The 72,089-nt window shown below is 45.6% G+C and overlaps 1 pseudogene; it reads left to right on the top strand.

Annotated features, from left to right (window-relative positions):
- Positions 1–14,567: 14,567 nt before the first annotated feature.
- LOC124510480 (60S ribosomal protein L10a-like) lies at positions 14,568–44,164 on the top strand (annotated as a pseudogene).
- Positions 44,165–72,089: the final 27,925 nt, after the last annotated feature.

Below are 72,089 nucleotides of genomic sequence, written 5' to 3' on the forward strand. Positions count from 1 at the left end.
CTAAGTGCTTTCTGCTCTGAGCACAATTATGTACTTTGAATAACACTTTTGAATGTGAAAATGGGTTAGATCAAAACGTCAGAGTGTACCTGCGTCCCCGATGATCCTTTTTAACGTATCTGTGGTTTCTGACATTAAGGGGAAATGTGAATTTTGCTGCGTGCTTTTCTGTTTCTAGTCCGCAGCTTGCTTCTTCAGGCTGTAGATACGCATCAACAGGGAAGCAACAGAAGAGCATCAAATATTAATTCTGAGTCTGTATTAAAGTATAATAAGCAGCAGTAAGCATGTGTTAAGCTGTCAGGAGGCATGCTGGATTGAACAGCCTAAGCTGGGGCTGGATTCTTCATTATCCCGTGGACCAGGAGCCTCGCTAAGGATGTAATGTATTCTCTTCGAGGCCTTTGCTTTGGCGTCAAGATGTTTTCCTCAGGCTTTCCCGTGTGAATGATTTCCTCTTCTGGTTCTTCTCGATAAAATATCTTTATTGCTGTTGTTTTTCGTTATGAAAAGTCCGTGTGTTTATCTTTAAGGATTTAAGTGATACAGAAACGAGTTGTAGGCGCAGCACTAAAACTGGAACGATACAGGGTGGATGAGCATGGCCTCGACACAAAGACGATGCACCAACTCGTGACGCCTTCCATATTTGAAAAGAAAAAAAAAAAGAAATGAATAATAACAAATAGAAATTTCCAGAGGTTTGCTTCTTGTTTGTAATTTAACAGTAATCTGTCCAGATATCTTTATGTATATAGTATACACACTATTTTTATACATGTATATACTATTTGTTATTGACTTTAATTTTAATTGTATCATACTGAGGATATTATAGCTCTGTCTTTTTTTACTTAATAGTACGTATTTAACAACTTTCTGTGAATGTATATTACTTTTTATAGAAAAATATTATTATAAAAGATTAGCTAAAAATACGTTGTGATATTTCTTGGGAAACCATTAAAATGTGAATTGTCCCACATAGACCAATGGAATAGAATAGAGAACCCAGAATTGGACCCACAAATGTACGGCCAACTAACCTTTGACAAAGCAGGAAAGAGGATCCAATGGAAAAGACAGTCTCTTCAGCAAGTGGTGCTGGGAGAGCTGGACAGCGACATGCAGAAGAATGAAACTAGACCACTTTCTCACACCAGTCACAAAAATAAACTCAAAATGGATAAAAGACCTAAATGTGAGACAGGAAACCATCAAAACCCTAGAGGAGAAGACAGGCAACAACCTGTTTGACCTCAGCCGCAGCAATTTCTTGCTCCACATGTCTCCGAAGGCAAAGGAAATAAAGGCAAAAATTAACTATTGGGACCCCATCAAGATGAAAAAGCTTTTGTACAGCAAAGGAAACAATCAATATAAAAGGCCACCGACAGAATGGGAGAAGATATTTGCAAATGACATATTGGATAAAGGGTTAGTATCTGAAATCTATAAAGAACTTAACAGACTCAACACCCGAAAAACAAATAATCCAGTGAAAGAATGAGCAGAAGACATGAATAGACACTTTTCCAAAGAAGACATCCAGATGGCCACGTGAAAAGATGCTCAACGTCACTCATCTTCAGGGAGATGAGAATCAAAACAATGAGATATCACCTCATGCCGTGAGAATGACTAAAATCAACAGAAGAACCACCAAGTATGAGAATGTGGAGAAAAAGGAACCCTCCTGCTCTGTTGGTGGGAATGCAAACTGGTGCAGCTACTCTGGAAAACAGTATGGAGGTTCCTCGAAAAATTAAAAATAGAATTAGCGTATGATCAAGTCATTTCACTGGTGGGTATTTACCCAAAGAACATGAAAATAGTAATTTGAAAAGATACATGCACCCCTATGTTTATTGCAGCATTATTTACAATACTCAAATTATGGAAGCAGTTCATGTGTCCATCAATAAATGGATAAAGAAGATATATTACACACACACACGCAATGGCATATTACTTAGACATAAAAAAAGCATGATTTTTTGGCATTTGCAACAACATGGTTGGATGGAGCTAGAGGGTATTATGCTACATGAAATAAGTCAGTCGGAGAAAGACATATACCGTATGATTTCACTCAAATGTGGAATTTAGGAAGCAAAACAGATGAACAAAGGAAAAAAAGAAATAAGAAACCAGAATGTTCACTGTAGAGAACACACTGATGGTTACCAGAGGGGATGTAGGTGGGGCATGGATGAAACAGGTGATGGGGATTAAGAGCACACTTACCTTAGTGAACACTGGGTAACGTATAGAATTATTGGATCACTATGTTGTACACCTGAAACTGATATAACACTGTATGTTAACTATGATGGAATTAAAAATTTTAATCCTGAATTGGCAAGATTATATGATGACATGGAGATACAATTGTCAATAAATGAAACACGAATACAATTATTCACAAACCAAATATCCAAACAAAATACGTTCCTCGTCTTGTTTAAGATGGATTTGTCTTGAAATTGCTTTGCTGGGAAAGATTCCCTTGGCTGTCTTCACAATGGGCTATCCATGTGGATTTTATTACTTACAACGACCCGGATGTGATTTTTAAAGGCAGTCCCTTCCCCACCTTGATCTCATCAGGCTCGCTCCCTGGAAATGTCACCCAGCTGAATGACAGTGTGATGGGCAGTGGGTTTCCTCCTTTTGTGACCCTGTTTCTATCTTTCATCTCGTTAGAACCTCTTGGGGGAAACTAGATTTAACTTGAAATGCACTTTCTTTTTGGAAAGAAGTCAAATAAACAGTTCCGGGGAATAAAATGTTTGACAGTGAACAGATCGCATATAAAGGGATCTAGAAATTTATTTGGGATGTTAAATTCCAAACGGAAACAATGTGATCCTCCTACAGATGCAAGGAGTGTGTCTTCCTTAAAATAGCTGGTATTCCTGTTTGTTAAATGTGTCCTAAAATGAAATCTCAATCCCACCTTCTATCCCACTTGTCAACCCCCAAATTGGTAAACAGAACCACTATGTACACCGTGGGTTAAGCCAAAGATCTAGGTGATAGTCTCGTAGAGGGTGGCTTCTGTCATAGTAACAAATAACCTTGGAATCTCTGTAGCTCACAGTGATAAACATTTACTCCTCACTCATGGGTCTGTTGGTGTTAGATGGCCTCAACTGGGCCTAGGTGGGGTCTACAGGTCCCAGGCTGGCAGAGCAGTTACTCCCTGGGATGTGCCTGGTTTACAGTGTAGAGGACAAACTCAGGAAGGACGGCAGAAATAAGTGGTGCCTTCTACACTCTCTGTTATATCTGATACACTGGCTCTCCCGTGTAGATCTTATTGGCCAAAGGAAGTCATGTAGCCAAGTCCAAAATAAATGAGGAGAGACTTGTACTCTGCCCACAGGGCCGCCATGCTCTGCGGGGATAGATTCCCTATAGACAAATGGTTCACTTGACCACAGCCATGGTTCGGTTCAAGTCCTGTTACCTGTCTGTCCAGAGCATAGCCCCCACCTCTCTCTTGTCTCCCCTTCCACCACCACCCTCCAGAGAAGCTACCATACTGTCTCTCTCTCTCTCTCTCTCTGCTTCCACTGTTCACCGGACCTCCCACAGTCCATTCTGCATACGGCAGCTGGAGTGATCTAAAAACAACCCAACAAAATGCAAAACAGGCTATGATACTCCCTTGCTCAATGCCACCCTTGGCTTCTCACAAAAATTCCTGCTCCTTGACCATAAAGCTCGATGAGATCTGGTTCTGCCCCTCTCCTGACATCGTCTTGGGCGGCTCTCCTCTCTTACGCTCCCCAGTAAGCATACTCAGTCTTGCCTTAGGGGCCTCACACCAGCTGTTTCCTCTGCCAGGAGCATATTCCTGTTGGTCTCACCTGTATAGAGAAGGTTTTATTGGACATTGGTCTAGGGCATTCTCTGGGTGGCGCTCACCCACAGCTTGATAGCCCCTCTTTTTCCCTTCTTGGTTGCTCATTGTCTATTTCCTGTGCTCTCCACTCTTTGCCGGGGAATGGAGAACGCCGAGCCTTTGGCACCCCAGGTTCCCAAAAGAGTTCCCGCAAACTACCAGGACTTGGTGAATATTCTCAATGAATTTTAAAGTTTCCTAATGGGATCCATGACACAATATTTTCTCTAACCGTTAATGTACTTTTTTTTTTTTTTTTTTTTAAAGTGTGCTGTTGTAGGTGAATGTGGGAGTGGGGAGTTTGCCACACTGTGAAATCAAAAGCCAGGTCCAATGGTAGGATGAGGAATAAACTCACAGTGAGGAAAGACCTAGCACCTTCCATAAGGAGGGGCCATGCAATGTGGTAGGGCCAACAAAGTGCATGGGGTGACAACCAGGGAGAGTGGGGGTGACTCCAGTCCTATTTCTTCCCAGATGTGTGTCCCTGGCTACGTTATTCTATTTAGCTTAATCCTTGATACCCTTCAGAAGTAGGTGTTTTATATATGTGTATATATTTACAATGATATAATTATATATTGTATTAATAACAATATAATTAATACAATATGCAATTAATATATAATATGTAGTATATTTATATAATTTTATATTTGTACAATTATTAATATAAGGTTCTATAAAGTTATATATACGTAACTATACATATAGATAAATAAGCTTTATATATAAATATATACATCTATTAATGTATATATACAAATATTTCATAAGGGAAGGAGTTGAGTGTGAGGGATTATACGGAACTGGTGTGGTGTTTAGCCCAACAGAGATGTTCAGTAAATGCTGGCTCCCTACGTAAACAATTCCGGGTTCTGCTGTGTGGTGCCTGTATAAACATGTGATGCATTACAATTCTAAGACGCGACTATGGTAAGTGAAAGCCAGGTGATTTCTGGAATTATAAAAATGCTTCTCCATAGAGGAATTCACCCCCGGGAATCTAACGGGAACACCACCTCTCCCATTATAATGTGACCCCAATGGCAGAAAGCTCGAAAGCAGCTTTCAGTTGCCGCGTGGCCGGTGAGTGCAGAGCATATGTTTCCCACCCTGTCGCTTACCGGGTGGCCCTGTGCTCCGTGTGAGCCGGGCTGGTGGGGCAGTTCCTGTCCTGTGATCTGTGTTCCAGTCCTGGAGCACGGATGAGTCGGGGTCCTGACTTGGTGCTGCCCCACGCTGGGATTCTTCCTGGCTTGCAGAAGTCCTTCGCAAGAGGGCTCATTATATTGATTTAAAGCCATATACGTGATTATTGAAAAGCAAAGTAAATGTTTACAGATATTCAAGCAATTTCTGTGGGCAACAATTAGCGACTTCTGTCTCGGGTTCAAAAAAATCTTAATTCCCCGCCCGCCTCGGGCCCCTGGCAAATCGATGAAAGCACCCCTACTTTTCTTGTTGACAGTTAATTAGCCTGACTTCTGGCAGCACTAACAGCAATCCTGGAGGCCTCATCGCACATTTTAGAAATGGGAAGCCAGACCCAGAGAGGTTGACATGGCTGCTCAGGGGACACAGCTTCCAAGGGGCTGTAAGTGCAGGTCTCCGGACCTCAGACTGCAGTGTGTCTGACCCCCACGATGACGTGCCAGCCGCCTGTTCGTGTCCTGTGGCCGCTCTCACCAACTGCCACAGTTCGATTATCTCACCGCCCTCGAGGCCAGCAGGGCCATACCCTTCTGCAGGCTCCAGGGCAGAATCGGTCTCTTGCCTTTTCCCCGTCTGCAGTCTGTCTAGAGCTCCTGGGTTCTTCCTCCGGCTTCGCTGCCAGCTCCGTGGTCCGCTGAGCCTTTTTCCACGGTCACTCCCCTGGCCTCCGGCTCCGCTTCTGCCTGCCACACCTTGGGGGACCCTGGTGTTACACTGAGGCCTCCCAGGTGGTCCAAGGTGTCCTCGCTAACTCAAGGCCAGCTTATCAGCAGCATTAATTCCATCCGTGACCTCAGTTCTCCTTTGCTGGACAGCCCGCCATACTCACAGCCCCCAGGGATTAGGACGCGAGTCAGCACTTGGGGGGTACCTTCTGCCCACCGCTCTGGCGCATTGTTGGTGGGTGCTGAGTCGGAGAGGCGGGACGAGGACGCCTGGGTTGCCCAACAGCGCTCACCCACCAGCGCGGGAAGGCTGTTTCCAGGGCGCTAGAGGAGGAGCAGAGGGGCACCTGGAGTCCAGGGGCCAGCTGGCTGGGCCGCCCATCCTGGGGCCACTTCTCCTGAGCTCTGTGCGTGTGCGCGTGAGGGGCCCTCTCTGGGCCTCCCTCCCCGGTCTGTGAAATGGGGTCAGCAGTCCTGCCTTCTTGCCTCAGTGAGGCTGCTGTGTCCGTGAGGACCTGGGCAGGGGTGGGGGTCGGTATGGAATTGCCACATACACCTGGCTGTCCCCTCCTTCTGGTATCAGGGTCCTGGACCCTTTGTCCTTTGCTGGGGCCACAGGATTTATTCTAGAAGGTGACACCTCAGGGCAGAACGTTAATTGCTTTCCCCTGCTTGAGCCCTGCTCTACAGATAGGGGCATCTCCCAAGGATGTGCAGATGGCTCCATCAGACACGACTTCATGCCCGGCGTCTTTCCTGGCCTAGATGCATAAGGCTCTACTTAGGGGCGGAGGAAGGAGAAGGCTTGGCTGGCAGAGGTGGGGGCTGGGAAGGTGGTAAGGGGCTGGGTGAGGGGTGGGCTTCCCCACTGGGAACGACATGTGTCTTTTCTCCTCTCTGTCTCCACTCCTAGCACCCCCTCTCCTGAGGTGGTTCCCTGCCCCCCTGGGCTTTGTTCTAAACCTTCACAGGACTTCTGACACAGGCAGGGTCACCGCTGAACTTGGGTTCGCACACAGCCCCATGCGGAGGCCCAGAGCGCCAGCTAACACAGCAGATTTGGTCCTTGTCCGCTTACTTGATGTTTCTGTGAACATGGGAAGTCCTCAACAACCCAGTGCAAAACACCACGCACGCGGGCCTGAGCCTTCACATATCGCTGTTGAGAAACAGAGACCCAGAGTGCTTACGCTGTGTAGCCAGAATTCTAGAGCTGATGGCTAGCCCAGCCATGATTTGAACTCGGGATTTTTGCCTCCACGTGGAAGGTGTGTGCATTCATCAGGATCTTGGTATAAAGAAGAGAACGTTTCTTCCTGACTAGTTTTAGCCAGAATGGGTCTTCGGTCATTAGCAGAATCCACGAACGGGGTTGCAGGGCCCCAAACAGGAGCATTGTCCCCTGGCCTTCTGCAGAAGTGGTCTGAGGGACCAGCCGAAGCCGGGTCCCAGTCCCTGACACCCCCAGCTCCTGGGCCCCTGGGAACTGAGCGTGGGGGCACCACCACGCTGGCTGGATTGCCTCCTGCCAAGCCTGCTTCCCAGTGACAGACACAAGGTTTCAACGCAGAGCCCAACATGACCCTGCCTCCTGTTGGGGCCGGAGCCTGGGATCTGGCTTCTCACGAGGGGCTGAGTCTGTTTCCATTCTAACTCCTGAAATGGGGGTGCTCAAGGTTGCCAGCACCCCCCCCCCCATCCAACCCCACCCCACGAAACAGGAGCTCACCTGGTGCATTTAGTCCTGGCCTATCCGGGCTGAATCCCAGGCAGGGTGCCTCCTGACGGACTCCTGGTCTCCCCTCCTACCTCTGCGAACAAAAGGTTTGAAGCAAACTTCCATTTGCTGCGCGTGGGGGACAAGCACTCAGTGCCTGTCGCTCACATCGTATTTGAATTTCACAAAAACAGGGAAAGTACATGTGTGAGACATTTTCTATTCAGTTTCCAAGTACTTTCTTAAGAGTGACTTCTGACAACTGTCATTAAAAGGAAATAGACACAGTATGAAAAAACCCCTGAAATCTCATAATATAAAAATTACTCGATATCCTCTGCTTTGCAGCTGGTTTAGAAGGAAAAAAAAAAACACACACAAGCTCTTTTTCCTATTTCCAGGTAGTGTGGTCCTTGAATTCATATTACTTAGGTTGCGGGTGGTTTTAATGCTCAGTATGTCTAAGTGCCTAATGGAGACAATGATGAAAGCAAAGAAAAAAACCTCCAGAGTCCACAGATTTCATTTGAAAACATTGTCGCTGCAGTAGGAACAATTATTTACCAGCTGTAATTAAGGGCAGCTATTTCTTGTGCTGTGTCCATGAGAACAGTTCCCTCTCTCTTTCTCTCTCCCCCTCTCTCTCCATGTGCACCCAAGCTCTGCAAACCATAAATCATGATTCAGATCTTTCTGTATGAACAGCAGCCGCAGCCTCTCAGGAATCCCTGGTGAGCGTGCCTTTTGTTTCAGACTCCCTTGTCCTACATTTTCTCCCTCCCCCGTGGCACCCCCTCTGCATCCCACCACCTCGAGGGTGCTTCCCACAGTGGGGGGCAGGGGAAGAGGTATGGGGGGGATAGGCTCCAGGGCAGAGCCCGTGGACGCACAGTGCTGGGGTGAGGCTCCCCTGCTCAAGTGCACGCAGCTATCTGATTTTCAGTATCACTGGGTCCTTTGTAATCTGAGTGTTTTGTTTTATGCCTTTTAGAACAACGTTCTGCACAGGGTTAATAGCTTCACCAGGCTGCTGGAGGGAGCACTGTTGGACAGAAGGGCAGGAAGCCTTGGTGGAGAGGAGGCAGGGCTGCCCTCTGCCCATGCCAGGACTCTGCGGTGGCAGCACTGGGGCTCAGCGGGCAGCTGGGCTTGCCCTCTTCTCTGGTCCAAGCGCTCCTTACCCTTCCCAGTTCGGTAGATTTTGAGCACATCCCTACTGCAGTGCTTTCTGCTGGGGGCCCTGAGAGAGAGAGCCAAGCTGGAAAATGCACTGTGGCTTCTCCCCAGGGACCGGACGCTATGGAGGGCAGCTGCACAGAGAGCAGGAGAGAGAGAGAGCGAGAGAGCGAGAGAGCACGCACAACTTCTGTGCAGAAGGCAGAGATGAACATCACAGTAGCGATCCAAATTGTTCTGTAAAAGGGGACCTAGGAGTAAGAGAGGAGGAAGGGTTGCATCCCAATGTGGGAGGAGGCCGTCCCGAGGGAGGTGGGGGTCTCGCCTTTGTGGAGGTTGATCTGTTTCATGGTAGGAGGGGAGGGCATTTCATATACAGAGGGATATGTAGGTTTAAAGGAGGAGCTGGTGTGTGCATGCACGTGTGTGTGTGTGGCAAAAAAGCCAATTGGTGGGAGATAAAGTGTGAAGACAGGGTAAGGGAAAGGCTGGGAGGGCAGGTTTCTGCTGCAGGAGGGGAAGACTGGAAGGTTGGAGGGCGGGGGCGCTCTAGGACGCGGATGGGGCTGACAAAAGAGGGGGCTGCCTGCCGTGCGGAGCTGAGCTAACATGTCAAGTGCCCCCGGAGACGAGGGCTGAGACAGAGGAGGGTCTGAATGGCGCGGCCCTGTCCCTGGAGATGGCACAGTGGCTGCCCGTTTTTTCACTCCGCGAACACCGGTCAAGTCCCTGCTAGGTGTCCGAAGTGCTCAGCGTGGGAGGTACTGAACCCCTTGCGGCCGTGGTGCCCAGATGCCGTGGCATGAGGCATCCAAAAAGCTTTAAGATCAGCCCCCTCCAGAGACACTCATGAGCACGTGCACGTGAACGCGGTGCCAAACTGTGCTCACAGGCTGTGCTGCGCATGTGCGGCCAAGCAGAAAGGCCTGGTGTCAGGAGGCATTAAGGAGGGAGTTTCCAGATGCCTCCTTAGCTTCTCAGCTCTGTCCTCTTGAGTTGTCCCTACAGCTCCCAGACTCCCTGCATTTCGCAGAGTCCCAACCTGACAAGAGGGTATGGACAGGGGCACCCGTGGCCCCCAGTTGCTGTGTCCCCAGGCGATGGGACCCTAGTGCGCGTGGGCACACACGTGCACAGACTCCTCCATGACGGGGCTGCAGCAGCACTGGAACACTTGAGGCTCAGACTGGGAGACCGTGAAGAACTCCCTTGGGGCGGGGGTGGGGGAAGCGCTATGGAAAATGCTCAGGACTGACTCCAAGGTTCAGCCTAGAGGGTTCCCTGGGCTCCCTCTAGCCCACATGTGCATAATTACCCTGTGTTCCTGTGATAATCACACCTGCTTGTTTGTAAATGTTATCGTTGTAAAGTGACAGCTGGATGGAAAGGCCTATAATTCTCAACAGTAGTATTGAATGTTTGCCCATTCAGGGCAGTTAGCCTTTTGAGTGGATGGGTGTGGGAGGGGGGTTCTACGGCCCCTCTCAGGGGGTGCCTGCTCTTCCCGCAGTTCACAGAATTCCAGCTCACTTAGTGTGTGTTAATAGATACCTATTTTAAGAAGAGGTAGAAAGGCCAAGCTGGTGTCAGAGTACCAAGGAAACGGGGAAGGACTGTTAATGAAACATCAGATGGGAGGTTGAGTACACTGGGAGGCTGAAACTCCCCTGAGCCTGAAGAGGATAGAGAAAGCGGAGAAAACAGCACAGAGAGTGATGAAATGGAGGTTCGGGCTGCAACCTATCAGGTGAGCAGAAACGAGGAGGAACCTGTTATGAGGAATGTGTCTCAGCTGTGAGCTCCACCACCACCACCACTGACACGGACACCACACAGGGCACTCTCTCCTCAGTTTTCAGAAAAAGAAGCTACTTTCTCCAGCTGTGGTCTCCTCTTTGTCACCACCACCAAGCCACGGGGACAGGCTTTTGGGAGGATTTGCATCTGTCTCCCGATACAAACCCGGGGCTGCTCTGGTTAACATTTAAGCATGGTCTAATGAAATGGGGTACCTGAGCTGAATGACAGTTTTAATTATGTTCAAAGTAGCTTTTAAAGAATAAATAAATGAACGCATAAATGATACAACAAATAAACAATTGTGGAGGCTTGGAAACATGTTTCCAAAATTCCTTGACACGCTTTCAACAGAGGGATGGAGTTGCTGTCCCCGCCTCTTGAATCTGGGTCTGTTCTGCTTGGCCAAGCAGTGGGGATGATGGCTGTCTCATTTCTCAGGCTTCAAGAAACTGGTAACTTCTGCTTTCCACCTCTTGGGACACAGAGTGTGGGACCCCAGCTGCCTTTCTGTGAGGCAGCTCAAGCCACCTTGTGGAGACGCCCACCGGGAGAGGGTCCAGCAGCCAGCCCCGACTTGCCAGTTCTGTGATGCACCACCTTAGAAGCAGGTACAGATGAATTGTTCCAACTGATGCCATGTGGAGCACAGCCAAGCTTCCCGGCTGAGCCCCTGCTCAGCAAAAGAGTGAACAAAAGAAATAGGTGTTGTTTTAAGACACTAGGCCTCGGCGTAATTCGTTCTGCATCAAGAAATCACTAAATCTGATTTATGAATAGATTTTATGCTATGGAATGGACTGTATGTAATAGTCTAGAACTGTGGCTTGACTGTTTATTCACAGACACTATTCCTGAAGCACTGGCTGCATGGCCTTGGTGGTCAGATGCAATCAGAGCTTAGAACGTCAGGCTCCTTACCTGTAGAGAGAACAGGTTCCATCTGGTGCTTATATCGGGAGCATGGGTTTCCATATGCAGAGTGGCAGTGCCCTTGACAGAGAGCACTCCTCGACAAAGGGTGGCTCCTTGTTTTCCTCCAACCCCATTCCCCACCCCTAGGGGATCGGTGGTTAATTTTTTGGCTTGTTTTCAGAACTGACCTAGACAGGTAACTTGGTGAGAGTCATTGTCTCAGAGAGGAAGGGAGTGCTCAGATTCAGGGGTGGCAGAGAACTACAGTCTTTTGTAGTTTGGACTTTTTTCTTTAAACAATTTGCACAAACCACCTTTCAACAAGAAGATACAGGAATAAAAATATTTTTGGAGAAGTGGTCCAAAGGTCAAATAAAAAACCCATTTTCCGAAGCTAAGTGAATTTCCAAGAAGGGCAGGTCACATGGCCAAACGTAGGTCTCAGGTTGTTTGTTTTTCCACATTTGCTTGTTGAAGGGAGGGGCTTCATAAACAGGAACACTGGCTCTGAGGTGGGAAATGCGCAGTGTTCCCCCCCTCCCCCCACCTCCCAGGGCCTCTGTGGAGCTCATTCCGTGCCTGGCTGTGCATGGTCTGAACTGGGAGCATGCTTGTCCCTGTCAGCCTGTGGCCCAAACCTCACCTGTGGTGGGTGGGGCAGACACACCCGGAGTCAGACGCCCGTGGAAGCTTCTTGGAGCCAGCCTCCTGACCGGAGGGGCCACTTAGCTCCTTCTTCTGCAGAAAGCAGATAAAGACCTTAGTGACCATCCACTCTCAGCTCGCTCTCTCCTTCTGTGTCAGTCAGTGCCAAGGTGAACACTGGGTCAGTGTTTTAGAACAGGATGGGGTCCTAGGTGGCAGGAGTAGCTTTCTGCCATTATCGTAGCTTGGACGGTTAATATTTCCTAAACCTTCTGGTTCACCGGCTTCTATTAGAACAGGATGGGGTCCTAGGTGGCAGGAGTAGCTTTCTGCCATTATCGTAGCTTGGACGGTTAATATTTCCTAAACCTTCTGGTTCACCGGCTTCTAGAGAGGACATTTTGAGCACCAAGTGCATTGCAGTCCTTTCTTCTGTGGGAGGGACTCATCAGTGTGCATCAGTGCTGGCTTCTAACTCTCCCCCATCCCACTGATGGGCATCTGCTGGTCCATGAATGGCTTTGTGGTGTGAACACTGGGGGTCATACAAGGTGTGGAGGGAGTTGTCTGATCTGTAAAGGTTGGAGCTGGGCTGGAATACATCGTTCCCCAAAGGATAATCTCAGGAATACCAGTGCCAGAGTATAGACAGAAGTTCTCAGGTGGACAGGCCCTGTCCTTTTGCTGCGGGACTTTTTAGAGCCTTTAAAATACGGTGGCCTGTGATGTTCATGTTGTCCCAGACATCCATGATGTATGTCTGAGTCTGATGTGAAAGACTGGGGGCCTCATGGGTATCAGTTGGGAAGCCCTAATCTCCAGGGTCGGAGGATGTTATTAAATTAAAAAAATTACAGAGAAGGACAGGTTTATATTTATCTTCTTTGTCCCTCTTCGTGGCTCTCCTATAAATGGTCTCTGGGGGTTCCTGCTCCTCACTTTCCATGCTACCCAGGCCTGGACTCTGCTTCCTACTGGCTTAGGGTTTCTTCTCTGCTAGAAGGACCCTGATCCTACTGACCTGTCCCTCCACCAGCCTCTTCATCGAACATTTTCCCCTAGTGTCTCATTGTCTCAGAGCCTGGCTCTGCCTGCCGATTTCTCCCTAAGACTTCAAAGATGTCCGTCACCATTGTGCTGGGGGGACTTTGATGTCTCTGTGCCTGCTCTGGTGTTCGTGGGGCCTACCCACGTGGACCCACTGAAGATCTGCAACCAGAGGCTTCAGCTTTTCTCTCCTTGGACCCAAGCACTTGGGAATTTAGGAGTCTTCTTCTGTAAAGGGCCAGATAGTCAATATTTTCAGCTTTGCTGGCCATCTGGTTTCTGTTGTAACTAGTCAGCTGCTACCACAGTGTGGAGTGACAACAGGCAGGCAGTAGGGAAATGAGAGGGTGTGGCCACATGTGGCCTGAGTGCCATAGTTTGCCAATCCTTGCTCTAGAATATATCATGGGTGCCCTTGGAGCACTCCACTGTTCACCAAATTATTATCTTTCCTCTCAGCCACAGCCTGGATAACAAGCTATAGAACTTGATTTCCATTTTATTTCACCCAAGGATTGGAGCCTGTGCCCGAACTCGAACCCCAAGGCATAGGGCCTTGATTCCTGGCTGGCTGTTGAGGGCCCGTGAGTGGAATTAGACAGGGAGGAGATTTGAGTGCAGTATTCTGACTAACCCTTAGGACTGTCCGTCAGTGGAAGCTCATTTGAGAGACCGTGAGTTGAGGGGTCAGTACCCTGACATGGAGGGTGGGAACACCCAGCAATGCTTTCACGTTACTTTGTTCTGGAAATCAGAGGTGGGTTTTGATGGCCTCGAAGGCAATTCCAGCACCTGACCTTCCGATGCGGATTCAAAGCCTGGCTTCTCTCCTCCCCACCCCTACGTCCTCCTGAGTGGACCCCTCCCTAGGCTGCAGCTGGGTGTGTGGCCACTGTGGCTTCCCTTGCCCAGTGCTAACTTGCCTTACTTAATTCCCTCTGCCCAGATCAAATAGAAACAGATGCCTGTTAGAAAAATGAATTGAAGCTGGGGATATAATGTTGAGTTATTGAGTTATTTTGATGGACGCCAAAGCCTGATGCAGTCACACCTGGCAGCCACAGCCTCCGCTCTGTCTGGCTGCTGATTAGCTTTGGAGCGAGCTATGACAGAATCCCTTCTTGCTCCAGGGACTGCCTCTTGGCTCTGAGAGCCTGTCACCCTCTGCATCCCTAGCAAATGTTACATGTGAAGCGGGGTGGAGGCATACTGGGCACAAAGCTCTTTTGTTGCCCCTGCTGACACTTCATGGACCTTGTTTGTTCTGAAGTTGCTCTTCTAGCACACCTAAGCATCCCCGCTGGTGGACATCAACAGATTGGATCTGAAGCACAACGTTGTCCCCGGAAGGGTGTCCGGACTGTGAAGGGTCTGAGTTTTTAATCCTGCTGGCAAGAGCACAAGTTAGCCTGGCACAGTTTCCTGGAGGCTGGAATAAGATGCAACACTCCTGGCCTAGAGACAAAGGAGTTTATTAAACATGGCGGAGAAGTTCCCCTTGACTGCAAGTGCCATGGGCACGAGGCAAGTAAGTCTGGATGGGTGATGGATGCCTGTTCACACAGTAGGTGTTTTATACCCGAAGAACTTGAGCTTAGGGGACCAGAATCTTTTAGTAGTGGCAGTAAGCATGCCTGCTCTTTGGTATGGAGGGAGAGACTACTTCCATAGAGAGTTTCTCAACCTAGGCTTCATGAACATTGTGGGCTGGACAATTCTCTGTTGGTGAGGACTTCCTTGTGCACTAGAAGATGTTTGCTTGGCAGCATTTCTGGCATCTACATGCCAGATGCCATTAGCATCCTTATCCCAGTTGTGACAAGCAAACATACCTCCAGACATTGCCAAGTGTCCGCCGAGGGGCAACGTTGCCCCTGATTGGGAATCGCTGCTCTGTAGCATGTAAAACATGTTCTCACTATTTAAATATCCTTGAGAAGAATGGGCATTCTTAGAAAAAAGGGAAGTCGGTGTCTCTGATCACAAAGCAAGTAGGAACCTGAGAGACCTATAAAGAACTGTCTCTCAACGACAGGCAGGTGAATGTCACGTTACCTGGATGGGACTGGATGGCAGTGATCGTCAGCATCTGGTCTGTGGCCCAGGGGTGGACTGTAAGACACAGTTATGAGCTGTATACCCATCCTGAATGCAAGACATTTCTTTGCTCTTACGGATGAACGGAAAGGAATTCGGTAGACTTCTATTTTTACGTGTGATTAAGGCCTACTTATTAGTACCCTACTAAGTTATTAAGGGCCAATAAAATCTGGTGTTTCAATCAGAGAGGCATTGAATGACAACACGCCAAGTGTTGAAACTCGACCATCTGCTGAGTATTACCATCACAGAGTAAATGTCTAGGATATAAGAATAAGTCTGAATTTTGTTCAAAATACGATCATTGTTATTTTTTGGTGGTCAGGTTTTAAGCTTGATAGATTGCTTTTGTGGTCATCCTGCTGTGTACATTTGTAATGTGAAGTGTTCAATTGCTTTCTGCTGACAATGGTATAGTGCAAGTGTGACCAGTGTGAGGTGTTGCTGACCATAGCCACTGCCATGAAGGTGGTTTGGTGGCCCTGGTGCTGAGGGTGGTGCCGCCTGAACTGTGTTTTATGATTCGAAATATAAATTTACACTTCAACTGAGTGACAGACTTTTAACAATGAGGAAACCATTGGGGGATTTTAACTCCCAGCTTTATCTGTTATACTTGATTTTGAAAGTTGATCTTCGGATACTGACCATACATAATGTGATTTGTCAACATTGCTGGCATTTTTGTGCTGACTGGATGTGATGGTAACCTGTGACTCATGTGACTGTCAAGCTGTCACGAGTGTAGGGATGTAACAATGATACTGTAATAGGCATTTGGCTAATTTCCTTGTAGAGGCCAAACATGAGCTAAATAGTAGATTCTGGCCAAATGCTGAGGCTTCTACCTAGTCTACTGAGGACTAAGATAGCTTCTCCTGAGAAACCTGGCTGGTCCACCAACTGGGCACCATGACCAATCTCCCTCTGCAGGTGAGGTGGTCAAGACGGATGGTGCGTTGAGTTGCTTGATGTCTCTTGAGTTGCTTGATGTCTCTCGAGTTGCTTGATGTTTTTACTGGCTGCTCTTCTTGACTTTGATGATAAAATACTATTTATTCAGATTTGTCTTTATTAATATAGGTTTTATTCCATACCTTTTTTTTTTGTTAACCTGTCAGCATGTGGTGTTGCCATTTAATTTAGTTATATATTTTCTTTTCTTAAAACCCAATATGGAAACTTAAGGACACACACACTACAGTTTAAATAATATTCCCTACTCTTCCCTTGATCATGGGGTGCCAAGACATTTGGTCAGACATTTTTCTGAATATGCCTGTGAGGGTGTTTTTGGATACGATGAACATTTGAATAGGTAGACTAAGTAAAACAGGTTGCCATCTCTAATGTGGGTGGCCCTTATCCAATCAACTGAGGGTCTGAATGGCACAAAACGACTGCATAAGAAGGAATTTCTTTCACCTTTCTGACTGAGCTGGACATTGGTTTTCTCCTGCTCGGGTATTGAAATTTACACCATTGGCTCTCCTTGTTCTCAGGCCTTCACACTTGAACTAGAACTACAACACTGGGTCTCCTGTGGCTCCAGCTCGTTGACTACAGATGATGGGACTTCTCAGCTTCCATAATTGTATGAGCCATTTCTTTATCATAAATCAGTCTCTTTCTCTCTCTTGCTCATTTCCTCTATCTCTGTCTCATATTACTCTATTACGAGCAAATATCTGTATCAATATCATCTATGTCTATATCTCCTTTTGTTGGCTCAGTTCCTCTGGAGAACCCTGACTAATAAGAGGGACCATCTAGGGAAATAGAAATGAGAGAGTAAGAATGTACTTCAGGGAAAGGAGAAACATCAACAAAGGTTTTCTTACTGTATGGATTACCACTGAGAAAGGCTGAATGTCAACCCACTGGAGGCTTGAGGAACCATGATTCACATTTCTTTCAGTGGAGGACAAGTGGCATGAGGACATTTTCCCATGGATTTGCATCTCCCAAGGATTGCCCTGGGACACGGATTTTCCCACTTCCAAACTATGTCCGTCTGCAGGTAACTTACCCAGCACCTCTTGCAGCTTTGGGATGCAGAGAAACCAGATGCTGAGATACTAGTGCTCTTAGCCTGGGAGCACTAGTAAGGAGATGTAGAGCTGTCCAGAACCGTGGTGCTGAAGTTTCCTGGGCCAGAGAATCAATACCACACAGGTATAATAAAACTACCTGGTTACTTTTAAGATTATAGGGCATAGTTTTATAATATAATGGAAAGCTCCGTGAGGACATAGGGTTTTAAAAAAAGTTTTGTTTATATATGTATCTCCTGTGCCTGATACATAAAGAAAACAATACATTTTTATTGAATGAATAAACATAAAATCAGATGTGTGAGCTCACATTATCCTCTTATAAAGCAAATAATAAGGCTTTTCTGTGTGTTGCCAAGAAGAAGTCTACTTCAGCAGTTTGTTTGTCTCTAGTTCTTTGTCACTTGATTTTTTTTCTTCCTGAAGAGGAAAAGGGGTGGGAAAGATGGGCCACAGGTTCTTGTGCTCACCCAGAGCAACTACTCTAAATCATTCCTACCAGCAGGACTACTGCTGAACTCCAACCAGACAGTCTTCGCCTGTAGGTGGTGAGCTTGGAACCGGAGGCAATGAGATACAAGGACACAGGGGGGGGGGGTCATTGGAAAGTCCTAACCAAGGGCAATGGGGAACCACTTTATATATTAGGGTGACAAATGTTCGGATGCTCACCTTGCTATTTAATTTTTACAACCCAAATTTGTGATAATCAGCATCTGTAAGGTTTAATCAGAATATGAATTGGAGTGGCTTTGCCTTGTTTTCTATCTTCATTACTCTTTCTCCCTTGGGTCATCGATGGAAATCTTTCAGTGCACAGGCCAGTGGGATATGAATGCATCCTTTCCCAAGAAACGACTCTGTGTAAGCTTAAAAGAGCTTATTAAATTAGTATGTGGGATATGATTTCATCCACATAATAAAAGCTGCAGCTGCTTTTAAAGAAATGAAATTGTATTGCACATGGCGTTCAATCTTCAGCCCTACCCACACAGGTGCTCTGTTGGAGAGATGCATGGCTCCCAGAGGGCCTTCTTCGGGGAGGGACATCAGCAAGGAGACAAATGAGCCTTCCTGCTTTTCATACTATACATGTTTGCTCTTCATTCGTGGAGGTTGGAAGTCATGGATTTCATTACTGCAGTGCATTGAGGGCCAGGGAAAAAAAAATCCAATTTGCTACTGCCTCAATGACTTTGTGTTTTAATCAAATGGATAAGAAAGAGTCATTAACTGATGCTCAGACTGATTAAAATTCCAGTGAGAAGGAAAAGAAATGAGATTGTGACACAGCCTTAGAAGGTCACTTGCTCCCTGGTAGTTCTGCGCCTATAAAGTCTCCCTTGTTCGTTGTTACCATTACTGAGCACACTTAGCAGCTGTGGACAGTCGGGGTGGCATCCTGACCTTCGTCCCTTGGACAGTGGGGGTGGCAGTCCTGACCTCTGTCCCTGTGTCCAGGGTCTCTGGCTGTGAAGGAAGGTGCCTATCCTTTCTGGGATGATCCAGTGAGTGGACTATATAAATCCCCTTCAATATGGTGATAAAAAAAGTTTCCTTTTCCCTGCACTCATGAATCTTGATTTTAAATCACAGGAACTTTTAAAGATGTGGCCACGGTACTGATTACCTGTATCCTGCAGGGTCAGTGGAGGTGCGGAAGGCAGCAGCAAATGCATCTGAAAGCACTCTGAAAGCTCTCAAGTGCTACTCAAATTTAGATGCCTGTGATTATTGTTATTATTATTATTTTTATCTCTCTCATTACTATTGTTACTGCCACTGCTACTATGAAGTTTAAGATTGCACAAATTTTCCACATGGCTTGTTTGCTTGACAGGCAGAGATCAGAGGGGCAGTTGGTGAACGGGAAGCTTTCCTATGGCAGAATTTCTCGCAGCTGTCTCTGGGTGTAGCCTCGGGGCCCAGGAGAATTCATCCATAGAAGGGAATGGATTCCTGAGCAATTTCACTGATGCCTCCATGAGGAGGTGAAACAGACACTTGTGCCTCAGAGCAAGCTGGTAGCCTGCTTTCTTTGTTCATTCCCTCATGCCCTCCTTCCTTATCCCATTAATAGTGAGTGGCTCCTATGTGTCAGGCACTGTTCTTCCTGAGAGTCACATTTCTCATGATCCAAGAGGGGACAAGGAGGAACACTCATTTCTCAGTGTGTAGTTAGAGCCTCCAAGGGCTGGTAAGATTGGCCACACTCACAGGGCAGTGCACTGAGGCACCTGAGCAGGCTGGGAAGTGGGCCAGACCCGTGGAGACGTGGAGGGTGGGGGGGGGGCAGACAATCTTTAGGGAGTAAGCAGGAAATGCATGACTAGAATCAATATCAGAAACAGTTTGCAGAGAGCATGGACAGATTTTAAAAAGTAAAATAGAAACAGAGGTTATATATAATGGTCAAGCAAAATGCACATTAGACTCAGTGGCCACGGTCAGTGGGAAAACCAAAATAGAGACCTATAGGGTGTAGTGTCCACAGACTTGCTGCCACTGAACAGTGAGCTGGGCTTAACTATGGAGAGCCCTCAAAAAACGAAAAATAGAAATACTAAGGGACCCAGCAATCCCACTTTTGGAACTACATTCAAAGGAAACAAGACCATTATCTCGAAGAGGTCTCTGCACCGCCGTAGCAGCATTATTCACAATAACTAAGACATGGAAACAGCCTAAGTGCCCACCGATGGTTGAATCGATAAAGGAAATGTGCCATGCGCGTGCTCACACACACACACAATGGAATACTATTCAGCCATTAAAAAAATTGAGATCCAGAGCACCTGGGTGGCTCAGTCGGTTAAGCGTCTGACTTCGGCTCAGGCCATGATCTCACAATTCGTGAGTTTGAACCCCATGTCGGGCTCTGTGCTGACAGCTCAGAGCCTGGAGCCTGCTTCAGATTCTGTGTCTCCCTTTCTCTCTGCCCCTCCCCCACTCATGCTCTGTCTCTCAAAAATGAATAAACATTAAACAACAAAAAAAAATAAAAAAAAAATCAAGATCCTGCCATTTGTGACAACGTGGATGGACCTTGAGGGTATTATGCTAAGTGAGATAAGTCAGACAGGGAAAGACAAATACTGTATGATCTCACTTATAGGTGGATTTAAAAAAAAAAAAAAAGCGAAGTTCACAGCAAAAGAGATGAGTTTCGTGGTTACCAAAGGCGAGAGATGGGGAGGATTGGAGGCAGATGGCCAAAAGTGGTACCTTCCAGTTACAAGATAAGTAAGTTCTGGGGAGGCAGTGTACGTCTTGATGACACATAGAGCTAACACTGCCGGATGGTGTATTTGAAAGCTGCTACAAGAGGAGATGGTGAGTTCTCAAGGGAAAAAAAAAACACGTTTTTCCATTTTCTTTAACTTTTTTTTTTTGTATCTATGTGAGATAATGGGTGTTAGCTAAACACTGTGGTGATCATTTCATAATATATGCAACTCACTATACTATCCATCTTAAACTTATACAGCACTGTATGTTGATTATATCTTAATAAAACTAAAAAAAAAAAAAAAAAAAAGCCCTGGGCTCAGAGCTCTGCAGGGGCCAGTGTGGAAAGGGACGAGCAGGTGGATATCTGGTCTCCACTTCCCGGGTCAGAGAAACAGCCTGTCCAACTCAGTAGTGTGGTTTAGACAAAAGCAACAGGGGCTTGTTCCCTTACCCGTTCGGATACCATCTTGGAAGTCTGTGAAATGACACTTCCACCGTCCCTCCTGCTTCTGAGTCTGGAATCGTTCTTGGCTTGCAGTCTTCAGCTGAAACCCAAGTCAGGTGTTGTAATGTCCTGCAGCAGGTAGAGGAACACTTCCTTTTGGAGGCTCCGAATCGCTTGTCTTCCTCAGGGAGGTTCTCATATTTCAGGATTTGATTTAAATAACCAAGGCTCATATTGTAACTTTGCTAATTAAAGCAAAATCGATCCCTAACTAGAATCTTATTTTTACTTAATTTTTAAATGTTTATCTTTTTGAGAGAGAGGGAGAGACAGCACGTGAGCAGGGGAGGGGCAGAGAGAGAGGGAGACACAGAATCTGAAGCGGGCCCCAGGCTCCGAGCTGTCAGCACAGAACCCGACGCGGGGCTCGAACTCACAAACCACAAGATCATGACCTGAACCGAAGTCAGATGCTTAACCGACTGAGCCACTCAGGCTAGAATTTTATTTTTATTTTTATTTTTATTATTTATTTATTTATTTATTTATTTATTTATTTATTTATTTATTTATTTATTTATTGAGACAGGGAGAGACAGAACATGAACAGGGGAGGGTCAGAGAGAGGGAGACACAGAATCCGAAACAGGCTCCAGGCTCCGAGCTGTCAGCACAGAGCCCGACGCGGGGCTCGAACTCACGGACCGCGAGATCATGACCTGAGCCGAAGTCGGCCGCCCAACCGACTGAGCCACCCAGGCGCCCCTAGAATCTTATTTTTAAAAAACAACATAAGAACACTAAAACGTTGTGATGGTAACAACCGTCAGGTGGGGAATGGGGCAGGGCCAGAATTCACTGAGCATGCTGAGTTAGCCCTTCCTGCCTCTGTCTCCTGTCTACCAGCCGCCTGCCAGGGGTGCCCTGGGACCAGTCCTTCTGGACCCAAAGTGGGGAGTTCGATTCTCATGAGGAGGAGGCAAAGAGCACATGGGAGAGAGAGTGCTGTTCCAGCCAGAGGGGTGTTCTGCTGTATTCTTGTCCCAGTGACAGAGTATCTGTGGCCACCATGTTGCACAGGTGTTGTGTGGAGGGGAACAGCAGCTTCAGGCAGAGACACACTGTGTCCGAAGGGTGCCAAACCTCGGGACTGAGGGGCCCCCAGCTGGCTCAGTCCATTGAGCCTCTGGCTCTTGATTTCGGCCCAGGTTGTGATCTCGTGGTTCATGAGTTCGAGTCCCACATCAGCCTTTGTACTGACGGCATGGAGCCTGCTTGGGATGCTCTCTCCCTCTCTCTGTGTGCCCTTCCCCCACCACTTGTGCTTGCTCTCTCTCTCAAAATAAATAAATAAACATTTAAAAGATGTGGTTGTTCTTCTGTTAATTTGTTCTAACAGTAATAATGGAACATAGCAAGCTCTCACCTCATACCTACTCTGCTAGGCGTTGTTTTATATCCTCATGTGATCGTTGATACAGCTTGCAAAACACTGAGACTGCCACCTGTTTGCTTAATTCTCCATTCTCTGGGTGACGCATGGTGTGTTTCATTAAATGAAAATATTGTAGCTTTATTTTTATCCACTTTTCTCACGATTCAGGCTTCCATACCAACCTTAACACTAAAGCATCTAATTCACCCAGGTAGAGAAAATTCGGGGCCCGTAGCTTCTGAGGAACCAATGACCCATATGTGTGATCCTTTCAGATCTGTCTCTTCTCTGGTTACCTGCAAGGCTGTGGATTTGGCCGTGAAGTAGAAGCCCGTTCCTGCAAGGATGAGTTGGAGTTTTGTTCTGTCTTTGAGACACCTCCAGTTTCTTTGAAAACTCCTCCAGAGCATCTTCAGAGCCTTGGGTTTTCTAGTGAAGTTATGGTGGGGGACATCTCAGGGGGTGGGTCAGATGGAGCTGAGTAGGGAGAAGTGTCCTCGGCCTATTCACCATCTGGAGGATGGCGGGCCCGTTCATTATGTACCTTCTCTTCTTCTGAAGTCTGAGATCAGAACTGTGGTAGCCATGTCAAGAGGAAACCACCCTGCTCTTGTCCCTGCAGCCACGTGGGGATGTAGCTGACTGTTCTCCCTCCTGGTCTGTCATGGTACGCAGTGTTCCAAGGAACCTTCTAGGATCTCGCAGGTGGCTTTGGTCAGCCGTGCAGAGAGTGGCTCCGTCTTTCAGGGGTAGACTCACAGGAGCCAAGCTAGCAAGACTGATGCGTAGAACTGGCAGCCTGATTTGTTTAATTGACAGTGAAAATTCTGGCACAGCAGGTGCACAGCGTGGGTGGTTTGAAGTGGATGTTTGCACACTGTATATCCACAGGCGGTGGAATCCAAAGCTGGTTGGCTGAGTGGTTCAAAGGTGCCAGGCTTAGCATCCATTTTACAGTGGGTACCCTCTCACCACTGGGAGGGAGGCCAAACAACCTTCTAGTGGCCAGCTTCTCTCTGGGTCTCTTCCCTACCTGCCTTCTGGTTGGCGTCCCGTGTTTCTTCTCACATCTGCTCCCTTCTGCTGAGTTGGCTCCAGGAGGCCCGTGGCCCGAGAGCTTCTGCTCTTCAAGGTGATTCCCATCTCTCTGCTCTATTCGTTGCAGACGTTACAGACTTCAGGGTAAGACCTCATGGGCCTTCCAGTATCTCAGTTATTGGGGGGACGTGTGAACCAGTCCCGGGGGTGAGGAGGTAAGGAAATGTGAACAGCAAAATGGTCGCTCCTTTGGAATGCCATGGTGCGTATGTTGGTTCTTCACTGACAAATTTCCTTTCCGTGGTGATTTCCAGGCCTCCCTTGTGGTGCTATCTGAAAATAATCATGCTCATCGCCAGCACACATGGATGCCCTCATGTGTCAGAGGGCTGGAGGGCACAGGGGCTGCTGAGGAAAAGAACGCCAGTGTTCACAGTGAAGAGGTCGAGGCCTCGCAGGAGGCAGCTCCAGGTTCTTGTCCCCGCCCCGTCCTGGCTGAGGCTGGTGATGAATGAGGGAGGGTCCCGGGGGTGGCAAGCAGGCGAACCAGTGTGACAGGATTAGCCTGGAGAAAGCTGACTATGTGTTGGAACTTCTCAGATGTGCTCAGGTGTTTGCTTGCCGTGATTAAAAACCCATTTTAATTGTTTTCTTTGATATGCTGCCATTCAGTCGCTGAGGTCATCTGACTTTAAGGGGATATATTTCTACCCTCATTGGATGCCTTCATAGAACTCATTTCATTTTCAGTTTAAAAGAGTGGTTCACACATGTTTTTCCCCCCTTCTGAATTGTCTGTTGTGCAAAGGAAATTGGTTTACCCTGCTGTAAGGGAGGTGTGACTTTCAGTACTACCAGGGATATTTCTAGAGGGTGGCCCCAACTGACACCCTTGGCCCTCATTACTGTTAATTACAACATATCTGATAGGTTGTTTCACATCTGTAGCACCTGTCATCCATAGCAGAGGTGATACGGTGTGTGTTTCACTTCTCCAGGGATGTGGGCACCTCTGTGCTGCTTTTTATTTCTTTTTATTATTTTTTTAAGTTTATTTTTTTTATTTTGAGAGAGAGAAAGAGGTCACAAGCTGGGGAGGGTTAGATAGAAGGAGAGACAGAATCCCAAGCCATATATCCATATCTGTATCTACTTGTCTATTTATCTATCTTATTTATGTACCTGTCTATCTACCTATCTATTGTATGTATGTAGTATAGTATATGAATAGAGTAAATTCTCAGTTTTTGAGCTCAAATCTTTGGACGTTACTTTACCTAGAGTGGTTATATGCTATGGGCTGAATTGTGTCCTCCCCAAATTCATATGTTGGAACATCAACCACCATTGTCACTGTATTTGGAGATAGAGCTTTTAGGAGGTAATTAAGTTTCAATAGGTCATCAAGGTGGGTGTCCTAATCCAATAAAATTGATGGCCTTATAAGAAGAGGAGGAGAAAGAGATCTCTTTTTCTCTCCCCACGCCCATGCTCCAAGGAAGGACCATGGGAGGACACACGAGGAGGTGGCCATCTATGAGCCAAGAAGAGAGCCCTGGTCACACCAGCAAGCTGATGTCAGACTCCCCACCTTCAGAACTGTGAGCAGTAAATTCTGTTGTTGCAGTCTGTGGTGTTTGTTACGGCTGCCTGAGCTGACTGATACACCACGGCTGGTAAATCATTCAACGTTCATTCAACAAGTGAGGACGCCATGCATGTGGGTGGAGGCCATTTATTCCCACCATTAGATTTTGGGAGTAACACTAGTGTTGAAACACAGTTTCTGAATTTCCTATTTATGTTTCTCTCCTGCGGATGCGTCTGACCTTTGGCCATCACAGGCTCACAAATTGCTCAGAATCACAAGGTCTGCGATGAAGCTGTGGCAATAATTCAAAGGATTTGTTTTCCTACTCGGGCTCTATCCATCTGATTACATTGTAACCAATATTTGCTGCTGTCCCTGTGGACAGAATTTGTTCATAAACTGCAAAGAAATTGCACAGCCATGGAAGAAATCAACTTGTTAAATAGGCTGTGGTTTTTCTCCCTAAGCAACAGAGAACCTGTAAAACACTGTTGTGCTGAAAACAAACAAACAAACAAACAAGAAAAAAGGAAAAAAAGAAAAGTAAAAGAAGCGGGGAAGAGACCCCCAGACACTGAAGAAACATTCTTGGAAACTAAGTTCTCAGACCATTCACGCGCCTCCCCTGCTTGTTCTAATAGGGGCTATGGTGGTGTAACTGTCTTTCTCCCACTTGGGACATTTTTCAAGGACGTGTTGGTGAGGAAAAACAGCTCCATCAGCAAAGGCACGTGTGTGCCTGCTGGAATTGATCCATTCCAAAGGCAGCTAACTTGGTCAGCAGATCCCAGGAACCGGGGTGGGTGTCAGGCTCCAGTCTGCTCACCCGCGTGTGTGAGCTGCTCTCTACCTTGAAGAGACAGACGTGGGTGCTTGCTTAGGTCGTCCCTCTGTGTCATGAAGTGGCAGGGGGGCACACATTTCCCCACAATGCTTTAGAAGAAATGAGTGGCCATGTGACCGGGATCCTCTAGCCAGGACTGGGCCTCCCATGGGGTCCCCACCAGGAGGGCACCAGGTGTCCAGGCCAGCACAAACCGTCCCTGTCACCCGAGTGCACTTCCGTCTCCTGCACGAATGGAGTGACAACAGTACAGTAAGCTTCCCGACCTCTCTGCCATCAGTGCCCTGTGGCTCCTCGTAAACCTGTCCCTCCTACCGCCCTCACCCATCCCGGTAAATGCCACCCTGGACCGGTGCCACTGTCTGCCACTTGGGTTCTGGGTACCTAAAGGATAATACATACGGGCTTTAGAATATTTTCTTTTTGTCTACTGGGACTCCATAGGAGCTTGGAAAGTCGTCGTCTCTGGTTTGGCTCAAAAAACAACATTCTGAAATTGTGAATAAAGACAGAGAACGCTCCCTTCCACCCCTGCAACAAGCCACCATCTCTTCCCCACTTCTGTTCCTTCCCAGTGCCACAGCTGCTGTCTACACGTGATGCCACTGGGCCCAGGAAACACAAGGAGAGGGGGAAGACTCAGCTTGCTCCTGGGACCTTCCCTCCTGATGGTACGCCTTGGCCTTTGTCATTCTCTGCCCATGCGCATGGCGTGTTCGTGGCATGACCCAGCATTTCAGCACAGATGCAATTGCTCAACACCCATTTCACGACTGGCGTCCACTGGCTGCACAAATATCATTTTAGATGCTAAATAATGTTTAGGGGCAAAGGGAAGTGAGGATATTCTTGGACAAGAGGGAATGCTTGTTATCTGCTGAATAGAAAAGGAACTAGAGAAGCCTGGAAAGAAACAGCTTTAATCCAATCACACACACACACACACACACACACACACACACACACACACACACACTAGAGTCTGGGCCGGCCATGCAATTTCACCTGAAACACGGTTACCAAGACCTGCCTCCTCCTTCCTGCATCTGAGCGACTGGGTGCTGCTGGCCGTGCTGAGGCAGGGAGGGTGACGTGTGAAGGTGCCATACAAAGTTCCCCTCCCACATCCCTTTTGCTCAGAACCCCTCCTTGGCCTGCGTGCAGAGAGATCCAGAGATGAGAGGTTCACTTTTCCGTGCTCCATTGGGCCTTGTCTCTCTTGTGTCAGCTCTCTCCCAGAGCTCCCGAAAGTACTTTGACAGGCACTGCCCTCTCGTTAGGAGGAGTTATGAAATCCAGCGTGAAATCCTGAGCTTGGCCAGGAAACAAGAGACACAGGTCCTCGGCAGACATCCGCCCCCCACCCCTGCTCGGGACGTTGGAATTAAGAACTGCTCACAATCCCTCACACCAGTGAAATACAACTCTGAGAGCTTTCTGGTAAAATGCAACATAATTCAGATGACTTTTGAATGTACGCAAGGCTTTCTTTTTCTCTGAAGTTCTTTCTTTCAGGCAGAAAATTATTTTGTTAGCGTCTTGGGAGAAAGCAGGTGGAAGCGGCTAGATTAGAGCCCCTCTGTGCAAGCAAAATAATGTGCAGCAACACTGAAATTGCTTTATTCTTTCTCTGAAAACGGGAGGAATAAATCAGGGGGTGGTAAATTTGGAACAGTAATAGTACAGCCACGACCTCGCCACAGCCGACACCGTCATTTTCGGGGCTCCCAGAGATGTGGCTGACGATGGGGGAGGCGAGGTTGCAGGTGGCAGGCCCTCCGGTCAGGGGCACGGGGCTGTCTGCTCAGGGGACAGGAAGTTTTCTTCAAGCTCCCAGGGAAGATCCACATGTAAGTGTCAAAAGTGCGAGCCTGGCGTTTCCTCAAGTTCCACCCTGAGTTTCTGTATTTGGGTCACGGTCAGAAGGGAGCAGAATCCAAGAGAGACAGGCTTGAGTTCGACAGACTTGCCAAGTGACTCTCCACAGAGTGGTCACCTTTTAATTGAAGGCAGTGGCTGCCCAGTGGCAGAGGCTGGGTGAGCCCCTAAGGTGACTGCTGAGAGCCCCAGCATGCGGTGGTGACGTTAAGCCACCTCCGTGCCATGTGATCAAGCGTCACCCTCCCTGGGCGTTCAGGTCCTATTAGTTCTGATCAGCCAAAGTGCTCTGGGTGGCTCATCACTTCACATTGAACTGTCCCCTGTGTCTTCATAAGATTTTCGTTTTCTTTTTAACTGCACAGCGGGTCCGTTTGTTTCTGTTTTGTTTTGCTTTGTGTTTGAAACAGCACGCAAAGCAGTGGGCAGTGGGAGGGAGAGGCAGGTAATGAGCTGTCTGTCAGGGAAGCACCCCAGTTGGGAATCCGGGTTTAAAGCACGGGGTGCGAGGATCTGGGTCCCCCTTCTTGCTGCTGCTGGAGTGGATGGCAAATCCTGGGACGTGGAACAATCGAGGGCAAGTGTGGGATGAGGAGTTGTCAGCTGTGTCTTCTGAAGCCGGGGTCTATTTCTGGGTGGAGGGAGGCATGACAGCCAGCCTTCCCAGGGCCCTCTCTTCAGGGTCTCCACCTTGCCCATCCTGGGGGCGGAGCAAAGAGGGAGAGGACGGGGACGACGCCAGCTGCCCCAGATGCAGTCTGGCTCAGGCTCAGAGCTCTGGGTGTCCCCGCAGCCCTGCCCGGTGGAATAAAACCCACACCCACTGGCCCGTGCTCCTCATTCTCTCTCAACACGAACATTCACGCCCAGCCCCCGGCAGGTGACAGGAGCAGGACACTACTTGGAAATCATACCTGACACGTGTTTGTCCTTGTGATTCCCTTTCACTCTAATTCTTCTGCCATTGACCTGGACAGTGAGTGAGGCCAAGGCTCGTGGCCTCAGGAAGGGAGGACACGCAGATTTACAATCGTGGCTTTGCGTTCAAGAGTTGTCTTCGGGGAGCTCTAGCTGTAGAGTGCAAGAGGTTTTGAGGACAAGGATGGATTTTACGTGATTATTTATTTATTGGGTTTTGGGTTTTGAATGCCAAAGCTTGGCCTTCAGTATTAGGAGTGACGTCCAGAAGCCTCAGAGTATCAAGGCTCTGCCGTCCGCCACACAGACAGTGGGAGTGGGGGTGCTTGCGCAATTCCCCTGCATGGAGGGGGCACGGACCCTCAGGCCACAGGTGCTGTGGGCACCTGACCCTCCCTCCTGAAGGGGAAGTTCCTGTTGGAGAGGGGCACCCGTGGGGCACAACCACCACTGTATGAGGCAGATCTAAGCAGAGATGAATGACGTCACAAGCCCTATCCCCGACCCCACTCTTAAGCCCTCACACTGGGCACAGAGCAGGGTCTGAAGGTTCCCCACAAACATCCGTTGCCCCAGGAGAGACAGGTGCTGATGGAGAATGGCCAGTATCAGGCATGTGGGCTCAGGACCAGAGGCCATGGGAGCACCCACTATGGGAGCACCTGCTAATGTAGGAGTACTGGAGAGGGAGCAGAGCAGAGGCCATGGGGGCACCACTGTGTGCTCCCACCATGGTGTAGAAGGCACTCTGCCGTGGATGCCAGCCAGGACACGAAATAGCCACAGATCAAGTTGTCCCTCTTCTTGGCATCACGACGTCATTACAGAAGTTCACAGGAGCCCAGGTGTCACGCACATAGGGAGGAAGGAGGTGTGGGTGGGGCCGGCTCCACAGGTGCTCAGGACAAAGTGTCAAGGCCGCGGGGTCCATGATGGAGCTAGAACCACCCAGTTTTGAGCTTCCAAGTTTGTGACCACAAATTTCGACCTTGCCACATTACTAGTTGGCACACAACTACCTTACCTGCCATTGGACGAGACTTTCAGTCAATCCTACAGTCTTCTGGGTCTGGCAGGAGAATTCTCAGTTAGCTTGATATATGATATATTTTACATCAAGAACACCCACTGTGGACATCAGGGGTGCTCGGCTTATGGAAAAGCAAACGTAGGCCAAGGGAAGTATCTGAAGCTGGTTCTCGGTGGCTGTACAGCACGAACCGAACTGTAAGAAACACACTGTGTGCAGTGTTAGAGCCAGAGGTCTCGGGTACCATAGGGATGAGGGGCTTTGGCTGTGGAGAGTGGGGGATGTCCACGAGTCTTCCGGAAGCAGGGCTGTAGGGCTTGACAGACACCCGCTTTGCCTTCTGGGTCCCACCAAGCACAGGCGCCATACTTCTTGATTGGAGACAGTGGCCTTGCCTCCCGTCAGCCTCCCCCTCCCAGGGCTGTTCCAGTTGCTTCTTCCCACCACACGGGTCCTGTTCACGTGCCCAGGAAGGTCAGCCAAGCCTCCCCATGGCTGCCAGCTGGGCTGCTGGCCCTCTGTGACCTCGGGGGTAGCCTGGGCTCCCCTGCTCTTCATACTTGACTCAGTTCTTCCTTCTTCCCCTTTTCTGGCTGGCCCGTCCGCTGTCAGAGTGTGGGCTTCCCATCCTCTCTGTTCCTTTGCAGCCTGAACGCTGGTTCTGAGAATAGTCCTGGCTCAGGGCCTGGAAAAAATCACCGAGTCAGAACCTCAACAGAACAACTCACACGGCTGCTTAGCGAGCATAAAATTGGAGCCGAGAGAGCCGGATATTCTTACGGGATGTCTCCGATGTGCTGTGGTAGGAAGATACAGTGCCCTTTCCAACTCTGGGGCTATTTGCAGAAGACGAACTGAGAGGGGGCATCTAAAATTGGGGCATCCGCCCTCCCTCATGGGGCCAGGAGAGCGTGAACACACACCTCCTTCCCCTGCCTCCTTATACAATATTCCGCCGCTCACCCCAGGCTGCGGCAGTCACAGCGCGTGCATTACGGGTTCAGGATCGCACTTCATCCATCCCCTTGGCATGACATCTTGAGGAGCCTTCATTGTATCAACGATGCATTCACAGATCTTGTCATCCGACGGATTGCTTTTGGAAGATTTTTGCTGATGAGTGAATCTGACCTCCAGTGTCAGGTCCCGGATTTCCCGATGGGAAGTGAGACCCTGCTGACCCACATTCCCAACCTGGATGGGGACAGGTGGTCTGTTTGTTCCCCTTGGGTTCACGGACGCCACCCCTGCCCCTCTGCCCATCAGCTCCCAATGCAAGTGTGACTTCCTCAGAGAGGTGGTCCCTGAGTCTCCTGACCAGGAAAGACCCTCTGATATTGACCCACACAGCACTGTCGCCCCCACCATAGTGCCCAGCCACCATAATTTTACCCACATTTTGGGTTTTTTTGGTTAATGTGTGTATTAATGTCCTAGGGCGGTTGTAACAAAGTACCACAAACTGGGTGGCTTGGTACAACAGAAATTTATTGTCTCACGGTCACGGAGGCCAGAAGTCTGAAATCAAGGTATCAGCGAGGCTGTGCTCCCTCTGGAGGCATGAGGGAGGCGTCTGTTCCAGGCATTTCTTCTGACTCCCTGTGGCCTCAGGGAGGCCTGCTCCCTGGCTTGGAGACGCATCATCCCACCCTCTGTCGTCACACATGCTTCACACGGCACTTCTCTGTGTCCAAATCTCCCCTTTTATAAGGTCACCAGTCGTAGTGAATTTGGGCTCAAACCTAATGGACTTATTTTAAGTTGTTGACCTCGTAGAGATCCTATTTCCAGGTAAGATCACATGCTGAGGTACTGGTGGTTAGGATGTCAACATACGAACTTTTGGGGGACACGAGCCAGCCGATAGCAGTATGTTGCCTCCATGAAGGCAGGGAACTTGTTTGTTGTTATTTTCAGGGGAGCCCCCAAACCTAGCATGCTGTCTGGCCTAGAGGGAGTGCCTAACAGCTATAGCCGAATGTATGAATAAAAGAAAGAAAGAATGAATGAATGAAAGCTGATTACCTGAGATCACCCCCACTGCCCTCATGCACCTGCGGCAACCTTGAAACAACAACTACTCACAGGTGTCTTGAGACAGCTCCAACCACACAAGAATCAGGCCTCATCCTATCTATCCTGCCTTTCATTGTTAGAGAATGTGAGCTTGAGGGAAACCACGGTGAATTAGCTCTGCTCTCCTCCCTCCTGGATTAGTGAATAGTGGAGAGATGTAGAACAATAAATAGAAAGAGTTTGGCCTTGGTCAAGTATAGGTTTGGCAGATTTAGCAGATAAAAATGTAGGATGCGCAGTTAAATGTGAATTTCCCAAATATTGCATAGGACACAGTTACACCAAAAAGATGTCTTATTTATCTGAAATCCAAGCTTAACTGGGCACCTTGTGGTTAGTCTGGCAACCCTGGCTGTGGTTGGCATCTTGGCGGTGCACTAGATTTTTGAAAATTACAAGAGATTCCTCTGGAGATCAGAGTAAGAGGTAGGAGAATGGGGACTCTGAGTGAGGAGAGGTGAGAAGGGCAGAGCTCCAGACGGATCTGCTGGGGCCAATTTCTTCTGTGTCCAGCTCCTCCTATTTAGGTATAAACAGCTCTAGAGAAGCTTCTCACTCACCACCTCCCCCTCTCCTTCATCCTGTTTCCTCTCTTTCTGCCTCTTCCTTGCTTCCTCTAAGGTAATAGTCCTCCTTGAGAGAGTTAAGTAGTGTGTACCTACACAGTGCTTACACTGAGTACTGCCTGAACAGTCGTAGGGGTTTCTGCTCCATTCTCTCTGCAGGTAACTGGCCCCATGTCAGAGGCTCAGGGCTCACCTGTGATTCCAAGGCATGTGCCCACGTGAACGACCTCTCTGTTCATGGGAGACTGCAAATTCTCCAGACTCAAGGCTAATCTGGGTCTAAATACCCTCTCTGTCTCTTCCTAGCTAGGTAACTAGGCCTATTGTAGTTCTCATCTACAAAATGGCAATAGCAATAAATCAACCTTGTATATTGCGAGGGTTAAATCCAATAACCATATTGAATGCCGTGGATCTAACACATAATACACATTTAAAGATATTAACTATCATCAGCATCATCACTTTACCCATATTACCCTTACGTCTCCCCCGCCCCTAAAAAGCCGATCTAGTTGCTTAAATCCTTATTTCACTGCTGTGGCCGGTACAGTGCTTTCACCAACATTTTGAGAAGTTCTCTGGAGGTATACCTCCTCAGGGCTGCCTTTGGTCCAGCAGGAACCTGCTTCTACTGACTTAGTCGCGTGTAGCGATTATCTTAATCGGTTAGCATATGTGGTCCTCCATCTGGGTAGCTTTGATCTTGACATGAAATTCATCACTCACCCAAGCATTTCCATATGTAGATGACTTTATAGAAACTTTGGGGAGCATGAGAGTTATTATTGTACTAACACAAACTGAATTTTCCATCGTTGTATTCACAGATTTCTGCACTTTTTCAACTCAGCCCCCTCTGTTCTGCCACATTATCTCCAACCTTCACCTTTCCTGCTCTCTTTCTCTCACCCTGCGCCCCAAATTCCTCTTCATTTCTGCTGAATCTCTTCAAGACTTTGGCCCTCAAAGTCTTACGTTTCTTCCAAGCAGCTTATCAAAATTTTTTCCTGAACAATTGCTTTCTCCTTCCTAAGAGAAGTCTGGTGCAGGCTACTCAAATGATAAGTTTTACTCAACTACAATTACTTTGAAACACTCAGGGAAGAGCTTGAGCTGCCTTCTTCTAAGGCACATTCTCCCTTTTTGTCTGCAAGAACTATTCTATTTCACTTTCGCTTTCAACATATGGCCCAGAGTCCCTTGCATCTCAGAAACTCAGTGGCCTCTTTAAAGAAGATTCCAGAAACATCTTTCCCTATCTGGGTAGTTCAGTTATCCACACTGCATCATCTCTCATCTCTAATTACCATCATGCATTTTGAATTGCACTTCATGAATGAAAAGCAATGGTAGAAAAGAATCCCATCCAAAAAAAAAAAAAAAATCCTTCTCAAGACAAAGTTGGAAAAATGGGAAGGTTTAAATGCGTGCTGGCTGAGAAGCCAGCCTGAAGCAGCCATGGAGGATGGACTTCCCTCCATGAAGTGGCAGCTGGACGGGCTGCCTGGAAACTTTCCTGTGATTTAGTTCTGAGGCTCACATGTCAGAGTTATTGTTGGAGATTGGATTTGCTTCTGCAGGAACAGCGAGGATTCAGGGCACTGGCGCTGAGCCCTATCGATCTGTTTGGGTGATGTTAGCTCCTGAAGCCAAGGGATGTTCTTGAGGCTCCAGCATGAAAATCGCTCATTTTGACACCTTGGAACCATCCCCCACCTTGCAGAAGTGTGTCCAAGAAAAATAATGACTCTTATGACTCTGAGGGAATATACCTTTGGGTCAACTGAGGTTTCCAAACTTCATTATTACTCTAATATTTTGACATTGAAGAATTGGATTCTAACGTTGGGCTTGGGATCAATGCCAGAGGACTCTAGAAAAGTTATAAATAAGGCTTTTATGGGGTTCATTTCTTTAATTAGGGAGGCTGTGTAATTCCCAGCTCGGCAGCACAGTAGATAGAGTTATGGTGAATTTTCACTTGGTGTGAAATCGACTGTGGCATTGCATTCCCACTAAATGCAGCTTGACGATTCAAGCCGGCATAAGCTGGAGGCAAACGTATTCAGCCCGTGTGGCAGAGGAAGGAGAGACGAAGGGAGAACACACAGTGTTGTGTGGGAGACCAGGTATTTCCTGTCTCCATTCTTTCTCTTCTTACCTGACTGGCTTCCACTCTCTTCCTTGTCCCTGATTCACAGAGTCTGGGGTGAATTTAGGGCCCGGAGGCTGCCCTGGGTGAACAAACTATATATAAGAGGCTTCCAGAAGGCCGGATCCAAAAGGGAAGGGATTGGCGGAATGTTCTCACGGAACCACTGAGCCCAGGAGAAGAGGGAAGCTGTCTAGGATGGGGCTGAGGTCAGGGCTGGGCAGCTGGCGTGCGTGGTGCTTCTCTGCTTCCCCTTGAAGCATTGATGCTTCTCAGGTGTAGTGGGTTGAATGGTGTCCCTTCATCCCCCCCACCCCCCCCAAAATGCATGGCCAACTAGAACCCCAGAATGTGATCTTATGTGGAATAAAAGTCTTTGCAGATGTAGCTAAGATCTCAAGATGAAATCACCCTGGATTAGAGTGGACCCTGAATCCAATGGAGGTGTCCTGAGAGTAAAGAGCAAGAGACATAGACAGAGAGGGGGAAGCCATGTGAAGACAGAGGCAGAAACTGGAGGGACACGTCTGGAAGCCAAGGGGCCCCAAGGGCTCCCAGTGACACCGGAAGCTACAGGACGGCATGGAGCAGAGTCCCCCTTGGACCCTCCAAAAGGAACCCACCTTGTCAGCGCCTTGGTTTCAGACGCCTGGTTTCCAGAACTGTTGGAAAATAGATTTCTGTTGATTAAGCCACTCAGAGAGGGGAGCCTGGGGGCAGGAGAAACACCACTCACCAGCCACAGGACACCCTTGACGCCCCTGACAGGCTCAGAGCCCAGTGTGGGTCTGGCTTGGGGCAAACTGAGTTTGGGTTTGTCCCTCTCGTCTCCCCCCTTCTCTCTCCTTTCCATGAAGGGCCCAAGCCCCAGAACTTGGCTCTCCTACTCCTCTTCACACCTTCAGGAAACCTAAATGGTCCTGGTCAAGTCCAGTGAGACATGTCTAGGATTATTGCTTTGATTCCATTGTCAAGCTCTTGCTGAAAACATGACTTAATTCATCTTTGTTAGAATAATTCAGTCCCATTCAGAGAATAGCTGAGTGACCACCCTCTCCCTAATACTTTTGTGGACATTATCGTGTGCCCTCCTCAGAACTCTGTGACATGGAATGACTTTTGTCCTTGCTTTGCAGTCGGCAGCGCATGGGACAAGCCGGTGGTCAGGACACTCCTGGTGAGGGTGGGGCCGGGATTTGAACCCAGGTCCACAGAGACTGGATCCAAGGTAGTTGCTTTCTCCTTCCACACAGAGCATTTCATTAATCCACAGGGCCTCTTAGAAATCACATTTCCTCGGCGATAAAATTATAAATGCTCGTTACTGAAAATTTGGAAAACATGGAAGGGTACAAAAAGACTATAAACACCAACTATTCTCCCAACAGAGAAAAATCATTATTACGCTTGAAATACTTAATTTTCTTCCAAACATCATATTATACCTTTGCAAAGTAGACACAGAGTCATTTCATGTAAGTTTATTTTTCACCCTCTCTCCTCCTTAACAATGTGTCATGAGTGCACTGTGTCCTTCAGTACCGTTTGGAAATACCACGGCTGCGTGGGATTCATCTTGAGGATAAATTGCGATGCTTCCAACCCAGGGTCATGCATTCAAAGTTTGTCTAATTTTCCCTTTCAGAAGCAATCCCATTGTGATCATCTTTGTACATAAATGTGTGTCTGTGTTTTTGACTGTTTTCTTGGGAAAGGATCCCCCCCGAAAGGGTCATTTCAAAGTGTTTCCAAAGACAGCTTTGGCTCCTGGCTACCACGTCGGTGCTTCTAGGGGTTCTTTATTTTTCAAAACAGAACATAAGGAGGTATTACGTCTTGAGATGCAGAGAGAAGCTCTGGTTAGAAGAAGGCTTAGTTGAAGGACACCTCTGTCAATGTGTTTACTGTCCTCTGGCATCAGATCTGGGTGACTTGGAGTCTCATTTCCTCATGCTTTTTGGAAGCTGGCAGAGAGGTGCTCTCACGGGTCTGGCAAGATGAGCAAGCTACCGTGTCCTGAGAGCTCCAGAGGCCCACCTTTCCCCGACCAGGTTGCTTCCCACACTAGAGCGGCATAGATGTCCCCTGGTGAGAGCCGCATGGAGCTTCCTGGGTGGGTGGGTGGGGGGTGTCCCTGCCTACTGCATGGGAAGGGCACACCCTCTGCAGGTACTGAGCTCAAAGGATCACACGTGCTCTATCACTTCCTTGCTTGTCGATTTTCCAATAAACTGTGACATCAGATATCCTGTCCTATATCCTGTGACATCAAATCCTGCCAATGGCATGACTTGGAGCCTCTTTTGAGTGACAGGGATGGTAATTTGGGTGGAGCTTTCTCAACTTATAAAGTACCAGGTAACCATCTCATATGGGGTGAGTGCTCGTAATTCCTCCCTGGTCCTCTGGGGACCACCTTTTGCTTTGTGACCTCCAGTGTTGGTGGAACAGCTGTTGGCTCTGGAACACTGAGAATGTCACTGGGCTCGTGGGGATGGTACCAGCGACTGGTCTGTGAGAATGGGACTGGCCACATGCACGTGCCGCTCACTGGGGAGTCATTAGTTAACATCAGTGAGTGCTTTTCTTATTCAAGGTCATGGCGCCGCATGAGAGATTTTATACACAGATAGACCAGATACACGCTTGCATCTGAATTTCAATAGCACTGATACTAGAAGTAGTCATCATCTTGAGAATTTTAAAATTACGAAGATTGGAAAATAGGAAAATAAAAATTTCCTTCCAGATAATATAATTGTGTACATAAATAGATGGTTAGAATTTGTAATAAGGATAGCCAGGTTGATAATGTATAAAAAGTTTTTTGTTTTTTGTTTTTTTTTAATTGCTGTATGTGAGCCAGAGAGACAGGCTGGCTGCCCATTAAGCAGTCTGTTTTCTGGGATTGGGAACTCTATTGCAAATGGGCAGGGGTGAAATGAGAGCTTCCCCTCTCTCCTCCCCACTCCTCGCTCCTTCTGCTCCCTTTTCTGCTTCTTCTCCCCTCCTGCCCACCTTCCCACCGCTACCCCTCTCCCTTCTGTCCCCTCCTCCTGACCACAGTCTGGACCCCAGTGAGCAGAGCTGGTCTAACATGTGGCTTTGGGAGGTGATGCGTGGGCTTCTGAGAGATGAGACCTCTGTGCAAGGGTGTATGTACCCTCACCACCTGTTGCTGTGAATTCGCCCCTGGGGGTAAATCATGCTTGCTGATGAACTGCAATCGTGTGACCTAGGAGCACTAACCCAGTGGCTGGAAAGCACCCAGGAACACATTATGACACATTCACCTTGCTCAGGTCCTTATCTTCACGTGGGGTTCCTGTCGTGGATACACATTCCTACATACAACGTAGCAGAAGGCCCACTTCAGTTATACTTCAGTGGGGATTGTGGAGATTGGTCTTAATTGATCTTATTTACCTTGAGGTCCTCTAAGGAGTGGTTTTAACTTCTACAAAAGAACAAGGACAGTACTTCTAATCGGGATAATCTTAGTGAAACAGTGTAAAAGAAATCCAAGATTACATGAGTAATAATTCCATTAAAAGAAGCTTTCTATACATACAGGAAAGCATTATGCTGAAATTAGAACTTTCTTCCTAATTCTCTTGACTTTTAAATCTTTGAATTGTGCCTAAACATTACTTTATTGATGGTGGCATGCCTTAACGTAATAATGTTCTGTTGTAAAATAACCCTTTATAGGTGCAGAGTTTTAAACAGAGAAAGCATTCTTCAGATAATAGGCTTTTATAGGTATTTGAGCCTGTATCTTTGTAATAAAATGTACTTCATCCCCTAGACTGCACAATCTTTTTATGCCGTCCATGGGGGTGTTCACAGGTATTCAATTAGCTGTCTCCCTCTCTGAGGGAGAAAGACATTGAGGATTACAGGAAAACAATAATAGCAGATAAGCTACGAAGATTCAAGTGTGGTTCACGTATATGAAGTTTGCTTGTTTGGACTCTTCTGAGCAGAAGTAGCACGCATAATGTTTCCCCGCTAGTGTCCCAAGGTGGCCGCGTACAATGGAGCTAGTTCATGGAAGTTACCCCTTCGTGGTGTTTTAGAGGGTTTGAATTCATGTTGTCTGCCCTTCTGGCAGAGGCCGAGCTGATCACCTCCACTGGCTCTGGTCTGTGAATTTCAGCTACCTCACTCTACCGTCTTTCTGTATTTCCTGAATGTAATAGGATTGTGGGGATTATGACGAACACATTCATTGGAGCCTGGCTTTTGGTGTCCATTTGGAATCATCAAGAAGCTTGGTCCATTAGAAAATATGCTGTCCATCGTATTGATTTAAGAAGAGTAATAGATGTGTGGTATTTTGTCCGACTGGAAATACGAGAAATGATTTCTTATGTTGTATTTCAAATTTTTTCACCACGATCACCTGCTGAAATAATACATTCAAAATTAAGTTGGTAAAACCACACTCAGGTATCACCTCACGCCAGTCAGAGTGGCCAAAATGAACAAATCAGGAGACTATAGATGCTGGCGAGGATGTGGAGAAACGGGAACCCTCTTGCACTGTTGGTGGGAATGCAAATTGGTGCAGCCGCTCTGGAAAGCAGTGTGGAGGTTCCTCAGAAAATTAAAAATAGACCTACCCTATGACCCAGCAATAGCACTGCTAGGAATCTACCCAAGGGATACAGGAGTACTGATGCATAGGGGCACTTGTACCCCAATGTTCATAGCAGCACTCTCAACAATAGCCAAATTATGGAAAGAGCCTAAATGTCCATCAACTGATGAATGGATAAAGAAATTGTGGTTTATATACACAATGGAATACTACGTGGCAATGAGAAAAAATGAAATATGGCCTTTTGTAGCAACGTGGATGGAACTGGAGAGTGTGATGCTAAGTGAAATAAGCCATACAGAGAAAGACAGATACCATATGGTTTCACTCTTATGTGGATCCTGAGAAACTTAACAGGAACCCATGGGGGAGGGGAAGGAAAAAAAAAAAAAAAAAAGGACGTTAGAGTGGGAGAGAGCCAAAGCATAAGAGACTGTTAAAAACTGAGAACAAACTGAGGGTTGATGGGGGGTGGGAGGGAGGGGCGGGTGGGTGATGGGTATTGAGGAGGGCACCTTTTGGGATGAGCACTGGGTGTTGTATGGAAACCAATTTGTCAATAAACGTCATAAAAAAAAAAAAAAGAAATAATGAAAAAAAAAAAACAAAAAAAACAAAATTAAGTTGGTAGAAACCCTGCCTAAAATTGACAGATTTAAAAAAAAATTTAATGTTTGTTTTTGAGAGAGAGAGAGCACGTGTTGGGGAGGGGCAGACACACACACACACACACACACACACACACACACACAGAATCTGAAGCAGGCTCCAGGCTCCGAGATGTCAGCACAGAGTCCGACATGGGGCTCAAACTCACAAATTGTGAGATCATGACCTGAGCCAAAGTTGGACGCTTAACCGACTGGGCCACCCAGGCACCCCAAAACTGACAGATTTTTTTAAGAACAAGGGAGATTTGAGAAACCTGGTGTTCCTTGTTCTGGAAGGTTCTGTACCAGGCCAGTTTGGGAGGGTGGCTGTGCCTTCCTCCCGTCCCCTGCCCCTGTGGGGAATGGAGGGCATGGGGCCGCAGGTTATTTAAGGAAGGATGCTGACAGTTTGACTGTGACACACGCCTGTATCTTCTGTTCAGGGTTAGATTGGAAAGAGCCCTGATTCTGGCAGGCTCTAGGTTGCAAGGTGCTGACTTGTGTGTCCTGTCCTTTGCAGTATTTCTGGCCACAGCTGAGAGGAGTGAGGGACTGTTCAGGGATATCTGCTTATAGGACAGAGCAGAGCCTCAGATGTTGAATTTGCTTCTGAACATTTGACAAGGAGCCTGGCATACAGTGTCGACAAATATTTGCCGAATGAATAAATAAATTGTCTAGAGTGTCTCTCCTTTTTTTAACCCTTCATTCACTTAAAAAAAGTTTTTTTTTCTCTTGAAGTAGAATGCACACACAGAGAAGCGCACAACCATAAATGTGGCATTTAGGAGATGACACTATGAAACATCCCCGTGTCACCTTGTCACTGGCCGCCTAATTCAGAGAGAAGACTGTGTTGGTCCACTCAGGCTGCTATAAAAAAGTACCCGCCGGGTGGCTTATAAGCAACAGAAATGTATTTTTCCACGTTCTGGAGGGTGGAAGTCTGATTTCCCTGGTACCAGGCGTTCCAGATCGCAGACTTAATCGCTCTGTCCTCACCTGGAAGAAGTGGGGAGGGGGCTCTCTGGGCCTCTTTTGTGAGCACACTAATCTCATTGGTCAGGGCTCCACCTTAGGGCCCTCATCACCTCCCCAGAGCCCCACCCGCTAATTACATCACCTTGCTCATTTTCAACATACGGATTTTGGGGGGACGCAAACATGCAGATCATAGCACGAATGTTTGCAGCCCTCCAGAAGCCCCTCTCCTCCTCCAGATCACTGCCCTTCCCCTCCCCTTGAAGACCATCGATATGCGGGACGCCTGGGTGGTTCAGTTGGGTCCCCCTCGTGCTCCGTCTCTCCCTCCGTCAAAAATAAAATAAAAATTCTCAAAAAAAGACCATCAACATGCTGACTTTTGTCAGCTCCTCTTTGCGGGGACACCTGGCAGGCAGCATCCCGAGCCCACATGCCATTCTCGGTAAATGGAATCAATCGGGATGTTTCCCTCTGCGTTTGGCTTCTTCTGTTCCCCTCACGCGGGTGGTGGTCACTTGCGTCGTTGTGTGTGCTTCTTTAGCTTTCGTGGCTGTTTGGTATTCTGTTGTGTGACTGCACAACAAATTATTCAGCCGTCCTGCTGTTAATGGACATCTGGGCTTTGGCTCTTACAAAGATCCCTCCCTAAGCGTCACTCTGTGTGGCCCCTCGTCACCTGTGCGTGTGGCTCTGTAGAGGGTACACCCAGGCAGTGCTGCCCCTGGATCAGGGCAAGAGGGCCCCGTGCTGGGCTGCGCATAGAATCACCACAGCAAACCACACATTTATTTAGGGACACACACGGCATCTTTCCCATTCAGCACCTGTCCCTCTGTGCAGCGTGACCCTTAATCCCAGACCTCTTATCTGGTGACTGACACCATCAGGCCCCCACATAAACTTCCTCACATTGGATCTGTGTTTTAAGAGCAAAGAAAAGGCTCTGAGTGCCAGAAAGGGGGTGTGAGTTGCCCCAGGCTGTGCAGTGAGGGAGCTGCTAGAGGGGCTTGGTGGAGTGCAGGTGTAGTGGGACATGATGGGAAGCACGATGGCAAATCTACTCATTGGCTTGTGGAAGGATTTCAATGCAAGAATTGTGAGTAGCTTTATATGTATAAACCATTTAATAGGATTAAATTATAGTTTAGAAATTTATATAATTACAGCTTTATTTGTATAACTTGGATATAAAATTCTTGACTTTATTAATTATAATGTGTGTTTGACCTTTAATTTAAAAAATTAATTTAGGGGCACCTGGGTGGCTCAGTCGGTTACGTGTCTAACTCTTGGTTTTGGCTCAGCCCATGATCCCAGGATCGTGGGATAGAGCCCTGTGTCCGGCTCTGTGCTAACAGTGTGGAGCCTGCTTGGGATTCTCTGTCTCCCTCTCTCTCTCTCTCTCTGCCTTTCCTCTACTTGCTCTCTCTCTCTCTCTCTCAAAGTAAATAAATAAAATTAAAAAATATTTTGAAAAATTAGTTTAAATATTTTAGGAAAAGAACTCTTTGGGAGAATACAAGTATTTCAAAATTATAAATTCTTGGGGCGCCTGGGTGGCTCCGTCAGTGAAGCGTCTGACGTCAACTCAGGTCATGGTCTCATGGTGCGTGAGTTCGAGCCCTGCGTTGGGCTCTGTGCTGACAGTTCAGAGCCTGGAGCCTGTTTCAGATTCTGTGTCTCCCCCTCTGTCTGCCCCTCTCTCTCTCCCTCTCTCTCTCTCTCTCTCAAAAATAAATAAACACTAAAAACATGTTTTTTAATTATAAATTCTTTAAGAAAAAAAATTTTAATGTTTATTTGTTTTTGCGAATAGGGGAGGGCAGAGAGAGAGAGAAACACAGAATCTGAAACAGGCTCCAGGCTCTGAGCTGTCAGCACAGAGCCCGACGCGGGGCTCGAACTCACGGACTGCGAGATCATGACCTGAGCCGAAGTCAGACGCTTAACAGACTGATCCACCCAGGTGCCCCCAAATTATAAGTTCTTAACATTATTTCAAAACATTTACAGACTTCCATATTTCATGATTTAATTTATATTTTGGTGGAAGTTTATTCAAATGTATACATTCAAGTAACATTTTATTGTATATTTTAATCTGAAATACATATTATAAGGTAAAAAGTTACTTTAGATCATGGAGAATAAAATGTAAATTAATTTTTGTGTATTTGTGGAAACAGAATATGGAAACAGGGCTCAGAAATGAAAAGCTAAAAAAAGAAGTAAGTTTTTCAGAGGGTGCCCTGCATAGATTGAGAAAGCAATTTGGAAATAAGGAAATTAAGCAGACTTTTGTCAAGTGTGACTCACATGAAATTTACAAACAGGATATTATAAATTTTATAATTAGTCAGATTTAATTAATGAAACAGTAATGAAAATGAGCATAAAGTTATTCTCACCAAATAGAAAAAGAGGTCAGATAAAAATCTCTTTTATTTGTTAGTAAGGGAAGATTGAAGTTTGGGTCAAACAATGGAAATGGAAAAGAGTAACTCTTATCAAATCTGCAACCAGAAGCCGCAGACAGAGCCCTGCCTGCTGCCGTGATGAGGTGACATTCACGACATTGGTAAATTGGGCAAGAACGTGGAGACCGCACATTGTCGTGATAGTGTGTGAATGTTTCTAGCAAACAGTCTGATTCAAATTGATGAATCAGATTTTCCCTTCGGTAGGTCTGACAGAACACTTAGTATTTTACATCAAAATTAAATTATTTCTAGCGGAAAAAGAAAGTACGGAGACCAACTTTTATAGTTTAGGTTTAAAGGCAAAGTATTTTATTTTTGTGTGTGGTGTAAGAAAGTGGTCCAGTCTTCCCCGGTTATTGTGGAGCCAGTCACTGTGAGCAGAAGAGTCCCCCCAGGGCACCCTGTACCAGGTGACATGGTGAGTCCCCCACGCCAACCAGCACAAGCGCAGGAAGTTTTTGGAGATGGTGGAGCTGTAGGTCAGCTTGAAGACCTCTGACCCTCAGAAGAACAAACGCTTCTCAGGCATCATCAGGCTTAAGTCCACTCCCTGCCCTGTGTTCTCTGTCTGTGTTTTGGGGGACCAGCAGCACTGCAATGAGGCCAAGGCTGTGGATATTCCCCACATGGACATCGGGGCACCAACGAAACTCAGCAGAAATAAAAACTTAGTCAAGAAGCTGGATTAGAAGTATGATGCTGTTTTGGCTTCAGAATCTGAGCTCAAGCAGATCCCACGAATCCTGGTCCGGGACTGAATAAGGCTGGCAAGTTCCCCTCTTTGCTGACCTCCCATGAGAACATCATGGCCAAAGGGGCTGAAGTGAAGTCCATGATCAAATCCCACATGAAGAGGGTGCTGTGTCTGGCCTTGGCCATTAGCCATGTGAAAATGACAGATGATGGGCTTGTGAACAACATCCAGTTAGCTGTGAATTGGTGAACGTCCGGGCTTTATACATCGAGAGCACCATGGGCAAGCCCCAACGCCTGCACTAAGGCACAGCTTGATAATCCCTAGTGCTGTCAAACAAACAAAGAAACAAACAAACAAACAAGTAAGTAAAGGAATAAATAACGTGGCCCAACTCTTTTGCATGTCGCTGTCCAGTTTTCCCAATACCATTTGTTGAAGAGATTGTCTTCTTCGCATTGGATATTCATTCATGCTTTGTGGAAGATGAGTTGACCATATAGTTCTGGGTCCATTTCTGGGGTTTCTGTTCTGTTCGATTGATCTATGTGTCTGTTTTTTTTGCCAGTACCATACTGTCTTGATGATTACAGCTTTGTAATATAGCTTAGGTCTGGAATTGTCATGCCTCCAGCTTTGGTTTTCTTTTTCAAGACTTCTTTGTCTATCGGGGGTTGTTTTTGGTTCCATACACATTTTAGGATCGTTTGTTCTAGCTCTGTGAAAAATGCTGGTGGTATTTTGATAGAGACTGCGTTGAATGTGTAGTTTGTTTTGGGTAGTGTCAACGTTTTAACAATATAGGATCTTCCAATCCATGAGCATAGAAAGTTTTTCCATTTTTTGTGTGTCTTCAGTTTCTCTCATAAGTGTTCTATAGTTTTCAGAGTACAGATCTTTTGCTTCTTTGACTGCGTTTATTCCTAGGTATCTTACAGTTTTTGGTGCAATTGTAAATGGTATCAGTTCCTTGATTTCTCTTTCTGCTTCTTCACTATTGGTGTATAGAAACGCAACCGATTTCTGTACGTTGATTTTGTATCCTGCAACTTTACTGAATTTGTATATCAGTTCTAGCAATTTTTTAGTAGAGTCTTTCGGGTTTTCTATATAGAATATCATGTTGTCTGTGAATAGGGAAATTTTTACTGCTTCCTTGCCATTTTGGAGGCCTTTTATTTCTTTTTGTTGTCTGATTTCTGTGGCTAGGACTTCAGTACTATGTTAAAAAAACAGTGTTGAATCACTAAATTGTACACCAGAAACTAATATTATACTGTATGTTAACAAAATTGAATTTAATAAAAAGTAAAAAAAAAAAAAAAGAAGAAAGGCAAAGTATTTTGTAACTTTTCTACTTTTTATGACTTAGTTTTCGCCACCATGTTATTTGTGGCTGGAAACATCCGAGTTCTTAATTATAAGAACACAAAACATCCCAGGGCTCCTGGGTGGCTCAGTTGGTTAAGTGACCCACTGCAGCTCAGGTCCTGATCTTGCGGTCCGTGAGTTTGAGCCCCGCGTCAGGCTCGGTGCTAACAGCCTGGAGTCTGCTCCGGATTCTGTGTCTCCCTTGCTCTCTGCCCCTCCCCCACTTATGCTCTGTCTCTCTCTCTGTCTCTCTCTCAAAAATAAACATTAAAAAAATTTTTAAAAAGAACACAAAACATCCCTTGCACATAAAAATCACACAAGTGTAATTACTACCATGAAAAGAAATCTGTACAGCAAACAACCAAGAATCTTCAAGAAAGACACGTGAACATTGAAATACACGGAGGTGGTGTTTCTTAAAGAATATTCTGTCCAATATTTAGCAAAAATGATAATGTTTTTTTCTGTGTGATGCCACTAGTACAATATTTATAGAAAATGATAGACATTTCTTAGTTTTGTACATATGATTTCAAAATTAGATGATAGAATGGTTGAATGTGGAATATAGAAAAAAAATGAATGCGTATGAACATGATCAAGGATGGAAAATTCAAGTGAGATCCATATTTTAATGGATAAAACAGTGAGAGAAAAAAATCATACATAAATGTTTAAAAAAGTAAACACTACTCACTTAAACTAGATTGTACCAAGGACAAATGTCCTGTCGAACAACTAACGTTTTTGGTATGTGATGTTAACTATCATACGAAAGAAAACAGGGACTTCAAAAGGAGTGGTTATGTCATTGGTTTTATATCTGTTGTAAAATGTATAGATTTTGACTTAGGTAAGAGACAAGATAAATACTTTGAGTTTTAGGAATTGATTTAAAAGATAGTTGAGGGACTATGGTAAAGGCACTAAGACTATCTTAGTCAAGAGGAGAACTTACAAACCAGAATTTTAGCTGAAAATCCATTTGTTACTGGGAGTCATGACTCAATTATATCCATAGTGACATATTTGTAGCAATTAATGCAATAATTATATATGCTATTTTCTTTATCATTCCCAAAGGTGGAATATCTTATCAAATTTGACCTTTCAATCATTCTCAAACACCTGAAGGGAATACCAAATAGATGCCGGTAGAGAAATCAGATTTTATTTTGACAAGATATAATATTTATTAGAAGAGTTAAGTAAAACAACAAATGACTCTCAACTAACAATTAATATGGTCCTTAGCACACAAATCAAATAAATGTTGAATCTGCATCCTACACAGTCATGGGGTATGAACTCATGCTTGCTAATGATACGTAGCAAAAAGCATACACAAAATCCAAATCCATATTTAGGTATAAATAGTTTTGAAATGTTTTTGTTTAAAAAAGTGGACTTTGCTCATGTGATACATGCATGGAAGGTGCCAGTCCAACAAAACTTGAAAACTTAGAACCAAGAAATGAAAATGTTTGCATGCGTATGAAAAAGAGTGTGCATTTTTATGTGTATTTATTTTTGGGAGAGAGAGAGAGAGAGAGCACGAGAGAGAGCAGGAGAGGGCAGAGAGAGAGGGAGACACAGAATCCAAAGCAAGTTCTAGGCTCTGAGCAGTCAGCACCGAGCCGACGTGGGGCTCGAACTCACAAACCGTGAGATCATGACCTAAGCTGAAGTCAGATGCTTAACCAGCTTAGCCACCCAGGCACCCTGAAGCAGAGTGTGTATTAATGATTCTAAAACTAATTATGCCCATTGTGACTTAGGACGCAGTCTCAAATGAAGAGAGATTTGAGTAAATTAAGCTGTGTTCTGTCAATTTGGTTTTCTTTATAATGTTCCAGAATTGAACAATTTAAAAGAGCTTACACAATTGAGTTAAATAAGAATTAAGTAGATAAAATAAATGACAGATTAAGGAATTTCTCGACTGTATATTGTTCTAGCTTATTTAAACAAACCAATACTGATGTTATCATTAACGCAAGCTCACGCTTTTTTCAGAATTTCTTAGTTTTTACCAAATGTTCCTTTTCTGTTCCAGGATCCCATTCAGGATACCGCATTTCATTTAGCTATCCTACCTCCTTGGGCTCTGCTTTTTTTTCGGGCTTTCCTTGTTTTTGATGACCCTGACAGTTTTGAGGAATGCTGGTCAGGTATTTTGTAGAATGTCTTTGAACTGGGATTCGTTTAATATTTTTCTCACGATTAGACTGGGGTTATAGGTTTGGGGGAGAAAGACCACAGATGTCAAGTACCATTTGTACCCCATCATACCAAGGGGACACACTGTCAACATGACTTGTGACTGCTGATGTTAAGTTTGAGCACTTGGGGAGGTCATAATTTTGTTTCTTTAAAGTTACCCCTATCCCTGCGTACTCTACTCTATGGGAGGGAAGCCCATGCTTGAGTGGAGAGTTATGCTCTACCTCTTAGAAAACAGAGTTATCTATTTAAGTTGTTTGGAATTCTTGTGCATGGGACACTTTTCTATTCTCCTCCATTAATTTATGTATTTGATCATTTTTTTTTTATATCAGTGTGGACTCATGGATATTCTATACTTTGGGTCATTATCTAATACTACTTTACTCACTTTGTTGCTCAAATTGGTCCAGCTTTGACCATTGAGAGCTATTTTAATTGGCTCCAGTGACTTTTTGATATACCCCCTGGACATAGGTTTTTTATATTTTTTATTTTATTTTTTTAACATTTATGTATTTTTGAGAGACAAAGCATGAGCAAGGGAGGGTCAGAGAAGGAAGGAGACACAGAATCCCAGGCAGGCTCCAGGCTCTGAGCTGTCAGCTCAAACTCATGGACTGTGAGATCATGACCTGAGCTGAAGTCGGACACTTAACCAACTGAGCCACCCAGGTGCCCCACCCCCAGTCATAGTTTTAATTAATTGATTATATTATTATTTAACACTTCCTTGCCTCTTGTACTACAAGATGCTCAAGGCTCCTCTTGTGTATTTCTTGCCCCAGTCCTAGAATCAACCATTTCTCCAAGGATCCCTGGGTCGTCTCATTACAGAACGGTATTAGAAACCAGGATGTGGTGCTGGATGTGTTTCTTCTTACAGGGTGGTGGTGTTCCTGGGTTCTGTCATCTGACATTTGAGAAAGGAAAAATATGTGAGAATATCAACTTGTGCATAAACACATATCTGTAAATATTTCTTGGTGAAGCCATTTGCATCTATATTAAGCTAACCATGAGTGTATGTCTCAACTCTCAACTGTTATGACCTGGGTCATTCTAACATCCTAGATGAAGCTGGAAGCTTAATTGACTGAGCCACCCAGGTGTCCCATCTTTTATCCATTTTAAAAATTGGGTTATTTTCTGATTTTTGACTTTTAAGCTTCTTTGTGTATTTTCAGTAGAAGTCCTTTATCAGATAGTGTTTTGAAAATATTTCCTCCCAGCCTGTGGTTTATATTTCTATTCACTTAATGTGTGTTTTTACAAAGCAGAAGTTTTTAATTTTAATAAAGTCCAAGTTATGAATTCAGTTTTTTCTTTCATGGATCATACTTTTTCTGTTGAATCTAAAAGCTCATCATCAAATTCAAGTTTTCATGGTTTTTCACCTATAATCTCTTAGAAAAGTTTTATGATTTTGCATTTTTCATTTAGAGCTAATATGAGTTAATTATTGTTAAAGTTGTACGATCTCTGTTAGATTTTTTTCAATATTGACATCCAGTTCTAGCATCATTTTTGAACAAAACTATCTTTTTAATACTGAATTTCCCTTTCTTTTTTTGTCAAAAATCAGGTAACTATATTTTTGTAGCTCTATTTATTGTCTTTCTGTTCTGTTCCATTGACTTATTTGTCTATTTTTTTATTAATACTATGCTGTCTTATGTGGTTTTGTAGTAAATCTTGAAATCAAATAGTGTGAGTCCTCTAACCTCATTCTTCTTTTTTAGTATTGTATTGCCTATTCTGGTTTTTTTGTCTTTTTCTATATACTTTGCAATTAGTTTGTTGATATTCCCAAAATAGTCTAGTGGGATTTTGATTGAAAGTAACTTGAATCTATGGATTGGGTTGGAAAGAATTGTCATCTTAATGATATTGAGACCTCCCATCAGGAACATGGGGTGTCTCTCCATTTATTTTGATATTTTTTGATTTCCTTCATCAGTATTTTATAACTTTTTGCATGTAGGCCCTATATATATTTTTGTTAATTTATACATAATTATTTAATTTTTTGTTGGTATTGTATTAGTTGGTGTTTATATTCATCAGGGTTTGTAGAACCAACAGGATGTGTGTGTCTATATCTATCTTCCTATCTCTCTCTTTCTCTTTCTCTATCATCTCTCTATCAGTCTTCATTATTACCACCTATCTATATCTATTATCTATGTTTCTATGTATCTATCCATCATCATCATCATCTACCTATTTTCCTATCATCTATTGAGAGAGGTTTATTTTACGGAGTTGGCCCACATGATTGTAGAGGCTTATTAAGTCCAGAATCTGAAGGGTAGGCTGGCAGGCTGGGAGCCCAGGGAAGAGTTGCAGTTTGAGTCCAAAGGCAGTCCGCAGCTAGAGTTCCTTCTTCCTCAGAGAAGCCCAAACCGTGTTCTATTAAAGCCTCAGCTAATTGGATGAGGCCCGCCCATCTTATGGAGGGTAATCTGCTTTGACTCAAAGTGCAATGACTTAAGTCTTAATGTCACCCCCAAAACACCTTCACAGAAACATCCAGCATAATGTTTGATCAAATATATAGACACTGTGGCTCAGCCAAGTGGACACGGAGTTAACCATCAGAGTGCTTTTAGATTTGAAACTCTAGTTGTTTATTGCCAGCTTATAAGAAAGCAATGGACTTCTGTGTTTTAAGCATGTACTGTGAGACCTTGTTTAACTTGTGTATTTTTTTTTAACATTTATTTATTTTTGAGACAGAGAGAGACAGAGCATGAACAGGGGAGGGGCAGAGAGAGAGGGAGACACAGAATCTGAAACAGGCTCCAGGCTCTGAGCTGTCAGCACAGAGCCCGATGCGGGGCTCAAACCCACGGACCGTGAGATCGTGACCTGAGCCGAAGTCGGCCGCTTAACCGACTGAGCCACCCAGGCGCCCCTAACTTGTGTATTAATTCTAGGCCTGTTTTTGTTGCGCTTTTCTACATACACAGTTATGTCTGTAAATAAAGACAGTTTTACTTATTTGTTTCCAATCTGCATATGCATATTTCTTTGTCTTTCATTGTTGCACCAGCTGAAACCTCCAGCGCCATGCTGAACATGAATGGTGAGAGAGGACATCCTTGCCTTGTTCCTGGTCCTAGGGGGAGAGTGTCTGGTCTCTCATCCTTAAGTAGGATGTTAGCTTTAGTTTCTTAATAGAGGTTCTTGATCAATTGGAGGATGTTCTTCTCTCTTCTTAGTTTGTTGATAATTTTACCATGAATAGGCATTGGATTTTGTTAAATTATGATCAAATGATTTTTCTTCTTTAGCATGTTCATATGAGAATTATATTGATTCATTGATAGATTTTTGAATGTTGAACCAGACTCATATTGCCTACAATCAATCCCACTTGGTTTTGGTATATAGTTCTTTTTATACATTGATGGGTTTGATTAGCTAACATTTTGTTGAGCATTTTTGCATCTATATTCATAAGAAATATTTTTCTTAACTTTCTTTTTTAAAATGTTTTTATCTGGTTTGGTTATTAAAGTAATGTTGATCTCATAGACAAGTTATGAAGTGTTCCTTCTGATTTTATTTTCTAGAAGATAATTATGGAGAATTAGTATTATTTCTACCATAAATGTTTGGTAGAATTTACCAATGAAACCATCTGGAACCAGTGCTTTCTTTTTTGAAAGATTATTAGTTATTGATTCAATTTCTTTAGTAGATATAAGGATAATTATGTTGACTATTTCCCTTTGTGTGAGTTTTGTTATTTTGTGCCTCTCAAAAAATTCATTCATTTCATCTAAGTTATCAAATTTTGGGGCAAAAAGTTGTTAATAATATTCCTTTATTATCCTTTTAATCCCAAGGAATCAGTCTTATATTGGTGACTTGAATTCTCTCTTTTCTCCCTCTCTTCCTCTCTCTTATCCTGGCTAAAGGTTTATCAATTTTATTTATCTTCTCAAAAAACCAGCTTTTTGATTCTTTCATTTTGGTTCATTGATGCTTTCTCTGAATCCCACAAATTTTGCTGAGCTGAATTCTCGTTTTTATTTAGTTTAAAATATTTTAAAAATTTTCTGGGGCGCCTGGGTGGCGCAGTCGGTTAAGCATCCAACTTCAGCTCAGGTCACGATCTTGCGGTCCGTGAGTTCGAGCCCCGCGTCAGGCTCTGGGCTGATGGCTCGGAGCCTGGAGCCTGCTTCCGATTCTGTGTCTCCCTCTCTCTCTGCCCCTCCCCCGTTCATGCTGTGTCTCTCTCTGTCTCAAAAATAAATAAACGTTAAAAAAAAATTTTTTTCTGAGACTTCTTTTTGGTCTATGGGCTTTTTATAAGTATGCTGTTTGTTTGTTTGTTTGTTTGTTTGTTTATTTTTCATAGAAGAATTAAGATTTTAATTTAAATGTACATATATTCTTTTTTCTGAACAAAGATGCATCTAGAAAGACATACATTTAGTTTGATATTCTTTAAGTTGGGAAACTATATTTGCAACTCAAGAAAAATGCTTTTGTAAATAATGATACAAAACAAAGCTTAAAATATAAGCCTTATACATGCTTTTAAATTCATTTGTCAGGAGGGAGACAGAACTGAAACCATAAGGTCTGCAAGATGAATATTTATTGAGGGAGTCTCTTTTTTTTAATACATTCCAGAATTTTTACAATAAAAACCTAAAAAGTCAGGGAGATTGTTAGACCAATCTTGTCCAAACGTGTTATAAAATTATCACATCTTACATTATCTAATGTTTTCTTGCTGCCAGTCTTAATTTTAAGACCATAAGGTATAATCTGAAAAAATTTAAAAGCAATTTCCAAAGTTTATCCAAAAAAAAAAAAAAAAAGAAAGAAAAAACAAACACCCTATCTCAGTAGCCAAGGTCAAATCCAATTATGATATTTTAACCCATTAGCAAACCTGGTATCTTCAATAAGTATGCTGTTTAATTTCCAATTGTTTGGGGGAAATTTCCAGCTATCTTTCTGTTACTGATTTTTAATTTCATTTAATAGTAGTCTGAGAATATACTTTGTATGATTTCTGTTTTTTTAAGTTCGTTAAGGTATTTTTCATGGCCAAAATGTGGCTTATCTTGGTGAATGTTTCCCATTAACTTGAAAAGAATGTGTGTTCTAGCATCACTGAATGAAGTATTCTAAAACATGTCAATTAGATCAAATTGATTGATGGTGCTGTTCAGGCTGTCTATATATTTACTGATTTTCTGCCCACTTGATATATCAATTACAGGCAGGGGGTATTGAAGTCTCCAACTATAATAGTGAAGTTGACTATTTCTTCTTTCATTTCTATCATTTTTTTCCTCACATCTTTTGATGCTTTGTCATGTGGCATATTCATGCTTATCATTATGTCTTCCTAGAGAATTGGCTCCTTCCTCACTATTTAATGTCCTTCTTTATCTCTGTTAATCTTCTTTGTTCTGAAACCTACTTTCTCTGAAAGTATTATAGCTATTCCAGCTTTTCCGCCTGTTCGTGTTAGCACGATATAACTTTCTCCATCCCTTCAATTTTAACTTGAGTCTTTCTTTATATTTTATGTAGGTTTTCTTTTTTGTAGACAATATAGAGTTGAGTTTTTTTTTAATTCCATATGAGAATCTCTGTCATTTAAGGAATTTCTGAAGCCACTTTTTTTTCTATTTTATTTATTTTTTCGTTTTCTTTTTCTTTTACTCATTTAGCCCATCCCCCCTTCCACAACCTGTCCAGCAGCCCTCTGTTTGTTCTCTATTAAGCGTCTCTTGTGTTTTGTCCCCCTCCCTGTTTTTATATTACTTTTGTTTCCCTTCGCTTATACTCATCTGTTTAGTATCTTAAATTTGAGGCCATACACTGTAAAGTGATTATAGATATATTTGGTTTAATTTTTATTGTTTTCAACCATTTATTATTATTATTATTATTATTATTATTATTTCTTTTATTTCTCTCTTTTCCTGCCATCTCTAGTTTTAATTGAGCATTTTATTTCCTCTCTGGGCATGTCAGCGTGTTACTTCTTTTAATAATTTTTAGTGGCTGCCTTAGCATTTACAACATACATTAAAAATTTTTGTTTTACTTTATTGATTTATTATTTTTTTGAGAGAGAGATAGAAAGAGAAAGAGAGCAAGTAGGGGAGGGGCAGAGAGAGGGGGAGACAGAATCTGAAGCAGGCTCCAGGCTCTGAGCTATCAGCACAGAACCTGACGTGGGGCTTGAACTCATGAGCTGCGAGATCATGACCTGAGCTGAAGTCGGCCGCTTAATTGACTGAGCCCCCAGGTGCCCCTCCAATATACATTTTTAAGTAAACTGAATCAATCTTCCAACAGCACTATAGCCTACCATGTATAGTAGAAATACTTCTATGTGTAGGACAGGTACTTTTATAGGTAGTGTAATTCCTCACGCCTACCCCTTGCTACACTCCTGTCACTTAAGTGCTGTAATCACAACAATACCAAATTACTCTTATTCCCTTAAGCAAAGAATTACCTTTCAGATCGATCAAAAATCAGAATAATAAAAATATTATACTGTCGTTTATTTCTTCTCAGATGCTCTTCCTTTTTAAACAATATAGACCCAAGTTTCTAGTCTATATTGTTTTCTTTCTTCCTAGAGAGAGAACTTCTTGTAACGTTTTTTCCAGCGCTGATCTCCTGACAATGAATTTCCTCAGTTTTTGTTTGTCTAGGAAAGTCTTCATTTTCCCTTTTCTTTTGAAAGATAATTTCCTTGAAGGACAGATTTCTAGGCTGGTTGTTTTTTTTTCTTCCAACCCTTGAAATAGCTCACTTCTGTTTTCTGATGAGAAGCACTGCAATTCTTATCCATGTTTTCGTAGAGACAAGACTTCCCCCTGCCTTCTTTCAAGATTTTTTCTTTGTCTTTGGTTCTTTTTTTTTTTTTAATATTATTTATTTTTGAGACAGAGAGAGACAGAGCATGAACAGGGGAGGAGCAGAGAGAGAGGGAGACACAGAATCTGAAACAGGCTCCAGGCTCTGAGCTGTCAGCACAGAGCCCGACGCGGGACTTGAACTCACGGACTGTGAGATCATGACCTGAGCTGAAGTCAGACGCTTAACCGACCAAGCCACCCAGGCGCCCCATCTTTGTCTTTGGTTCTATACAGGTTCAGTGTGGCACGTCAAGGTGTGTGTGTCGTGTGTGTGTCTGTGTGTGTGTGTGTACACATGTATTTTGGTATTAGTACTGCGTGGTACTTTCAGAGTTTTCTCGATGTGTGGCTTGGTATTGACATTAATTTTGAAAACGTCTGAGTCATTATTACTTCATATATTTCTTCTGCCCAATTCTTTCTTCTCCTTTTGCTATTACGACTTTTGAAATTGTTTCAAAACTTTTGGATGTTCTTTTCTGGTTTGCATTTTTTTTTTTTTAACTCTTTTCCTCTTTTAGTTTGGGAAGTTTCTATTGACACATTCTTTTTTATTTATTTTTTTACTTTATTTTTATTTTTTTATTAAAATTTTTTAAATGTTTGTTTATTTTTGAGGTGGAGAGAGAGAGAGAGAGAGAGAGCATGAGCGAACGAGGGGCAGAGAGACACACACACACACACAGAATCCAAAGCAGGCTCCAGGCTCTGAGCTGTCAGCACAGAGCTTGATGAGGGTCTCGGACTCATGGACCATGAGATCATTACCTGAGCCGAAGTCAGTCGCTTAACTAACTGAGCCACCCAGGCGCCCCTCTGTTTGCACATTCTTAAGCTCACTGATTGTTTCCTTGACTGTGTCTAGTTTACTGATGAGCCCATCAAAAGTGTTTCTTCATTTCTGTTACCGTGTTTCTGATTCCTAGCATTTCCTTTCAGTTCTTAGAATTTCCATCTCTCTGCTTACATTAGCCATTGTCTTAGTCTTTCCAGGCTGCTGTAACAAGATGCCGTGTATCGTGTGGCTTTTAAATAATAGAAATGCGTTTCTCACAGCTGTGGAAGCTGGGCGTCTGAGATCAAGGCACCAGCAGATTCGGGGTCTGATGAGAGCCTGCCCCCAGGATGGCATCTTTTTGTCATGACTTCATACAGTGGAAGGAGCAAGGGAGCTGTGTAAAGTCTCTCTTACTGGGGCAGCTCTGCCACTTGGGAGGGCTCTGCCTTCATGACCCGATCACCTTCCAGAGACCCCACCTCCAGACGCCATCACACGGAGGGTTAAGATCTCCACATAGGACTTTTGGGAGAGCGCAAACATTCAGCCCATAGAATCATCCGCTTCTGCCTGTTGTCTCTTCACCCACTTAACATCCTAATCAGAGTTGTTGAAACGTGCTAATACTCAACATACGAATCACAGTTATTTAAAATTCTCTGGCTGCTAATTCCAACATCTTTGTCACATCTGAGTCTGATCGTGATGTTGCTCTCTTTGTTTCGACTACTTTCTCTCGCTCCTTTGCGTACCTTGCCTGTTTTTTGAAGGCTGGGTAACGGGAATGGAGGCAAATAGGTCTTGGGTGTGAAGGTTTATGTTAAACGGGTTAGGAGTTGGGCTTCTTTTTCCATGTTTGCTCTAAGTGGAGGTGCCAGGGTCTGAAAATTCCTCTAGTTTTGGTGTTTTTGTCTCTGCTGTTGTCTTTAGCGTCCCTTGGAACTCTTCCTGGGGTCTGTTTCGCAGTGGTCTTGGCTCTGTTCCGCCGTTCCGCTGGGGTCCCGGTGCGGTTGGGGGGAAGGCATAGGGGACGGGAGTGTTCACGTGTTGTGTGGTCTGCTTGGGTCTCAGTGACTCGGCCTGGGTCTAGGGGCTGTGACTTTCACCACTGTGTCTCCGTGGACGCATCCTTTCCCCACCCCCCCGGTTCTTCCTCGATTCCCTCATTTTGTTTTCTGGAAGTCTGGCCCCGTTGGCTGCTTTTCCCCCTCGTGAAGCAGAAAGGCTCTCAGGGGTCTGGAGCAGGATAGAAGCTCCCGACCCATCTGGGATAAAGTTTTGGGGATGCGTTGTCCCCTGGGGAGTACACCTTTGCCAGGGAGAAGGTCTGGGCATATTTCGTGATTATTCTTCCCTTCTCCCTGCCCTGGCGAGGGATCCTTCTCAGGGCCTCACCGTAAAAACCTGGCGTGGCTCCGGGTAGTAAAGCCCATGAGAGTGTGCTCCCCCCACCCCCCAAGGTGTGGGTTCCAGGGATTTCTTACTCTTCTGGGAGTCCACACTTAGCCTCCGGCAGTTCAAATCGCCGTGTAAGCGTGTCTTCCGGCTGACGGCTCCAAGGGCTCCTCCTCCAGGCAAACAGATCTTGGTTGCCCGTCTCTCCGGTTGTGACCGTCTCTCCAGATTTGGGGATGGTCCAATCAATTTTTCTTCCACCTCAGTGTTTCTGTTAGGTCCAAGCAAAGTTTTTGGTTTTCAGCAAAGGAGAAAGTTGCACAGCTACACCGAATTTGGGCTCCCTCTTACTCTGGATCTTAGGAGTGACGGAACTGAGAGCAGCCGCGTTTGTTTTGTTCCCACTCATCCTGGCCTTTAATCCTCCGCGAGCTTCCTTTTACTTCTGGGGCTGGTACCCATCTGTTTCCCCTCCCTAGTCCCTTCCCTTGTAGCCTTCCGGAAAGGGATATAAAAGCCATTCTTTTTAAAAAAATTTTTTTTTCAACGTTTATTTATTTTTGGGACAGAGAGAGACAGAGCATGAACGGGGGAGGGGCAGAGAGGGAGACACAGAATCGGAAGCAGGCTCCAGGCTCTGAGCCATCAGCCCAGAGCCCGACGCGGGGCTCGAACTCCCGGACCGCGAGATCGTGACCTGAGCTGAAGTCGGATGCTTAACCGACTGCGCCACCCAGGCGCCCCAATAAAAGCCATTCTTAATTGTAGTTCCAGGGTAGAAAAAGCAAAGCTGATCTTGCATTAGTGTATTAAAAACGGGAAAAGGGGACACACAGCACAGAGGTGTTTCTGAGGGGCAGCCACAGGACTTGGTGATCAGTGGGGTGGGAGGAGGGTGATTGGGGTGTAGGCAAAGTAGGAGAAAGGACTTTAGGCTGTTTGGGCGGACCGATCGTTGGTTAAGTATGCCCTGAACATATCTGATGAATTGGTAGATACTTCCACAATGACGGGAGTATCAAGCGGGCAGCTGCAGCTAAAACAGAAGCATGGCCGTGATCACATCAGTGATTTTACAAGGTGACCTCAGGGGGGTGGGGAAAGGGCCCATCGAAACAGGTCACTGGGAGATATTTTGCGAGCAGGTAGATGCCAGGCTTCTCTCGTCTCCCTTCTCCTTGACAGAGAACCAGGCAGGACGAGTCGGGTGTTGCTGAGACTGAGCAGGAGACACAAGGAACCAGCAGCAGAGTTGTTCATAGGTCTCGGACGCTGCAATGCTTTGTGGGACAAAGAAACTCAATAATAAAAGCTTCACTTTCAAAACGCAGCAGGCCTCTCTTCGGAGAAATAGACGCTGTTTCCTTTGTTTTCTTTCTTTCTCTTTTTATCCTGCACTAACAGGAAACAGAATTAAGGGTGAGCCTCGCGCCGCAGGCTGGGGTAATAGATATAGTTGTTCTCATGCCTGTGATCAAATATTGAAGGTGCACTTGGGGAAACTGATGCCAAGGTTGAAGCTGCAAATGAAACGTTCTGTGCCTCGAATCAAGAGCAGGCTTTGAAATCCCAGACCCATCGCCCCGCTGCTACGTGAACTCTATTTTGGAATTGTGAGAAATCAATACGGAAAAGTATATACGCCGGGAACAACGTTAAAAGATCTCTTCACTCCCCTGAAAACGCCAGGCTTAAAGTGTTCCCACAGTTGGCGCGTGGTCTGGGGGCAATGCCGCGATCAAATCTGAACCACAAGACCCACACCCTCCTTTCTGAGCCTCCGAGTCCTGTGCTGTGCGTGAGCGGTGTTGGTCCAGAATCCGCAGTCACTGGGCTCATGGGAGCATGAAGGAGCAGGTCTAGTAAAAATTTGGACAAAAAAGTGAACCTCAGATTTTTATAAAAGAACTCAGGCTTCCTACTTTTAACTATATGGATTAGCCCCAGCTGGCCAGAGAAAGTGCTTGACTTAATTACAGGGCTTGACTTAACGAGGAATAATTCTAATTCGTGTTCATATTTCGGTAACCCTGTTTACATTAATGGCCTGTTCAGATACGTCTGAGAACAATTGACTGTCTTGAGTAGCAAGCTTTTCTTCATAATTTACACATTTTAGCTTAGACACTGCTTTTTCACAGGTCCCCAGGAAGTGACCTTTTGTGCCGGCCCTTTGCAGATGGCCGCTGGCAGTCCCATGCTCTGGATGGCGAGGACAGTGATGGATGAGCACCAGCTCCCAGGACCCACTGCCAGAACCCCCAGAGGTGCCGTCTCACATGCTGATTAGCTAGACAAGTTTCCAGCTCCAGGAAGACCCTCCTGCCCAACTAGCCCCATGTACACAGCACTGACTGAGAGATAAATACACATCAGTCCCGTCGTCAGGCACCATGGGTCTAGTCGGTGGAGGGAGATTGTGCAGTTGAGGCAGTAGGGCGCAAGTCAGCACAGGCTCTGAGCGGTGGGGGCTGTGGGGGGGGAGTCGTCAGTTCTGCCTTTGGTGGAAGCGGAGGCTCAGAAAAGTTACCCGGAAGTGACTTTTGGGTCGAATTATGAGAAAGGAGTTGAGAAACACCAGGCCCCAAGACGAAGGAGCGATGATGGCCCTGGACCATGGGCGTGAAGCAGGTGCTGCCTTCAGGGGGCCTGTCAATAGCTTAGTGTGGTTGGATAGTGGTAGCATTTGCATATGTGTGTGTGTGGGGGGGGCCCTTCATCAGGGATCACGACGGGTGGGGAGCAGACAGACAGCAACAGGAGGCGGGATCACGGGGGGGGGGGTGATTCAGTGCCACAGCAAACAATTCAGATTCTATTCTAGTGACCCTGGCAAGCTAGTTGATGGCCTTTCAACTTTGTAAAACGCTTTTCACTTGACGTAATTTTGGACTTCCGAGAGAGTTGCAAAGATAGCACTCAGTTCCCGCACACCCCTCCTCTGACTCCGTCTAATGTCCACATCTGTGTGAGGCTGGCACACACAACAAAGACATTAACCCCGGTCTGATATTATTAGCTCAGCTACAGATGAGTCAGATTTCATCAGGTTCACACGTATGTCCTTTTCTGTAGCGGGATCCCGTGAGGGGCTCATGACCTTTTCGTCCTCGTGCTCCCCCGTCCTTCATACCTCGTTCATCTCCCTGACGTGTTTGGAGACTATTGGTCAGGTATTTCATAAAATCGCTTTCCCTCCCCTCCCCTCCCCTCCCCTCCCCTCCCCTGCCCTCCTCTCCCCTCCCCTCCCAGCCCCTCCCCTCTCCTTTCCTTTCCTTCCTTCTTTCATTGTTGAGCACTTTCTTACCTCATGGCACCACAAAGTGCTCCAGACTCATGTCACGTTGTGCTTCCTTTGCCCCTCGCTAACTTTGCTTTCTAAGCAGTGAGTGGCATGACTGAAATCCCCTGACGTGACAAGATCCCTGTTGGAAAGATCCCCTATGCAGAGGATGGACGGGTGTGGAAAGGTGCGACTGTGGCACTGATCGGGCTGGAGATGAAGAAGCTGAGGCCAAGTCAGCGGCATCAAGGGAGGAGGACCCGGGGGTGCTGGGAGGAGGGGAGGAAGTGGCTGTATGTGACGAGCAGGTTTCTGTGATGATGGGTGGACGCGTGGTTGGTTCCTGGGACAGGAAACACAGGAAGGGGTTTGGCTTTGCTCTTTCGGCCTCCAGTGGCAGTGTCACCACACCCGTTTTCGGTGCTCTTCTTCTGGGCTCTTTCTGTGTTGTCTCCTCGGTTCTCTGGATTTTCTCCTTTCTTAGCACAACTTCCCTGAATTGCCTCACTTCTTGCAACTGGGAGACTCACGGCTCACGTAGCCCTTTGTGTCTGAGATTTGCAAGGATGACCTTCTTTCTTGCCCTGCCAGGCACCGTTGTAGGCAACGGGAGGCAACTGTCATGGCCAGCTAACCGCTCTCCTGAAGCTGGCAATTCTAGGACACGTAATAAACAAGTGAACCAATGAACAGCCCAGAGCATTCTAGCTAGTGGAATAAGCGTGATGCCGGGCACACAGTGAAGTAATCTGAAGGAAAGGGACTGAGGATGGGAGAGGGGTAACCTTGACTGAGAGGTCACTGCAAGTCCCATTAAAGAGGGGCATTTGAGCCAAGATCTGCAGGGAAGAGCCAGCCATATAACTATCCAAGGAAAGAACATTTCAGACAAGGGACTGGCTCGTGTGCAGCCCCCAAGAAGAAGGTGAGACTGGGTGCACATTATAGGAACAGAGAGAAAATCCACGTGGCTGAAAAGTGGTGGTCCAGGTGGGAGACAGCAGGTGAGATCAGATGGGAGACATTGCGGGTGGACTGGTTGGCCGTAGGAGGATGACGAGTTATATTTTAGGGGGAGGAGAAAGCCATCGAAGACTTCCTCGAGGAATAACCTGATCTGATCTATGCTTTTAAAAATTCTCTCTAGGGGCGCCTGGGTGGCTCATTCGGTTAAGCGTCCAACTTCAGCTCAGGTCACGATCTCGCGGTCCGTGAGTTCGAGCCCCGCGTCGGGCTCTGGGCTGATGGCTCCAGGCTCCGAAGCCTGCTTCCGATTCTGTGTCTCCCTCTCTCTCTGCCCCTTCCCCGTTCATGCTCTGTCTCTCTCTGTCTCAAAAATAAATAAACGTTAAAAAAAAATTAAAAAAAAAATTCTCTCTAGCCTCTGTGGCCCCGGGGTTGTAGGAAGGCAGCAGTGGGCCCAGGGAGACAAGTCAGGTGAAAGAAGGGGAGGGATTTGAACAGGGGACAGAGATGGGCAGAGGGCACGCCGGAGACATGATGGCAGCATTTGCTGATGACGTGGGAGGAAAAACATCAAGGATGAAATCTAAGTTTTCGGCTTGAGCAACTGGGAACTGAGGACAGCTCACTGGGGGGCAGGCGTGGGAGGGGCAAGTCTGCAGTGAGGGGATTAAGCCTGTGGTCCTGGGCATGTTGATTTGTGATGCTGATTACGAGTCCTGGCAGGCGGGTTGAGAAGGCAGTCCTGGGTGTAGTGCTCGGGTGAAATATTGAGACTTGCCAGTCTGAGGGTGGGGTTCCAGGCCTTAGGCCTGGAAGGGGTCGTTGTGGGAGAAGGTACAGATGGAGAGCTTGACTTTTGTGCCTTCAGAAACCCCAGCCCCCAAACGATTGCTTTAGCCACACAAGGTGGTCAACTTCACTCACCTACAAATAAAACTACAAGGTCCTGATAATAAAGAGAATGTGGTTAAGATGGGACAAAAAATGGAATTAAGTGATTGCAACACCAAAGGCTAAGAAACAGCTGCCATGCCCGTAGTCCATTGTCTCGGGGACCAACGAGAACCCGCAGGGACGCTGGGCCTGTCCCTGTGACTGGGAGTCACGAGGGGAGCAGCAGGGGACAGAAGCAGAGCCATGCTATGCAGGAGATGCCCTCAATCTAACTTCTCCTAAGGAGAATATTTAAAATAAGATTCCTTGGTTTTGTCAAAGCAGGAAGGGTGACAGAGGAATCTAACAGGGGACAGGAGAGGGGGGGCCTCGGGAAAACAGCCCGGGGTCTGGGGCCAAGGCTCAGAGCCACCGCTGGGAGGTCTGGGCAGAGTCACTGGGGGTGATGGTCACTGAGGACTGGGTCAGTCTGGGCAACCAGAAAGTGAGGATTTAAGAGGGCAAGACTGGGGAGGTCTGCATAATATGCACAGTTTGTCTGAGAAAGTCTCGGCGGGATCCAGTTCTTCTGAGGTCTTTGCTCCGCAATGGCCTATCCAAGGCAGGAATTAGGACCTCAAGAGGAGGCACAATAAAGATGAGCCATTCAAGGTGCACCAGAATGTGTAACATGACATTAGGAAGGGATTGGATTGGCTCTGACGGGGACCGTCCCGGGTAGGATTATCTAACTCGGGGACACGTAGGCATTGTTACTGTGAGCGGCAGATGCCTAACTTCCTGATTTCAGCTCTTCCGCGGTGGGATACTTCACCAGACAAAATCTAGTGGGATGTGCTTGAAAAACAAATGTTGGAGTGTGGAATGCTAAGAGAAGATGAAAGGAAGGAAGACATGGATTTCTGGAAAACGGTGCTAATTTTCCATTTCATGGGGAAGGCAAAAAATAACCGAGGAAGCAAGTTGAAGTGTTAGAAACTCAGCTGAACTTTCCTGAAAATAGTGGCAAAGAGAAGAGGGAAATAAAACACAAGAGGCCTACCCCCCCCCCCCCCCATTTCAGGAACAGAACCAATGTCATGGAGACATGCTAAACAGAGCCACCGGGGAGCGGAGGACGTGTCTCTAAGAGCACATGGCGTCTCTAGGCTTAGAGGGGGCAGACTCCAGAGGCACTGATAACTGGTTCATGAGTCCACTGGGGGTGGTTCTTCAGCAGGAGCACAGCTGGGGACGAGGGGAAGATGTCCAGTGGGGAGTGTTTCACAGTCTTCCAATTCCACGGCAGGAAGGGACGATGGCCATCATTGTGACCCAGCCGAACTCATAAGAGAAACCATTACATACGAGACAGAGCCCATCATCACTGGGACCCTGGGACGGGAAGGAGAGGGATGTCAGGAGGAAAATGGAGATTGAAAGCATTTGTATGTGCAGGAAGGGAAGGGGCCTCTCAAATGAGACCCAGAGATGGGTTCCCCACCGCTGCCAATTTCTAATCTTTGCAGAAGGGACATGTGTCTGAAATATGACTGTCTGAGATGAAGAGACAGGACACATGTCCCCCCCTAAGTTTGGTAAATGCGGTGTCCAAAGCAAGCATGATAGAGGACTGTACTCATGCGGGCTCAGGTCACAGGCTGTAGACTCGGCATTCAGGGCTGGCTGCACGTGCCCTGTGCTCGGAAGGGGCCTGCACTTGTTCTGATGCTCTGTGTGGTCACCGGTTTGGAATTACTAATCATTTCATATTTGAAGGTTGGCTTTGTAAGTGAAATCTGATGGGACAGTGAAGCATGCATATGAACGGAGAAAATCTGTGTGGCGAGCACACTGTTCCCAGCCACCTTCATCATGTGTAATGTTGGCTGAGCCCACGAGGCCAGAATTCTCATGGACTCTCCATGGGTGGGGAGAGTTTTCTGACTTTTCTGAATTTTCTGGTGTGCCACCAGTGCTGAGACGGTCATATGGCTTTGATTAACTCTTTAGATTCTTAAAAAATTTTTTTTAAATGTTTATTTTTTTTGAGAGAGAGAAACACAGCACAAGCAGGGGAGGGGCAGAGAAGGAAGGAGACAGAATCGGAAGCAGGCTCCAGGCTCTGAGCTGTCAGCACAGAGCCCTACGCGGGGCTCGCACCCACAGACAGTGAGATCATGACCTGAGCCGAAGTCGGACGCTCAACCGACTGACCCACCCAGGCACCCTTCTTCAGATTCTTTAAAGAGTGAAGATTGTGAGCACATTGGGGTTGAACGGACCCAGTCTCTGAGGTCTTGAAGGACCCATGACAACTTTTAAGGCAAATGATTCAGGCCCAGCTTCTGGAAAGAGCCTGATGTTGCTGGCATTTGAGAGAGAATGGAGCAAACTAGAGTATTTTTCCCCCATTCTAATTTCTTTAAACTTAAGTGTTTCTTTAAAGTATTTCTTCAGCTTTTACAATTTTCCTTGGAGGTTAGGTTTTGGATTTTAATTCCTCTGGCTTAGAAATTTTTTATTTTCATTTCTCTGGATTTTAACTTAGGAGCGAAAGGGAATTGAATCTTGGGATGTTAATCCTGACCTCCCCCTGGTCTAACGCCAGCATCCCGTCCACCAGGCGCCCACACAGCACACAGCCACGCACGCGCTGTCTGCTCCGATCACACTGGGCCCCGCGATGCCCGAAGAGGCACACACTGTCCCCTCTGTCTGGACTATCTTTCCCTCCTCCTCTGTCTTGCAAACTCAAAGTTTTTTGCCAGTATCCCTTCTTTCCTATGACTCGCTTCTTTGTCTCCACTCTCAGTCATTTTGCCGGTCTCCCCTGGGGGCAGTAAAGGGGAGTCCTGACGTGACGTGTCTACTCTGACCCCGCAGCTCTGCATTCCCTTGGCCTTGGGGTTGCCAGGGCCTGGCCTTCAACTCTGCCCTCGTCCAAGGTTGTGCAAGCTCTAGAGGAATGACGTGCATCACACGCACTGCTGGTTTCTTCATTTACAGCGGGTCACCTGTCTCTTTAGATGCCACACATCTCCCGAGCTCTGACTACTTCAGTTCAGGCCCCTTTTTGGCATCAGCGTCTCTGCTATCCTGGCAGCTGTTACTTGGTTTTCTGTCTCCTCTCTCCACTCTTCTCCACCTGCCGCGTGCTGGAGAAGATGGACCCACATAGACCAGCTCTCCTCCGTCTTCCCACTGGATTTGGCCACTGGCGCTGGCAGATGGTCTTTTGGTTCCCACCTAGGAGGTCTCACTCAGCATCTCAGTTAACTTCTCTCTGGGTTTTGGAAGCACCCCAGCCCTTTGCCTTTGGGTCTAGTTGTTAGGGTCTCCTGGTGCTCCCAGGCTCAGGGTGTCGGGTCTTCCCCTGTTGGGTTTTCTTACCTCTGCCCACATCTCTGCAAATGCCTCCCTACCAAGCTTTCTTCAAGTACTTGTTGACATGCTGTTGCTTGTGGGGACCCAGACTGACATAGTTGAGCAGCATAATCATAATCATAAATTAATAATAATTATTAATATTTAACATAGTATTTTAGTAGTTATTTATTATTATTATAGCAAAATGAGGTGAATTCTCTTGAAGACTATTTCATCAAGACCTTTGTTTTAGTTTTCTATTGCTGCATGACAAACCAAACTTAGTATTTGAGAACAACACCCATTTATATTATGTCCCAGCTCTGTAGGTCTGAAGCCCAAACTCAGCTGGGTCCTCATGGAGAAAAAGAGCTGCCGACACATGCCAACACGTGGGCAGGGACTTGCTTCCAAGGTCATCCAGACTGATGGCAGAATCCAGTTCTTTGTGGTTGTGGGACTGAGGTCTCCATTCTCTTGCAGGCTGTTAGCTGGGGATTATCCACTCAGAAGCAGTGCTCATGTTCCTTTGTAATTGACCTCTCCGTCTTCAAAGTCAGCAGAGAAGAATTTCTCTTGCATCAAATCCCTTTCAACTTTGAACATCCTTCTCTAGGAAGAACCGTATCCATGTTAATGGCTCACTTGATTAGGTTAGTGGTGCCATTTCCACACCTCATCACTTGGCCACTGCCCCACCATAGTTACAGGGCCCTCCCAACTCAAGAGGAGGGGGTTCTACAGGGCGTGTGTGAGCCATTGCTGGGTCATTTTAGAAGTCTGCACACCACAGACTTGACGAATCATGATGCATCACCCAATTTCTCACTTCCCCAGTGGCAATAACATGTCTCCCTTGGATTTTGAGTCTTTTCCTTGGAAAGCTGTGGACAAACCCAGCTACCTTCTGGATCTTTGTCCTAGCTTTTATGTGCTCCTGGCTTCAAATAGGAGACTTATTGCCCTCGTAGGAGGTGTTTGGAAAGGAATAGGGTGGTTTTTATTTCCATCACTACCGAGGGGCCTACCAGCAACCTGGTGGGCTTTGACCAGGGGTGCTGGACACACTCATGATGTGAGAGCCCTGCACAATACTTTCTCCTGCCCACGTGGTTTATCAGGAGAGAACACTATACCACAGATTAGGTTTCTGCTTCCTCAACTGTAATTACATTCCAGCTGCTTCCAGAATATGTCCAGGTTATGCTTTGGGCAAAAACTTTTGCCTGCCTTTGTATGAAGTGACCATTTTTAGACAGTGTGTAAATGGGCTCTGGGAACCCGAGGGAAAACAAACAGCTCCTAAGTGACACCAGTAATAGAGGGCTGGAGCTTAGGCTGAGGAAGAGAAAATGATTCTGGAAGAGTTTTTCTATGGCTACTTGATGAAAGACCCATCACATCACTGTCAATACCAGGTCCTACAGGATGGATGTGGAGCCTGGAAAGACTGACCACTCCCCAAGTCAAAATAGCTCTAGCCGCATTATTTTGGGGGGTCCCCCAAATCCAGTGTCTCCCTAGGATCTGTCTCACCTTTTCTACCACTAATTCCAGTGACCAACAACTATTTCTTGAGTTTATGTCATGAACCAGGCACCGTCCTAATTACCTCTTGCTTAAGATTTGCCTTTTCGTCTTATTTAGTTTCTGTCTCCCAGGCTAGGCCCACTCCAGTTAATTCTGTATTCTGATAATCTCAAGTAATCATGTCACGTTATTGACCAAAACCCTTTAGAACTTCTCCTGTGCCTTCTGTGGTTAAAATCCTAGAGGGCAAGATGCAGTCTTCTCCAGCATGATTCTAAACCACCTTTCATGTCCTCCCCCCAACTTCCAACCCACTGCCCTTCTGGAAGGATTAGCTTCCCTGAGTTTGCTTTCACCTTTACTGCGTTTAACCCATGTCTCCTTCCTAAAATGCATCCCCTTTCCCCTAAAACATTCTACCCCTTGAAATAGAACTCATCCTACAGAACCTTGCTAAATAGTTTGTCGTTCATGAAACTTTGCATGTTTTTTTTCTAAAGAGATAGAACTTGTTCCCCGTTAAAGTTTGAGGGGGGTTTTCCTCCCTCTGCTTTATGTTTCCTTTCCTGTGTCCTTATTCAGAAAGTGTTTGTTGAATTGAAGTCACTGTGTGGTTGCTATAGGTCTCTGACTGTTGAGTATCGCTGCGTACAGGAGAGGTGCCTTTCTTCTCTTGGGACTTTGAAAATAGGATGTGACGCATATGTGGCATCAGTAGGTTAATATATGTAAGTGGCAACCCTCCCCTAGAATTGTCAGATTACAACCGCACGGCGCTTTCTCACGTGACATAGGGCTATTCACCCACACACATGCTTTCAGATACAATCTACGATTGTTGTGTTTTATGGCTCCTATAGCATTTTAGCCTAAGCTGTTTTGTTTGATGCTCTTAATACTATCCTATGAGGTTGTGTAATATAAATAATATGTAGGAATTGTATCTGTTGAAATAAATTTCCTACAGTCTCAATATCAATGGAAATATAAAACCTTTCTTATTATGCATTGTAAATAACACAAATGACATACAATATCACGGATGCTTACCACTGACCATGGCTAACAGATCTATACACATACAGAGTCTGTGTCACATAACGATGCATGAGCTTTCACTCAACATATGTTTTTCCTAAAGTGAATGTGTCTTTGACCTTGGCTGTTTGCATTTGAGATAGGAGAAACCGATGGCTTCCATTTATTAGTGTTGTTCAGTGAATAGCGTGGCTTTGGAGACCATTGACCCTTCATACTGTGGTCTTTAGCTCAGGAGAAATTGGTTTTTCCTGTATGTTATCAGCTAATATTGTTGTAATTAAAGATTATTTTTTTCTCCATATCTCTATTTTATAAAGAATGAAAAAGCAAAGCCTAAGAAACTGCCTGAGTTGCCACGTTAGGGGCAGGTGTTGGAGAATCTGGGAGAGCCACCACGGCAGTGACCCCCATTTGGGGGCCATAAGGGCCGAGAGAGATCTCTCGCAGCCCAGCTTTCTCATCAGGAAGCAGCTGGAGCAGAGGTGCCAAATTATTTTCTTTCAAAAAAGTATCCTTGTGTGCCAGATCCTATGCTGGGTGAAAGTTGTTCCAGGCTCCCCCTAGAGTGGTAACGAGTGGGGGAGCTGCAAGAAATGAAGGCTTTGTCTGGCTCTTACTCAGGGCAATTCCTCTCGTGCCCCAAGGCTGGGGTCTGAGCGTGTGGACTCCTACGTCTCCTGTTCCCTTTGCAGGTTGGTCTCTCCAGGAGGCTGACTCTGAGACAGAGTTCAGGGTGTAGGACATTTATTGAGGAGGTCCCTTGGGATCAACAGCTGTGGAAGGGTAAGGGGGGAAGTAGGATTGGGCAGAGGGCAAAGCTGGGTTGAAATGCAGCCTGAGGATGGCCTTGGCCAGCTCCACAAGAGCTCTGAAGCAAAAATGGCCCATCACAGTTGTCTTGAATTAGCTAAAGTAGCCAGTCATTTATACCCTCGCCTCAACCAGGCATTAGATGTGATCCTGTTCTGGGGAAGGCATGATCTCGGGTGAGGAGATTGAGTATAGACCTTCATGTCCCCTGTGTATGAGCTAGGAAATGGTGCCCCTCTGGGAAGATGCAATTCCTCTGTGCAACAGTTGGGACCCTTACCAGTTTTTGGCCCTCACTTGTCCAGGAAAAGTGACTTTGGTAGGTTAGCCCCTTCTGGTGTCTCTGAGGTTCAGACCCCTGATAGGGGAATTGGAAATGTCTAGGGGTAGGATGGTCTTGGGGGACTTGTCCATAATCCTAAGCATCCCAACTCAGAAACCCAAGAGTAAAGGTCTTGGAAGCCATGTCCTTGAGATATGTTTCTGAGAGCATCCCGCCTCCTTGAGATTCAAATAGGCAATTTGCCGTCAGACTGGATCCCTTCTGCCTGGTGCATCAAGCCACATTTAAAGAGACCAGAAAGTCTTTTCATATTCCAAATAAAACTTATCAGTAAGATTCCAAAGGAGGTCAAAATGACTCTCTAATTGTTTAAACACAGAGCTGACACTATGTATAAGCAGAGTTTGAGATAATCATTATCTTTGCCAGCTCTCGGGGAACTTCTGCTGTCGACTTGCTGTTGCCTCCATCTGAATGAGTGACATTTACAACCTTTAAACACAGGAAGAGGAGCTGTACCTGCCTTCCGGGTGACGTGAAGGTCCATGGAAATGCCAATCACAAGTGGAATTACTTCCATCCTCTGGATTTTATTACTCTAGGTTAGCTTTCTATTTCCATTGAAAATATTCTCTAACACGAACTTCAGATTGATACCTCTTTCCGGAGCTTCCATGCAGAAGTACATTTTTAACTACTTGTTAGAAATGATCCCTCCATGCACCATGATGACATTGGATTAATCCAGGTTCACATGATATATATATATATATATATATATATATATATATATATATTATATACACACACACACACACACATACACATACAGATTTAGAAACCAAATAAAACATATATGACTATGACCACTTATATATGACCATAGAATTAATTGTGAGTAGTTAGAGTTGCAAGGTTCCTTTGAGACCCTTCTATTTGAGATTATTTTAACAAACGGGGAAGAAGTAAGGACCTTGGAGATTAAACCATTACCGACAACCTCACGACTCTGTGTTCACCAGTTTCATAGAGCGTTTCACGTGCAGTAGATTCCTTTGTGGTGGTGAAGACGGCATTTCTTATTGTGCGTGATGACGGTGGTGGGGAGGAAACAGGAAGCGTGCAGTTTATGGTCGTGGCATCAGACAGTAGGGCTAACAGGTAGACTCGGCTACTCCCCTCTGCCTAGGGTTTTGTTCCCGTTGCACCATGGCATGTTTCAATTCCAGATTCCCCCAGTTGGAATGTTGAAACTGTCATTGCAGAAATACCCTTGTTGTCCATAGCCCTCCGCCCTGCTTTTGTGCAAGGCTGCGGTCATCACTTGGGTGGTGAGAACACCTATACCTGAATTAGCTTTAGGCTGTAGGGGCTCTGGGGGGAGATAGCATTTCATTTATTAATTAGAGATAAGGCTTGGATTCTAGCTTTTGGATGAAAACCGGACATTGTCTTTTGTATGTGCTTTTAAATGATAATTTTAGGAAATGGTGAAATAATGATTCTCAAAGATGTAAAATTAACACGCATCAAAGATTTTATTTCACTCCTTAATTAACGAGGGACTCAGTATGATGTTCTAACTGGTAGGTAGTCAACTGTCAGTAATCAAGCGCCTCTCCACCAGATGCCAGTTGCTTCTTATGGGCGTGAATCACTAGCAGTGTCATTACTGTGTCACCTACGTAGTTGTAGAGACAGGGAAAGGCGGAGATCACCTGGAAGGGCGCCCTGCACAGCAGTGCAGATTTGCTCATTTCAAAGTCTTTTACGCATTTTCCTGACACTATATTTTGAATGCTACCTTTGGACTCGGCTCTAATCTCTCATAGAAAGTTTGCCAGTGAAGTTAAAATGCTTACGTTTTTCTACATTGAATTCATGTGGAGTTAACCTAGTAACAGAGTAATTGTTTTCACGCAAATATTTTTGTTAGCGAAAATCATAACTTTTACTTCTGTCAACTGGATGTGTTTGGAATTAATTTTAAAAAAGTACATCTAGGTTAGGATAATATAGGAGTTTGGGATTTCCATTCCCAACCTGCACAGGTTTATTATTATTTATTTTATTTTATTATTTTATTTATTATTTTTGTTTCCCTTCCCTTATGTTCATCTGTTTTGCCTCTTAAAGTCCTCATATGAGTGAAGTCATCTGATTTTTGTCTTTCTCTGACAAATTTTGCTTAGCATAATACCCTCCAGTTCCATCCACGTAGTTGCAAATGGCAAGATTTCATTCTTTTTGATTGCTGAGTAATACTCCATTGTATATATATATACCATGTCTTCTTTATCCATTCATCTGTCAATGGACACTTGGGCTCTTTCCATACTTTGGCTATTGTCAATAGTGCTATAAACATGGGGGTGCATGTGTCCCTTCGAAACAGCACACCTATATCCCTTGGATGAATACCTAGTAGTGCAGTTGCTGGGTCGTAGGGTGGTTCTGTTTTTAGTTTTTTGAGGAACCTCCATACCGTTTTCCAGAGTGGCTGCACCAGCTTGCATTCCCAAGGAAGAGTGTTTTTAAACTCATGATTCTTTCAGCACAAGGTTGAGTGATTCTCTCTACCATCTCCACTGTGAGTGCTGAATACTGGGCATGCTTCTCAGTGGATGTCACACAGTCCCTACCTGGGGTCGTCAGAAGCATCTCAGAGCCTGGCCCAGTGACCACCCCCCTCCCCAGCTCTGCTGGGTCTTTGTTTCTCCCATCAAATTCTCACTTTTGCTCTTGAGAAAGACATAAATTTACTCACCAAGGTACTCCTCTTCTAGAACACTGAGAGCAAAATACTTAACCAGTGGACACCCTTTTTCCCATTTCTGTGAAAAACGTGAAATGCCAAGTAACTCCGAAGTAGGAAACAAAAATAGTCCCTCACTGTGCCATTCACACCCTTCCAGATCATAGTTTCCATCAGCTGTCCAATCAGCAGATCGAAATCTTTCATATTTGCAAGTTTTTATTTCAATTCCAGTGAGTTAACATACAGTGTTATATTAGTCTCAGGTGTACAGTTTAGTGAGTTGACGTCTCCATACAACACCCATTGTTCATCAGGACAAGTGCCTCTTGAATCCTTATCACCTGCGTCACCCCCTCACCCCTGTCCATCTCTCCTCTGGTGACCACCAGTTTGTTCTCTGCAGTTAAGAGTCTGTTTCTTGGTTTGCCTCTCTCTGTTTTTTTTCCTCTTTGCTCCTTTGTTTCTTAAATTCCACATAGGCGTGAAATCATATGGTATTTGTCTTTCTCTAACTTATTTCGCTTAGCATAATACATTCTAGCTCCAGCCATGTCATTGCAAAAGGCAAGATTTCATTCTTTTTTATGGATGAGTAATATTTCATTGCATGTATACTCCCTCTCTCTCTCTCTCTCTCTA

This window comes from Lynx rufus, unplaced genomic scaffold (assembly GCF_022079265.1).
Source record: "Lynx rufus isolate CCGP_SWC_20201006 ecotype Redwood Valley unplaced genomic scaffold, mLynRuf1.p SCAF_1, whole genome shotgun sequence".
NCBI lineage: Eukaryota > Metazoa > Chordata > Mammalia > Carnivora > Felidae > Lynx > Lynx rufus.